Here is a 72,089-nt window from a genome sequence, read left to right as displayed (position 1 = left end):
AGTGCTGCTAATTAATTCTTTCTCCCGCTCAACAAAACACAGCTTTGTTCTCTTCACAGAGGGAGACGAGCAGCGATTCCGCAAACAGCACTGGAGGCTGATTGCCTCGGGTTTTATGGCCTACAACGTGCGCTCACCCTCATCAGCGTTCATCGTACTCCCACAGTGATCTCTCAGCCACCTACACAGACTCTTTAACATAGTAAACCAAAATCTAAGTATTTATTAATCATTATACAGGGCAATTCCAAAAGAATACCACAACTTTAGGAATTTAAAACTCTGCAACGACAAAAGGCAGAGCTAAGCACCATCTGTCGGCGAATTGAGGGAGCTATAAAGTTTCATTTACTTGTACATTTGTTCGCTTGAGGCGCTGTTGACTAGGCGTCAGCGTCAGTTGATGCTAAGATGGCGACCGCTCAACAGAAAGCTTTTTGTGTTATTGAGTACGGCAGAAGTGAATCGACGACAGTTGTTCAGCGTGCATTTCGAACGAAGTATGGTGTTAAACGTTGGTATAAACAGTTTACAGAGAATGGGTGTTTGTGCAAAGGGAAAAGTTCTGGACGGCCGAGAACGAGTGATGAAAATGTAGCACGCATCCAGCAAGCATTTGTTCGCAGCCCAGGAAAATCGACTCGCAGAGCTAGCAGAGAGATGCAAATTTCACAATCAACTGAATGGAGAGTCCTACGAAAAAGGTTAGTTATCAAACTACCTGAACGTCAACTACCCGAGGCGATGAATCGGCCGCCAGGCACCCCGTGACAGAGCACTTCATCACTGGCCTCCAAGAAGACCTGATCTTACCCCCAGCGATTTTTTCTTATGGGGGTATGTTAAGGATATGGTGTTTCGGCCACCTCTCCCAGCCACCACTGATGATTTGAAACGAGAAATAACAGCAGCTATCCAAACTGTTACGCCTGATATGCTACAGAGAGTGTGGAACGAGTTGGAGTATCGGGTTGATATTGCTCGAGTGTCTGGAGGGGGCCGTATTGAACATCTCTGAACTTGTTTTTGAGTGAAAAAAAACCTTTTTAAATACTCTTTGTAATGATGTATAACAGAGGGTTATATTCTGTTTCTTTCATTAAATACATATTTTTAAAGTTGTGGTATTCTTTTTGAATCACCCTGTATAGTGAGGATCTAATTATTCAAATTTATAGACCTGATAAAATTAAATTTTTCTTGAGAAATAATTGTCTCGTCTTTATCTACGGTATGGATAGAAGTTGAAGAAATGGATTAAAATTTGTGCCACGGCCGGGACTTGAACCCTGGTCTCTTGGCTTAATAGGCGGGAACGCTAACCATTACATAAGGGGTAAATGAGTTGAAAGATGTGAAGTCTGTATTAGCTAGGACACAGGACTGGGGTAGTCTGTGCAGGTTGTTAGCTATAATGCTATGATGGTGTACCGGCTAGCACAGATGTGTAGCAAGCAGCTGCAACGGTAGCTCAGCGTGTTCGGTGAGAGGGAAGCAGGCACGGTAGCTCAGCGTGTTCGGTCAGAGAGCTGGTTGACCTCTGTAATAAAAAACTGAGTGGACGTATCAACAAACGAACTTTAACGGATGTTTTGTGACATCTGCAACGACCAAACCCAACGATCAACAACAACAAAAAAAAAGAGGGTTAGTCGCTCTCTGTGACAAGAGGAACTGAGTAAATGGGTCAACAACGAACGTGAACGGATAACATGAGACGTCCGCCCCGAACGAATGTAACTAACAAAATTAGATTTTTTTTTTTTTTAAGTAAACGAGGGGACTTGGATTCAACACCCAGCCATTGCAGAACTTTTGCTCCGCATATCCCTGATAGTGAGAATAGCTATCAAAAATTTGCTCGGTAATTGTATTTCCTGTCACCTTTCTTATGTAGCGGATAGATTATGGCTTGTTTTCAGTCTTCCGATATTCTCGCATTCTCCCAGAAATCTTTAATAATCTGGTAAATGGTTTCAGCTGCCCACTTAGGTCCCAGTTTTCATATCAAAGCTAATATTCCATCTTCACCTGGCTCTCTTTAATTTTTCAGCTGGCCAATGTATTGTTCATGTATTGCCCGTTTGGTGCTGTGATGATGGTTCTGAGGGTAGGTTATCCTTTTGACACTGTCTGAAAATTAGTCATTGTGTTGGTTCCTCGCAGTACAGAAGATTTTTGAAGTATTTTGCTATTAACTCGCAGTTGTCTGTGTCACTGGTAATCAGTTTGCCTGTTGAATCATTGAAGTATAGCTTCATCGGCTTGTTTTCTTTGAAAACGTTCTACACGTTGTGTCTGAAATGTGTGTCTATTTCCTGTAATAATTTTTGTCATTTTTCCGTTTCTTTGTTCCAATAATTTTTGATGTCTGTTTTTTGATCTCAGTAAATGTGTTCAAGTTTCTTTCCTTTATGCAGGAGTTCCAAGTAGGTATGCTCTATCGCTTCGTCTCATATTTTATTCCACCATCTATGTTTCCTTCTTCATCGTGGTTCTTTCTAGTTCTTTCACCATTTCTATCACTGCTTCACTGGTTTCATCCCAATTTCTCATCTTCTTCGTTTAAAGCCTTTAAAGGAATTCGTCTCTGTTGTCTGACAGAAACTTTGTTTCAATTATATAGACTTTTTAATTATCGGGTTGGTCTTTTAGTTTGAAATTTGGCTTAGATTTCTGTTCAAAAGTGCTCCGAAACTATGCCTAGTCCTCTTCTGACCCGTACGTCCATGATTTCTCTCGGTTTTGTCTGGTTATTGCCATATGATCCAACTGATATGAGCCTAAATGTGTATTAGGAGAAGACCATGTCTTCTTTCTCCTAGGTAATTTCCTGAAAAAGGGTGACATCATTTTTAAGTCAAATTGTCTGCAGACGTTTATGAGCTTTTCTTCATTCTTGCTGAAGCGTTTGCGTGCAGGAAATTTTCCACAATTGCCTTGTATTCCTCTTCTCTGCTGATCTGTGCGTTGAAGTCTCCTACGAGTAGTTTTACATGGTGCTTTGGTATTTTTGATGTCTCATTTTCTAGTGTATCCCAGAAATGTTCGACTTTTTCTGGATTTTTTCGGTTGTCGTCGTTGCTAGGTGCATGTGCAGTTATTATGGTACAGCTCTTATTTGCTGATCGAAAAGAGAGAAGTGATATTCCCTCAGATGCGATGCGAACGGAAAATGCGTTTTGCATCCTGTTGGAATCTGTTTGACCATGAAAGCTGTTCAATGCATAGTGACTTTCTGTTTATTCTTTACGGGTGGTTTTTCTTTGCAGACCCTGTAGCCCTATGATTCATATGCGTTCTCATCATCGTACCTGGTTTCCTGGAGTGCTAGCGTGAGTTTGTTGCGTCTGTTTAACACATCCGTAAAATGTTTAAATTTCCCGATCTTCCAATGTGCCTAGCAGATGTTTCTTCTTACGCCGTATGCGAGAAGTTCTAGGGAACTCTGACTGTTCCCTTACATGAAGTTCTAGACTCTCCAGTACCCGACTGCCTAGTTTCGCCGGCCGCGGTGATCTAGCGGTTCTAGGCGCTCAGTCCGGAACCGTGCGACTGCTACGGTCGCAGGTTCGAATCCTGCCTTGGGCACGGATGTGTGTGATGTCCTTAGGTTAGTTTGGTTTAAGTAGTTCTAAGTTCTAGGGGACTGATGACCACAGATGTTAAGTCCCATAGTGCTCAGAGCCATTTGACCCATTTTTTTTTTTTTCCTGGTTGCATCACTGTTTCCAACGACGAAGGATAGTTTACCGCGTGGAGTACTTTTCTGTTCAGTGCTTACCATCATATCTTGGTTGAAAGTAAATTAGGAAGGGGTGTTAGCTCCTTCATGGGATGTTACGTCTCTGATCGAATCGCCAGATGGGTCTTAACAGTCTAACCAATGTGGGAACAGATGCCTTTTGTAGCCGACCACTTTGGTAACAGGCGCTACAGATTTTTGCAGCGGCCATCAACGTGTAAAGAGACGCTGATGAAACGTGGATTTTTATTTTGATTAGCGGATTGCCTCTTTCGCTAGGTCCTCTGTACTCGGGTCCATCCTTTCCGCTTTTACTACCGTTGAGGTATCACTATCGGGAGAAAATGACTCGTCCACCTTCTTTGCCGTCGGGGTTTATAACTTCATTTCGTCTCAGAAGCCGTTGATCTTCTTCATCTCAACTCCGACGTTGCTAATTGGCTTCGTCTCTCCTCCTACCAAGCGACCAGCTATCAGAAATAGACTGCCAAGCAAATTGTGGGAAGGTCTTATGGGACCAAACCGATGAAGTCATCGGTCCCTAAGCGTACACACTACTTAATGTAACTTTAACTAACTTACGCTAAAGACAACACACACTCACCTATGCCCGAGGGAGGACTCGAACCTCCGGCGGGGAGCTGCCCGGACCGTGACAAGACGCATGAGACCGCACGGCTACCCCGCGCGGCTCCACATCAAGGCTTAGTCCTCGGGGGCTTAGCTAATATTTGTTAATAACAATTACTTGATTCGCACCAGAATAGATGTTCTTTCCTTACGTATTTCTTTGATGACGATACGAACAATTTCTGCATCTGCACCTCATCCCACTGGTTCTGAAAGTGCCAGACGGCCAACCGCCTCTGCTAGCCATCGTGGCAACCTACCGCTCGGTCCTTAGTATGTACAGCAGCATTGACACACTCACTTCACGCAGGTGAAACAGCAAGGCATTAAAGTAAAATGAACTCTTATCTGCAAACAAGGGCTACCTTATATGGAGGAACTGAGCGAGATCAGTTTCGCAAGCTTTCCATGTTGATTTTTATAGAGTAGATTTTCATTCTCAGAAAACGTCATAAATCTGACAGCAGGCGTGTAGAGAATGTGAAATCACCATTACTAGTACTTAGCTCAACTGTTGTTTCTATCGAAAAAGTAATGGCTGTACAAACGGGTCTCTAAATCCAGACTGAGATTTTCACTCTGCAGCGGTGTGTGCGCTGATATGAAACTTCCTGGAATATTAAAACTGTTTGCCGGACCGAGACTCGAATTCGGGACCTCTGCCTTTCGCGGGCAAGTGCTCTACCAACTGAGCTACCCAAGCACGACTCATGCCCGGTCCTCACAGCTTTACTTATACCAGTACCTCGTCTCCTACCTTCCAAACTTTACAGAAGCTCTCCTGCGAACCTTGCAGAACTAGCACTCCTGAAAGAAAGTATATTGCGGAGACATGGCTTATCCACAGCCTAGGGGATGTTTCCCGAATGAGATTTTCACTCTGCAGCGGAGTGTGCGCTCATATGAAACTTCCTGGTAGATTAAAACTGTGTGCCGAACCGAGGCTCGAACTCGGGACCTCTGCCTTTCGCGGGCAGGTGCTCTACCAATTGAGCTACCCAAGCACCACTCACGCCCGTCCTCACAGCTTGTCTGTAAATATTGTTTTGTTGGTCTGTAAATATTGTTTTGTGAAGCAAAGATGAAGTCTTTGGTGGAATCACGTGACCCAGCTGTAGTTCTGAATGCTGCTGTATAGGAGCACTCCAGCGCCGTGGCTCTAGGTGGGAGACGGGCGCGGGTCCATCACCCCAGGAAAGATAAAGCCCCATATTAATTCGACAGCAGGCGGAGTGAACCTGAAGGCGTTCTGGAAAGACTAGAATGGCCAAAACTCCCCACCCCTACCCGAAACTGAAACTAGGACCTCCTGAGCTGCAGTCCAGTGCTCTACCCAATAGACCACTACAGTTCTGCTGTGTTGAACAAAAATTTAATTACTACTTTTGTGCCTACAAATTACAAAGCCTTTCTTTTTCTTCTTGCTGATAGTGAAGAAATGTTTATTTTCATTAAAGTAGTGTATTCATTTCTATGTAAAAAAGAATTGTTTTTTGGTTTCATTTGTGCAAAGTTTTTTTTTTTTTTTTTGTGTTTTTGTCGGAAGTGTACTGAAGCTGACGTCCAAATAAAAACGAGTAGAAATAAAAAATAAATCACGTAATTTAGGGAAAGAAACACTTTCTGCTGAGTATGAAGCACAGAGGGAGCTGTAGAGGGCAAAAACTGTGGAGGAAGATAGAGATTGGAATACGTCAAGCAAACAATTGAGGACGTAGGTTGCAAGTGCTACTCTGAGATGAAGAGGTTAGCACAGGAAAGGAATTCGTGGCGGGCCGCATCAAACCAGTCAGTAGACTGATGACAAAAAAAAAAAAAAATAAATAAATAAATAAATAAATAAATAAAAATAAAAAAAAATGAAGCACAGTTGAGGACGTACCAAGATTTTCAGGGGGAGTTACTTTCGTAGTCATGCGAGAGGTGAAGACTAAGCTCTCTGAAAGCTGTCTGTACTTCACGTGAATTCAGTGATGAGGAAATTACCTCTTAGAAGAGCAGTGCAAGGAGTGAAAAGTACAAATTTACACGATTCGTTTATGCATATTATATGCACACCGTTGGTTGTATCCGTTTAAATTTAACGATACACATCTAAATCTACATCTACCTCTACATAGATACCACGCGAGCCATGGTACGGCACTTAGCGTGGTGTACCCTGTACCAGTACTAGTGGTTTCCTTCCTAGTTCCCCTCGTAAATAGAGCGAGGGAAAACTACTGTGCACGTCTCTGTAAGAGCTCTACTTCCTCTTATCTTATCTTCGTGGTATTTATGCATCACGTATGTTAGCGATGGTAGAATCGTTCGGCAGTCAGCTTCAAATGCCGATTCTCTAAATTTTATCAATAGTGTTCTTCGGAAAGGACGTCGCCCGCATCTGTGTAATACTTACGTTTTGTTCTAACCTACCCGTAACAAATCTAGGAGTTCGTCTGTGAATTGCATCGATGTCTTCCTCCAATCCACTCAGATACTGATGCCAGACACTAGAGCAGTACTCGAGAGTAGGTCGAACCAGTGTCCTATATGTGGTCTTTCCTACCACAGTTCTCACATTCCCGTTCTATTTGAAGTCGCTTTGAAACGTTATGCCTCGATATTTAAGCCACTTGATGTTGTGTGGCAGGACTCCAGCAATACTGTACTCGATCATTACAGGTTTTTTTATCCTACTCATCTACATTAACTTACATTTTTCCACATTTAGTGCTAGCTGCCATTCATCACACCAAATATAATTTTTGTCAAAGTGGTCTTGTATCTTCCTAGAGTCACTCAACTTCGACACCTGACAATACACCACGGCAACGTCAGCAAACAACCACAGATTATTACCCACCCTGTGCACAAAGTCATTTATGTACGAGGGTAGTTCAATAAGTAATGCAACACTTTTTTTTCTCGGCCAATTTTGGTTGAAAAAACCGGAATTTTCTTGTGGAATATTTTCAAACATTCCCGCTTCGTCTCGTATAGTTTCATTGACTTCCGACAGGTGGCAGCGCTGTACGGAGCTGTTTAAAAGGCGTCTGTAACGGATGTGCGTTGCAAACAACGGGCAGTGATCGAGTTTCTTTTGGCGGAAAACCAGGGCATCTCAGATATTCATAGGCGCTTGCAGAATGTCTACGGTGATCTGGCAGTGGACAAAAGCGCGGTGAGTCGTTGGGCAAAGCGTGTGTCATCATCGCCGCAAGGTCAAGCAAGCCTGTCTGATCTCCCGCGTGCGGGCCGGCCGTGCACAGCTGTGACTCCTGCAATGGCGGAGCGTGCGAACACACTCGTTCGAGACGATCGACGGATCACCATCAAACAACTCAGTGCTCAACTTGACATCTCTGTCGGTAGTGCTGTCACAATTGTTCACCAGTTGGGATATTCAAAGGTTTGTTCCCGCTGGGTCCCTCGTTGTCTAACCGAACACCATAAAGAGCAAAGGAGAACCATCTGTGCGGAATTGCTTACTCGTCATGTGGCTGAGGGTGACAATTTCTTGTCAAAGATTGTTACGCGCGATGAAACATGGGTTCATCACTTCGAACCTGAATCAAAACGGCAATCAATGGAGTGGCACCGCACCCACTACCCCTACCAAGAAAAAGTTTAAAGCCATACCCTCAGCCGGTAAAGTCATGGTTACAGTCTTCTGGGACGCTGAAGGGGTTATTCTGTTCGATGACCTTTCCCATGGTCAAACGATCAACTCTGAAGTGTATTGTGCTACTCTTCAGAAATTGAAGAAACGACTTCAGCGTGTTCGTAGGCACAAAAATCTGAACAAACTTCTCCATCTTCATGACAACGCAAGACCTCACACAAGTCTTCGCACCCGAGAGGAGCTCACAAAGCTTCAGTGGACTGTTCTTCCTCATGCACCCTACAGCCCCGATCTCGCACCGTCGGATTTCCATATGTTTGGCCCAATGAAGGACGCAATCCGTGGGAGGCACTATGCGGATGATGAAGAAGTTATTGATGCAGTACGACGTTGGCTCCGACATCGACCGGTGGAATGGTACCGTGCAGGCATACAGGCCCTCATTTCAAGGTGGCGTAAGGCCGTAGCATTGAATGGAGATTACGTTGAAAAATAGTGTTGTTTAGCTAAAAGATTGGGGAATAACCTGGTGTATTTCAATGCTGAATAAAACAACCCCTGTGTCAGAAAAAAATGTGTTGCATTACTTATTGAACTGCCCTCGTATATACAGAACAACAGCGGCCCTATGAAATTTCCCTGGGGCACTTCCGACGTTACACTTGTCTCTCACGAATACTCGCCGTCGAGGACAACCTACTGAGTTCTATTACTTAAGAAGCCTTCGAGCCAATCACATATCTGTGAACTTATTCCTTATGCTCGTGCCTTCCTTAACAACGTGCGGTGGAGTGACGTGTCAAATGCTTTCCGGCAATCTAGAAATATGGAATCTGCCCGTTACCCGTCATGCACAGTTCGCCATGTATCGCGTGAGAAAAAGGCAATGAGTTTCACACGAGCGATGCTTTCTATAACCACGCTGATTCGTGGACATAGGCTTCTCAGTTTGAAGAAAGTTTGTTATATTCAGACTGACAGTATGTTTAAGGATTCTCGAACAAAGCATAGTTAGGCATATTGGTCCGTAATTTTGCGGGTGCGTTCTTTCACCCTTCTCCTCTACTGGAATCACCTGTCACTTGAAGTCAGTGCCACAATTACCTTAGACCAAGAAACAATATTTACAACACGCAGATAGTTACTGAATTCAACTCCTTCTTGAGGAATAATCAAATTGCGCCATAAAATCGTCTGTATGTACTTTTATGTGATTGCTCTCCAGTTTGCCTTTAAATGTTTGGTGACACTGGAGCAGGTAAAATGTGTTGCGACTGCGAAGATCCTTGACTATTTGGAATCCGTTAAAGTCCTTAACTCTCTGGAACACTTGTACCCAGCAGATAAAGTGGTCAAGAACATACAGAACACCCTTCTCCACCTACAGAGGTTTGGGTTTTTCTTTCTGCTAGTTATCAGCCGCGTGGATGTATAGGAAACTAAATGGCAGATATAGATGCTAAGACGTGTCGTCGTTATGGCGAGATAGTTCGGTGTGCCATCTTCTTACATACTATCGCTTCACTGTTGGGTTGGAGAGTCGTGTGTGATGGGAAGAAGAGTGGCTGAAAGTGACGGATATGAAGCTACGCCTAGCAAAGTCAACAGCTCGGCCATGGTGAGTTGAGATCTTTCTGAATCGTCTTCGCATAGGACACTGCTTTGCGATGCATGGCTTCTTGCCCCGGCGAAAGGACACTCCAGCGTCTTGTGGTTGTGGGCGAAGGGACCATAGTGGGCCAGAATTTAGTAGAAGGTGTTTTATATGCATACAAGAGATCACTAGCTAATTTACCGCCTTATTCGACCTCTGTTTCAACCGACATGGTACGAATGTGGCACGATTTTTAACTTTATGTGCTCTCAGGACTCATTCATGTTTCTTGTAAATGAGCAGTAATTATTTTATATATCCCCTTACATTACTGGTGTTTTAATTAACAATTTTAAAATATGAGACCGTATTCACGCTACCTTAAAGGTCGAGATAGGTGACCAATGAGCGCGTTTGGGACAGAGTGATCGTAATTACGTAAGACTTACTCTTCCTTTTTTTTTACATTTTAGACATTTTAACCACATCCGTTTTCTGAAGGATGCTGATAACTTTACTGTTGAGCACCCATAAACCACACATAAACACACACACACACACACACACACACACACACACACACGTCCGAGGGGGAGTGGTTCAAATTGTTCAAATGGCTCTAAGCACTATCGGACTCAACGTCTGAGGTCATCAGCCTCCTAGACTTAGAACTACTTACTACTTAAACCTAACTAACCTAATTGACGACATCACACACATTCATGCCCGAGGCAGGATTCTAACCTGCGACCGTAGCAGCAGCGCGGTTCCGGACTGAAGCGCCTAGAACCGCTCGGTCACAACGGCCCGCTGTAGGGGGATTCATATAGCTACCTTCAGATTATCTGTTGACAGTTCTACCCTCGAATAATACGTGACAAAAGATTTACGCCTAAACTATTTTGGTGCGAGCTCTCATTTCGCTTATTTTATTACGATGGTCATATCCCCCACGTAGGTGCGAGTCAACAAAGTATTTTGGAATTCCGAGGACAAAGTTAATAACTCAAAAGTGAGAAATGATCTATTCGAAAGGGAGAACATCATTGTTGTAACTATTACAAACCAAAATTGCTATCACATCCGTGACTGTCAGTTTCGCAATAACACAAAAGAGGACGCTCTTCTTTAAATTTTTTTCGATATTCTCGGTCCTTCATATTTGAATACAACACTCCAACAATCCCGAACAAAGCGAACAAGCGTAGCTTATGCATTCTCTTTAGTAAATTTGTTAATTCGCCAATAAATCGCAATATTTGGTTCGTCTTTCTCGCAACATCATATGTGTTGTCCATTGGAGTTCACTAGACAACATTTAAAGTTGTGTTGTTCATGGGGTAATTCAAATGTAAGAAACGTTTTTAGTTGTCATTAGACCGATGACCTCGCTGTTTGGTCTCTTCCCCCAAACAATCCCAATCCAATCCTAATCGTCATCTCACATTTTACTGTTTAGGGTCGGGCTGACTCTTTTCACACCGCGCAAATATCTTCCTTAAATTATTTTACAGTTCGCTTTGATCGTCTGATAACTTACAGGCGTTGTAAAAGTAGCTCGAATTGATTGCAAATCGTAGTTTGTAAAGGTCCATTTTGATCACAATTCACAATTAGCGGTTTGGGCCATTGCGATCTTCATGTCTGTTAAAAATAAACAAACAGTGGTGTGGCTACCTAAGTTCAGTTATCAGAAGTAATATCTGCAACAGGCGTAGTGATACGTAAGAGAAGTAAAAATAAAATATTAACGTGATTAAAAAGCATCCGACCAACACTAGAACGATAAAAATTTTGTAAAGCGTCAACGTCAGTATCTATATATCTATATACATAGAAAGTGCTGGTAATGGTCTGGGTGTGTCCTGTATTTATACAAATAACTGACTCCAGTAGAGGACATTAATGCTAGGGTACATGAGTATCCAAGTTTGTAAATTCAGTAGTTAAAAAGCAATATGCGTAATCATTTATGAAAATTATTTCATAAGGCAAAAGGTCAACAATAAACCGTAAACTGACAGACAGGAACTAATATCGTCTACACACATTAAAAAGAGCAGTGCACCTACAACACTTCCTTATGGAGCCACACATATCACTTCGGTTTCACTAGGTCACTTCACGCCTAAAACTGTGACATTTCTGAACGGAAATCACGATTCAAATCGCGCAACAGAGGCAATATTGCATAGCTATGCATTTTTATTGGCTTACCTTATGAAGAGCGGTGCCAGGACGTCGAGAAATCTGGAATCAAACTGAGACCCTCTACGGACGGCACTTCGCTTAAATAAAGAACCACTGCATTATATTCTCTGAGCCTGCATTCGAGTGATGTTACATTAAGCAGTTTGTACAGTTTAGCCGTGGTGTTCCATGCAACTGAGATTGCAAACATCTAAATGTATTCGTGGTCCACAGGGATCGGTACTGGGACCAAAATTAATTTTTAACTATCCTTTGTGAACACGTGCTGTATTAGTTTCAGTATCGATTTTTTCCAGGTATTTCATGCTAGTTTCTATGATAACAAGGCCGAGTTTCAGCATCTCGTACTTAGTTATCGACTCTGTTTAAATGAGCCACGCTTAGTAGCCGACACTCATGTTCTCTGTGGAAACCGTCACAGACAGAGCAACAAGAAGTCAGCAAGGAGCTCCTAGGAGAGCTCCAACTTAGCACTAGACGGAAGCTCATTCCAGACCTGCAGTCAGGTTTTCACGTATAAAGGAAAGCGAAGGAGACGCCCCAGTCGGCCTTTTACGACGGGCGCAGAGGGAAATCTGGGAGCACAAATTCCGAGCTCAAAGCACGCCCGGCAGAGAGGAGAGATGGGGTCCGCCATTGTGCCGGCGTGGCATTGTAAACGGATTTGGGCCGCATTAAAGGCAGAAGCGGAGCCAAGTTACAGCAACAAGGAGCGAGTCGGATCCCAGACCGTCACAGATTGCTTTCACAACAGCAGCCACTATACCCCCCACCCCCCACTCTATCTTTCCACCCCGCTACTACCCAAGTGTTCTTCCAAGCTGGTAGTCCGGCAACGAGAACATCTCGACATCTTGGAGGCCTACAGGGATCGACATCGTTACCAAAATTATTTTTCTGCTGTTCACTATATTCTCTTATTCCAGCAGTGAAGTGTTTTTGCCTTAATTGGTTTGTGCCATTTAGCTGTGGCCATTAAAGGAGTTAGTCGCCTGACAATACGAACACCTTAATATCAGTGTACCCCACAGGGATCGCTACTGGGACCAAAGTTACTTTCCAGCTATGTAATGTATTGCATTCTTAGTTTTTTGAAATTTAAGTGCTGCTATTTTAACTAGTGTCTTCTGTTTGGTTATGGTTATTAATGCAGCGGTTGTCTGGCATGGCGAGCATCTCAACGTATGGAAGGTCCACAGTTATCGGTACTGGAGCCAAATTTACTTCTTCAGTTATACAAGTTGTCATATTCTCTGATCCTCCTATTCAAGTATTCTTACGCTAGCGAGCTCTTCTGTTTGGGTATGGTTATTAAAGCAGCTCACTAACAGTACGAACATCTCAACATCAGTGTGGTTCTCAGGAGTCGATAGTAGAGCCCAAATTCTTGTGATCTCTGTTTCTGGCATTTAAATTTTATGCTGTTACATTAACACGTGTATATATTTTAGGTATCGTTACTAACCCATCAGATATTTCCCACGAATGACATCTTAGTTCCAGAACAACTGGCTAAACAAGTGTTTAGGATATCAGTCAAAATGTAAAACAGCAACAGAAAAAACGAAAGTTTAGGTTTATACGGCTGCATCCAGTTCTGTCGACGGTTTTGTAGAAATCCAAACATCTCTACTATTAATTTGTATTTTTGCACTAAGTTGATACTAGTCTGCATTACAATTCCATTCCGGACGTTTCGATACAAAATCTCAGCAGTAACATACAAGTATAAGGTAAAATAATATATATAACATTGTATTTACTGTTGTCCATACTTCTTTCTGTTTTATCTATTCCAAACTATTCCATGCACTATATATTCCATGTACAGTATGGTCTAGCCTGCGCGGAAAGTCATAATGTATACAAGCATTATCCTTGATACACTGCTATGCTTCAGTGCTGTTTCCATCATCTTCTGTGATAAAACTTCATCTTTGGCCATAATTAAACAGAGGACGTCATGATCCGACTGAGTTGCAGAGATATTTCAATATGTTCTAAGGCTAAAAGAACAGCTAAACATACTATTTCAATTTCATAAAATCCTTATGATTCATTCAACAGAAACAGCTTCACAAGCTGAGCAAGTCAATATTGCTGTGGTTCATCTCTGGTCCTTATGCAAGCAGTTATTCGGCTATCCATTGGTTGACAGATATGTTGGATGTTCTCCTGAGGCACATCGTGCCAGATTCTGTTCGGGGCGTTAGATCGTCAAACTGACTGGAAATATGTTGCCTGGTCGGACAAGTTTCGTTTCAAACCGTATAGAGCGAATGGACGTGTACGGGTATGGAGACAACCTCATGAATAGATGGACCCAGCTTGTCAGCAGGGGACTGTTCAAGCTGCTGGAGGGTATGTAATGGTGTGGGGAGTGTGGAGTTGGAGTGATATGGGAGCCCTGATACGTCTGGATACGACTCTGACAGGTTGCGCGTACGTAGGGTGTCGTGTCTGCTCAGGTGCATCCATTCATGTCCATTGTGCATTCCGACGGATTTGGGCAGTTCCAACAGGAAAATGTGACACCGCACACGTCGAAAATTGCTACAGAGTGGCTCCAGGAACACTCTTCTGAGTGTAAACGCTTACACTGTCCATCTAACTCTCCAGAAATGAACGTTATTGAGAATATCTGGGATGCCGAGCAGCGTGCTGTTCAGGAGAGATATCCACCCCCCCATACTCTTACGGATTTATGATTCATGGTGTCAGTTCCCTCCAGCACTACTTCACACTTTAGTCGACTCCGTGTCACGTTGTGTTGCGGCACTTCTGCGTTCTCGCAATGGCCTTACACGATATTACACAGGTGTACCAGTTTCTTTGGGTCTTTAGTTTGTACTGGAGGGTCCACTTCTCGTGACATTTAATGGCGAGTTGCGCATTACATAGGAGTGCCCGGATACTTTCATCAGATATTGTGCATAACTGAGTACCGCAAATTGTACAGTTTGTTAATTACTACATTTTTTGTTGCATAAAGGTTTACAGCTACGTCGTAGGAAATTACCGTTAGTAAGAATGTCTATAATGGAGAAGTTGTCAACACGTCCTGTAATGGCAATCAACAAGCGTTACTACACTGATAAGCCAAAACATTATGGTCCAAATGGCTCTGAGCACTATGGGACTCAACTGCTGAGGTCATTAGTCCCCTAGAACTTAGAACTAGTTAAACCTAACTAACCTAAGGACATCACAAACATCCATGCCCGAGGCAGGATTCGAACCTTCGACCGCAGCGGCCTTGCGGTTCCAGACTGCAGCGCCTTTAACCGCACGGCCGCTTCGGCCGGCCAAAACATTATGACTATCGGTCTAAGGCGCTGCAGTCATGAACTGTGCGGCTGGTCCCGGCGGAGGTTCGAGTCCTCCTTCGGGCATGGGTGTGTGTGTTTGTCCTTAGGATAATTTAGGTTAAGTAGTGTGTAAGCTTAGGGACTGATGATCTTAGCAGTTAATTCCCATGGGATTTCACACAAATTTGAACACCAGTGCCCACTGCGAAACTGGATGGCACCTGGTGGCACTGCAGGTAAATGACACGGGAAGGAAAGTACATAAGTGGACCAAAGATGGATGACACTGGCCACAAATGGAGAGATCTACTGAGAGAAGCGACTCTGACAGAGCTGATATTATTAGTACTCAGAGCCTATGAACGAGTATCTCTAAAACGGCGTAGCTGGTCGGATGTTCACGTCCTACCGTAGTGAACACCTGTGAAAAGTGGTAGAACGCTAGTGAAACTACCAAAGCTGGTGCACGCATAAGTGTTTGTGAGCACACCGTTCACTGTACATTGTTAAACGTGGGTCTCCACAGCAAACGACCCCTAAGTGTTCACGTGTTGGCCCAACGACATCGTCAGTTAAGATTTCAGTGGCCACGGGATCGTCTATTTGACAGTGGATCAATGGAAACGTGTTGTCTCGTCGGGTGAATCACGTTTTCACTACACAAGGTCGATGATCGTCTCCACAAACGTCATCCAAGCGAACGGCGTTTCGAAATGTCCACCGCGCCAAGGACGCATTATGGTGGAGCAGTATCATGTTATGGAAGACATTCTGCTGCACTCGCATGGAACCTGTGGTAGTAATCAAAGACAGCTGTGAACCACCTGCATCCCTTCATGCTTGATGTCTTCCCAGCCTGCGATGTCGTCTGCCAGCACAATAGTTGTCCGCGTTTCAAGACGAGAACCGTACTACAGTCATTTGAGGAGCATGACAGGGAACTCACGCTGATGTCTTGGACACGAAATTCGCCTGATGTGAATCCAGTGGTCTCCATTTCGGTCGCTATCACGCGCCATAAACGCAAACACATATCAGCGGCCAGCTTTTTAAGGAAGTTGTATGACTTCTGCGTGGACATATGGTGCGACGTTCAAATTGTTAAAATGGCTCTGAGCACTATAGGACTTAACATCTGAGGTCCTTAGTCCCATAGAACTTAGAACTACTTAAACCTAACTAACCTAAGGACATCACACACTTCCATACCCGAGGCAGGATTCGAACCTGTGACAGCATCGTCGTGCGACGTACGTCCACAAACACAAGAATGAACTGTCGAATGCATGACTTATTGTACTCCAGAGATGAACCAACAAGTTATTTAGAAAGTGGTCATTATGTTTTGGCTCGTCACATCAGTTTCTTTGTATTTAGAGGGTACTGCTGCTTCGCAACTGAGCTCTGAATTATTGAGCAGCCAGCAGTGTGCTACAGAATCGGTTCAGGCTTTTATACTAAAGCGTTCTTCTACATGCATCTTAGTCTGACATTGTAAGGGTAAAGAAATGTTGTAAGTTGTTGTTGTTGTTGTTGTTGTTGTTGTTGTGGTGTTCAGACCAGAGACTGGTTTGATGCAGCTCTCCATGCTCCTCTATCCTGGGCAAGCTTCTTCATCTCCCAGTACCTACTGCAGCCTACATCCTTCTGACTCTGCTTAGTGTATTCATCTCTTGGTCTCCCTCTGCGATTACCCTCCACGCTGCCCTCCAATACTAAATTTGTGATCCCTTGATGCCTCAGAATATGCCCTACCAACCGATCCCTTCTTCTAGTCAAGTTGAGCCACAAATTTCTCTTCTCACCAATTCTATTCAATACCTGCTCATTTGTTATGTTATCTACGCATCTAATATTCAGCATTCGTCTGTAGCACCACATTTCGAAGGCTTCTATTCTCTTTATGTCTCAACTATTTATCGTCCACGTTCCACTGCCATACAATGCTACACTCCATACAAATACTTTCAGAAACGACTTCCTGACACTTTAATCTATATTCAATGTTAACAAATTTCTCTTCTTGAGAAATGCTTTCCTTGCCATTGCCAGTCTACATTTTATATCCTCTCTACTTCGACCATCATCAGTTATTTTGCTCCCCAAATAGCAAAACTCCTTTACTACTTTGAGCGTCTCATTTCCTAATCTCACTCCCGCAGCACCACCCGATTTAATTCGACTACATTCCTTCATCCTCGTTGTCCTTTTCTTGATGTTCATCTTATATACTCCTTTCAAGACACTGTTCATTCCGTTCAGCTGCTCTTTCATGTCCTTTGCTGTCTCTGACAGAATTACAATGTCATCGGCGAACCTCAAAGTTTTTATTTCTTCTCCGTGGATTTTAATTCCTAGTCAGAATTTTTTTGTTTCCTTTAATGCTTGCTCAGTATACAGATTGAATAACATCGGGGATATGCTACAATCCTGTCTCACTCCCTTCCCAACCACTGCTTCCGTTTCATGCCCCTCGACTCTTATAACTGCCATCTGGTTTCTGTACAAATTGTAAATAGCCTTTTGCTCCCTGTATTTTAACCCTGCCACCTTCAGAATTTGAAAGAGAGCATTCGAGTCAACGTTGTCAAAAGCTTTCTCTAAGTCTACAAATGCAAGAAACGAAGGTTTGTCTTTCCTTAATCTATTTTCTAAGATAAGTCGTAGGGTCAGCATTGCCTCACGTGTTCCAACGTTTCTGCGGAATCCAAACTGATCTTTCCCGAAGACGACTTCTATCAGTTTTTCCATTCGTCTGTATAGAATTCGTGTTAGTATTTTGCAGCCGTGGCTTGTTCAAATGAAAGTTCGGTAATTTTCATATCTGCCAACACCTTCTTTCTTTGGGATTGGAATCATTATATTCTTCTTGAAGTCTGAGGGTATTTCGACTGTCTCATACATCTAGCTCGCTAGATGGTCGAGTTTTGTTAGGCCTGGCTCTCGCAAGGCTGTCAATAGTTCTAATGGAATGTTGTCTACTCCCGGCCCTTGTTTCGACGTAGGTAACGACATAATAATTTGCGTAACATGTCTTTCGTCACAATATAAGTTGCAGTTTTCACATCTGCAGCACAAGAACAGGAAAAATGTGAAAGACGAGTACAGCTTACATTGCGGTGTTGTGAAGCAAAGTCAACTGTCTGCGAACGTAGACGTCAGATACATGTACTTTACCTTCTTGTACTGGTATTGTGTAAAGAAAGTAATTGCCCGGATCTGTAAATATTGATACTTGTTTAAAATATGTTACCAACTGTTTTACTGCAATTTTACACTAAACAGCGCTAATTGCCTTTACAAACCGTAATAGGAATATTCATACTATTTCTAGCAAGAGTTACTAGTAAGATAAGATTTGAATTTCACTTTTAACTAGATGTGATATCCAGTTTTTTGCCTTTATGGTACATGGAAACTTGCTGAGCATCTGCGTACCAGAGTAAATGATTCCGTTTGAAACCCGGGTAAAGAGGAAAAGTCTACATAAAAATTAATTTTGTATCCATTATTACGAATATTTTTATTGTGACCCAATAAAAACTTTGGCAGTCAGTGTAAGCATTTCAAGACCTATATATGTTCTTATGCAAAGTGTACGGTTCTCTACTTTACACAATATACTCAATGTTCGTTTCTGCTGACAAAACACTTTATGTACTTTAGATGCTCTGCTGCGGAAGATATTTCCGGTGAACTAAAAGGACTATAATTATGCAAAATAAACCAACACACTGGTCCTTAGATCAACTCAAAATTAAATGCTTCCATGAGCAAAACGAATTGAACTGAATTTCTTGATTGGTCTATGAACCATTAACACTGTGGTGTATTATGGTTTGATTGCGTGTTGTAGAATTTCCGCAAGATTACTATAAAAGTAGTTACTTATTATCAATGTAACATGAGGTTTTATTTGAACACTGCTTTTCCCGTCTAATGATCGTTTTTTTGTTAAAGAAATCTCCACCTGGGAACGTGTAGCAACGTTGTCTGTCAAGCAGTGTAAATGGCACTAACTTGCAGACCGTTTATCGAATTTACCGCTACTGTTATTCGCGGTGGCGGCACTTTTCTTTAAGCAAAATTAACAATTTAGTCACATAATACTACACGCACACAACACTAATGTATTTCTCCTGTCAAAATATTTCATAAAAGTTGTTACGAAATAGCCAGGCTTCATACATCCGCAGATAGGAATTTATATCACGTAAGATGCTATTTGCACTATATTTAAAGATTATTCACAATCTAAGTCGAATTTGTTTCCTCAAAGTGGGTTCTGGGCTATTAATACACAATTATTTTCACAATTATGACCGACAACATTTATGTCCATATAGAAAATCAATTTAAAACTGCTGATTTAGTATTTCACTAACATAGCGGCTAACATAAGGCCATCACTTATCGATGCTGCTTCAGGCCCTGTTTTACTACTAACAAATAGCGCTAAGGGCTGCGCTCCTTTGCAGCTGAGCACAAAACTTAACATTTATATAGGACGAGAATTACAATGAAATAAAAGTTTAAACAAAGAAAACTCGTTTCAGTGAGACAGAAGCTCTCGCACTTTGCGACTTAGACCTGTTTGGCACAATGATGGATGCACTCCGCGGGAAGCAATATGAGGATAATAGGGGGGCTGTTGATGCACAAGACTTTGGCCAGAAGTATTGAAAAACAGAGTTTCTTAGCAAGTAGAGTGGGGAATAATATGGCGTACTGGAATGCTGAACAAGACCAACCTGCTTTCAGAAAAAAGGTACATTACTTGAACGTCCCTCGTAAGTAGGTACCGAGCGAGATAGCGCAGTGGCTAGCACACTGGTCTCGCATTCGGGAGGACGATGGTTCAATCCCGCGTCCGGCCATCCTGATTTAGGTTTTCCGTGATTTCCCTAAATCGCTCCAGGCAAATGCCGGGATGGTTCCCTTGAAAAGGCACGGCCGACTTCCTTTCCCGTCCTTCCCTAATCCGATGAGATCGATGACCTCGCTTTCTGGTCTCCGCCCCAAAAACCAACAACAAACCTCGTAAGTAGGTTAAGATCAAGAGTGACGCCATTACCGATCATTAAGAAACTCTGCGAGTCATGTTCCTTGCTTCTTAAATTATAACCCATATCTTTCCTCCCTTACAAACTCTTCCTTTTTTTCAACTAATACTTGTAGGAAGGCGATATTTTTAATTGGAATAGACTGCTCATGGGTTTAGTGTGCTGTCGCTTGCGAGGAAGAGTTCCGAGAGCACCTGCTATATATATCACCGGTCCGATCCCCCGGTGACGTGGCCTGCTTTTGATCCAACAGCCAGATAGGTGTGCCTACTGACCCCTCATACATCGTCGGGAGAGCCAAAGCCCTGTTAAGCGCCGTCTGTCATCGCCGTGCAGAATGGCCGGCGACGATTTGCGTCAGAAGCAGCTAAACAGAATTTATACGCGTCTGTTGCGCCATCTACACTGTGCGTGACACATCTGGCATCTATATCATCCCCGGGTTTTTTTGTTGTAACATTCTTCATTCATTGTGGTGGAACTATACGAGTGGAGTAATCGTTAAAATTTGAAACAAAATTCTAAAAGTAGACGATACGTTTTATATATATAACCGGCACTAAATCTATGAAATAATTTCTGCATAATTAGGCTTCGAACATGTATTCAGATCACCACGATATTTTTAATTATTTGAAATTTCGTGCTCAGTACTTCACCCAGTGCTTCAGCATCAATACACATGGCTGCCATAAATAGTTCATTCGTTTTCAGAGTTCTGTATTTTCCGAAGTACGGCGTGAATAGATATAACTGATGGATGAACAGGACCGTTCACTCACTAAGCTTGCTTTGTTCTCACGTGTTGGCGTGATGAGTGCAGTTCCATGACAAAATGGCGACCAGCGACAAAAGAGCTATTGTGTGTTGGAATATGCGAGACGTATATCTATTACAATAGTGCAGTGTGCATCCAGAAGGAATTACAGAAAAGAACTAGACACAGGTTGTCTCTATAAACAGAACAGTATCAACTGATCAAGTGTGTCTGATGCAACCGTGAAGAAGATGGCGAAGTTTCGTACGGAATCCAAGAAATCAACGGTTAGGGCAAGCCACGAACTTTGAACACCGCAGCAAGCTGTGTGGAAGACTTTTCGATGGTGATCGCATTAAAACAGTACCGTCTACAGCCCGTACTGCAATTTAAACCGGAAGATTATGATCGGCGCTTTCAATTTCACATCACAATGCAGCAAGCCAGTGAGACTCAACATTTCGCCTAGAAGTTCATATTCTTCAGCGATGCAACTGTCCTTTTGATTGGAAAGATTAATTACCAGGATGTGAGAGGTAGGGACGCTGAAAACTTTCATGAGATTGTGGACTATGAACGAGATTGACCGAATGTTAGTGTTTTCTACGTAGTGTTACCCCGAAGACAACGTATAGGATTCCGTATCCCAGTCGGTAAAACGTGAACCCAGAGAGATAAATTTGTTCTGTTTCTTATATGAGACTAAGAAGACCATAAAACGATAGGTTCTGTCATTACGTAAACCATCACCATTGTAGTTTGGCAGTCTGCTTGGACTGCTATTATATGAAAATATCGAACTGAAAATAAGGTACCTCCTCACTAATGCAGGAAGAGCTACATAAAACGACGTTAAAGGACAGTTGCAAGAATAGCTACGTAAAACAGTGTTAAAGAATATCCTATTTTTGTCATGTTTTCTGTGTTTTTAATCTAACAGAATTTTTGTGCTCCGCAGCAAAATCTGGGATACGTACCAGTACCGAAGAATCAGAATCCTATCCACATTACTTAAATTGGTCATGAACATTTGAATTTCTTTCCCTACGCCTGGTGAAACTGTAGTAGACACGAAATAATAATCTTCAATTGAAAAATATTAAATGCATAGTACACCATGCATTAGTCGTCACTGTCATCTTCAACGACGTACCTGAGCTTGTCGAAGGTCAGCACCTACATTTCTGAGCACATTTTTTCTCAAAACATTTCTTTTCGCTCTTCTCTTCAGCAGCGTTTCTGTTCCCATCCTTTAAGTGAATCAGAACGAGCATTTTTTTCTGTTAATTCTATTTGCGACCTGCACAAGAGCTTTCAGTGAAATTATAAACAATCCTCCAGACGTCTGTCATACGTACAGGAAAACCAAATTTTCAGCCTTTGTAGTGTTCCATACCTAAATCGGTAAATATGGAACTCTCATAGGACGGCTTTGTTGTATGTCTAATTACCTGTCTGTCCGACTACTAAAACCCTTTTTCTTAGTAAAGGGTAACGTATGGAGTGGAAACCTGTGTCACATACTGAAGACTGCAGTCCATTGGGAGTGTCAAAATTTGAAGTTTCTAAGTCAATGTAATAAAAATATAAGGCCACTTAAGTTACATATGGTGTATCAAAAGAATCATCCGATTAAAAAAATTCCGAACTATTATGTTATCGAGATGTCTGCTTGATCAAAGTACTGTTGGTTCAAATGGTTCAAGTGGTTCCAAGCACTGTGGGACTTAACATCTGAGGTCATCAGTCCCATATGATGGCTCTCGATCTTCCACCATAATCGAGTCCATCAACATGATGTGGAAAATATGAAGTAGCCAAGAAGGTGGAAAGTGGGTTCTACTATGCCAAGACTGCTTGGTAGCTACAACAGGAAAACACAATTAATTAGCAGGAGTACAAGAAAGTATTTATTACTGAAGTTTGCTGTAGTCCATGATCAGTTGGTTGACAATGATAGAAGACACCACTAGACTAAGCGTCTGTAGAATGACACAATTTACAAGTCACAAATCTTGCAGTGACGAGTTAGTCTCTCGTAATCTTGAATGTCGGATCTGGTGACTTTGAGGACTAACTTGGAACTTGGCTACAAAGACTTGATGGCAGCAATGATTGAGCTGCAGACGGTGACTAACATCGGCGCTGGGTGACCTCTGATCGCGGCCACGAACTGTAGATTGGCACAACTGCACTACTCTCGTGCTACACGTGAAGTGGCCTAGCGGCGCCTCGCGGCGAACATAAGAACTGCGACTGGCTGTGTACTCTTTGGCTAACACAGCCTTTCTTCTGTTCCTTTTATCGAGAGAATCGCATCCGGCGGCTCGATCTCTCAGGCGGCGGTGTGGTCGTCTTGACTGACGACATTACACCCTAGACTTAGAACTACTTAAACCTATCTAACCTAAGGACATCACACACATCCATGCCCGAGGCAGGATACGAACCTGCGACTGTAACAGCAGAGCGTTTCCGGACTGAAGCGCCTAGAACCTCTCGGCCACAGGTCCGGCTAGTACTGTTGGAAAGAGGAAACTCTCCAGTACATGGATCCCGCTAGGCAGCAGCAGTGTCCGCCGACTTCAATTTGAAAATGGTGTCGGGACAACAGAAAGCGTTTTGTGTTGTACGTTTTGCGCAGTGCGGGTAAGTAATAACAGTTCAGAGTGACTTTCGTACTAGGTGTGGTGTACATCCTCCTACGGCACAGAGCATTAGACGAAGGCATGAACAATTCCGAGAAACAGGTTCTTTGTATAAAGGAAAATCGCCGGTCTGTCCACGAGTGTCTGACAGACGTCGAACGCATCCGCCATATTTTCTAAAGGCGTTCGCAGAAGTCAGTTCGCCGTGCAGCTCGACAGCTCCCCAGTGTTGGTCTGGAGTGTGTAAAGTCGACGTTTACACATGAAACCATACGAAATTCAGCTACTGCAAGCTCTTCGTGAAGGTGACCGACAACAACGTATGGAGTTGTGTAATTTCGTTCTTGGCGAAATGGAGGATGATAGTTTTTTTTCCACGCTTTGTGTTTAGTGACGAGGCCACATTCCATTTACACGGAACGGTGAACCGTCTTAATGTGAGAATATGGGGTATGCAACAACTACATGAAGTTTTATAACACGAGAGGGACTCTCCAAAATTTAATGTGTTTTGTGCAGTGTGTGGTGCATTTTCTTTTTCTTTGGGGGCTTACAAAAGACTCTGTTAATGCGCCTCTGTTACCAACAACAATGAATGAACTGAGACAACACATAACAGCGGCTGTGGAAGCTGTAACTCAAGGCATGCTCTCTGCGTTGTGGGAACAATTTGAATACCGTGTTGACATACGCCTTGCATGTCAAGGGGGCATACTGAACATCTATGAAGAGGTATGAAATAAAAACTATTTCAGTTTCCCGTTCATCAAAAAACAAATTTTCATTGCACATGTTTATTAATTTCAAAAATACAGACGTTCGAAATCGGACGATTCTCTTTGAAACAGCCGGTACTTCGATTTCGCAAACGCGCACATCAAAACGTACAGCTCACTTCCCGTTGATCTAGAATCATGAAATGTGGCAAGCAACAAGCTTTTGCAGTACAAGTACAAGGAAAGCTCGGAAAGTGGAAATTTGTGGTAAGGTCTTATGGGACCAAACTGCTGACTGCATCGGTCCCTAAGCCTACACACTACCTAATCTGACTTAAACTAACCTACGGTATGGATAAAACAAACACCTATGTACGAGGTAGGACTAGAACCTCCGGGGTGTGGGGGTGGGGGAGGCGGGGGGGGGGGGGGGGGGGGAGCCGCACGGAGCGTGACAAAGCGCCGAGCCGCCTCATCAGACTACGTAGCTACAAAAATCAGAAATTATGAATTTGTACTTACGTGACACGAAAAAATATTTCTTTCTCATTTTTTATCCGACTTCAAACTTAAAATTCAGTTAGGTGACAAAATTTCAGCCCTCTACTGCTTCATATTATAGATGTGTTTAACTACAACCAACAATCTGGCTGCTGTCGTAATGTACGTTATTGAGTAGTTTGTTTGATGACTTGATATGAGCTTAGGCTCGAATCTAGTCATCAAATAATAAAGGAAATTAATATTGTTACTTTGACGATTTTCTAAAATTTATAACGTAGTTTAGTTAAAATTAAATCCTTCTCGAAAGTCTTGGAATTCCCGGCACCTGTCTACACTCTTCATTAAGTTTGTAGGGGACCCTCAGAGCGCTAGTCCTACTCAAACCTGGCCAGCTTTTCACCATCTTTGAGGAGATTGTGAAGGATGTCCCTTACCTTGACATGTTGCGGCTGTGGTTGTTGCCATAACAGCTGATAAGGCGAATTTCATCTTTCAACAAGACAGGTTACTCACTCACTGGACCAACGATGTTCGTCTCAATCTAAACGACGAACTTCTGCTTCTCTGGAATGGACGTAGTGATGAAGATGGTGTACTCTGTTCGTTTGGCCTCCCAGATCACCTGAATTTTTCTTTTCGGGTACATTAAGGGCTTTATTTACATACCCCCGCCAGACGGTTGGTTGGTTGATTTGAAAGAGCGGGCTAAACAGCTAGGTCATGGATTCTATTGGATTAGGAAATGATTGGATAGGAAGTCGGCAGTGCCCTTCCAAAAGAACCTTCCCGGCATTCGCCTGAAGCGATGTAGGGAAATCACGGAATACCGGAATGAGTATGGTCGTGTGGTGCCGATAGTTCCGATGGCACAACGTACGTTGGCTCTACGAGAGCGGAAGATCTTCCCCGACCACAGCACCCACTAGCCGACGCTGTGTAGCTCTGTGAGCATTGCTCGACTTTCGCCCAGTTCATGAAGAGCAGTCGGCCGAGAACCGTCGCTTTAGCTTAACTTGCTGTTGAGACTTTCTTATCTGGACTTTGACTTCGCACCTATATGCTCACCTGTACCAAGTTATGTATCAAAGTCTATAATTCGTGCCGGCCGGAGTGGCCGCGCGGTTCTAGGCGCTGCAGTCTAGAGCCGAGCGACCGCTCCGGTCGCAGGTTCGAATCCTGCCTCGGGCCCCATGTACTTAGGTTAGGTTTAATTAGTTCTCAGTTCCAAGCGACTGATGACCTTAGAAGTTAAGTTGCATAGTGCTCAGAGCCATTTTTTGTATAATTCGTGTTGGACTATAGTGAAAACACTTTTACTTTACTTGCAGTACCGATAGCTTTACCTCACCTGCTCCTACTCGCCTCCTACATTCGGCCTATGTTACAGCTTTCAGGAGCAGACCAACGTCCTGCCCTCCAGGCGGGATACAAAAGGTCGGTCGTGATTTTGAACCGTCGTCCTCCCGAATGCGAGTCAAGAGTGCTAACCACTGCGCCACCTCGCTCGGTGAATAGGTCAGGAAAAGGGTCAATGCTGTTAGATGACCACTGGTAGTTTGTTACTAGATTAGGTACGGAACGGACTACCGCTTGGACGTTTGTCATGTGAGCAGAAGGGCACCCACAGTGTGGTGCAAAAATTTAGTGATTTTTCGGTTCTGTTCATGAATCAATCATGGTTGGTTGGTTGGTTTGGGGGATGAAAGGGACCAGAGAATCAATCATGTTTTTTACATTTAATATCTAGGAAAATATGAGGTTCTCAAAACTAATGAATCGTTTATAGCAGCTCTGTACAAGGTAATGTGGAATCTATATAAACAGCTCCCTCTTCGGTGATGTTATGGACAGAAGAGAGAACACATTTATTGAAGTTTTTAAGTCCTCCCCCGTAGTAAGGTTGATTTTTAACCCAAGAAATGCTCATTAATGTTTTATGTATATGTTATTATAGTTTTGAATGTTTAATGTGCTAGCCGGTGTGAAGGTCACTCTTTAGCACTACAGGTGGTTTACACCATTTGTTCTTTTTCTTAAATTTTAATATAAAGCGACAAAGTGGAAGTACAATCATGGTATGTAACAGCGAAATTGATAGTTCTGTTAGGAGATGGTAATCACGTAACTACGAGGTATTGTATGTTACACAGCTTTTTGTTGTAATTAGATTAAATAGTTATTTAGCTTTGTATAAATCTGTGTCCTCGATAAGGTGATCAGACAGAGGCAACAAGGAATGAAAGGATTGGGTGAAATACGACTGGGGTCTAAGAATAAAAAAGTACTGGTAGATTGGCGGTTCAAATGGCTCTGAGCACTATGCGACTTAACTTCTGAGGTCATCAGTCACCTATAACTTAGAACTAATTAAACCTAACTAACCTAAGGAGATCACACACATCCATGGCCGAGGCAGGATTCGAACCCGCGACCGTAGCGGTCGCTCGGTTCCAGACTGTAGCGCATAGAACCGCATGGCCACTCCGGCCGTCACAGGTAGATTGTCTAGCACTCACAGATGACATTGTGATCTTGTCCGAATGACTAGAAGAGGCAGATAACCAAACTACAGAACTGCAGAGACAGTTCTGTGTATGGAGAAGACACAATATATAACAAACATCACGACATCTCCTTGATAGACGACAATAGAAGGAGGGAAAATTCAGAGGGTGGAGGGATACAAATACCTTGGAGAATGGATAGACATTGGACTGACCGAAAAATAACCAATGGGAGCACGAATAAACTAATTGAACTCAGCATATAAACTAACTATCAACACCTACAATGAGAATAATATTTCGATAAATTCAAAATTGAAACATAACCAAACATAAATCCGCCCTGAAGCTCTATATGCAGCAGAACTCTCAACTTAGCACGAAGCGGAGTGGTCAAGGGGCTAGAACTGATGAAACGAAAGATTCTCAGGAGAACATTAGGACCTCGAAGAACAGAAGACGGTAAATTTAGAAACCGAGATAACCAGGAACTGTATACCAAGATAGAAAGAATATCTGGTTTCATCAAGAGAAATAGGAGCATGTACTTCAGACACATCCTTAGAACGAACCTGGGGAGGTTAACACAGCGAATCACGCAATTTCTGATGAGCACGAAAACCAAAGTACGGTGGATCAAAGCGATACAAAGAGATATGGAAGAAATGAGAATAGAGAAAGCAGAGATAGGCAACACTGTGATTTTTAAATAAAAAATCTAGGCCTTCAAAGCTTTCCAGGACGTAATGAGACTCAGAACAAAATCATGACAGAAGAGCGAAGAGGGTTGCAAAGTACAAGAATGACAGAATATTGGGAAGCTGAAGGCTGTGAATTCAACTAAATACTTAGGGATTACAAATAACCTAAATTGAAACGATCACATAGATAATATTGTGAGTAGAGGAAACCAAAGTGTGCGATTCATTGGCAGAACACTTAGAAGGTGCAACAGGTCTACTAAAGAGACTGCTTCCACCACGCTTGTCCGCCCTACTCTGGAGTATTGCTGTGCGGTGTGGGATCCGCATCAGGTGAGACTGACGGATGACATCGGACATCGAAAAAGTACAAAAAAGGGCAGCTCGTTTCGTATTATCGCGAAATAGGGGAGATACTGTTACAGATATGATACGTGAACTGCAGTGGCAATCATTAAAACAAAGGCGTTTTTCGTTGCGACGGAATCTTCTCAGCAAATTTCAATCACCAGATTTCTCCTTCGATTTCGAAAACATTCTATTGGCGCCCACCTACATAGGAAGAAATGATCATCACGATAAAATAAAAGAAATCAGGGTTCTCGCAGAAAAAATTAAGCGCTCGTTTTTCTCGCGTGCCGTTCGAGGGTGGAACGGTAGAGAGAGACAGCTTGAAGGTGGTTCATTGTACCCTCTGCCAGGCACTTTATTGTGAATAGTAGAGTAATCACGTAGATGTAGATGTAGAAGAAGAAAGACCAGAAGAAACGAAGCTGCAACGAATTAACACGGTACTAAGACGGCGAAAACGAAAGAAGAAGAAGAAACCAGTGATAATTGAATATCGTTGTTTAATGGTTCTGAAGAAACGGGTCGTTGTAAAATAAAAAATTCAGTGATCAGACAGAAAAATAAAGCCGTTCTGTAAAATTTTGGTTGTTGTCCGGAGATATTTTCTGAGTATTTTGGTATAGGGGATGTGTGGTCACTGGTCACTCGTAACAGAATAAAAATTTAATTAAGATTTATTCGGTTTGTTATCCAGTTACTTTTGTTTCTATGAAAATACCTTAATAGGACTGAAAAAGCCTGTGATTCGCTGTACGCAATCATACTAGTGCACAAGTTTTCGGTTTCCCGTAGTTGTCTACATATACATACAATAGTAATTAGCTCGGCATAGAGTCGTCGCGCCGCTTTTGCACTACGTTTAGTGAATCCACACATGAGGTGCACGTTGGCGAACTCTTCATCAGGAAACCTATCCGCAGTACTACTGTGAATCACTGTTAGTACAACTAATACGAGAGAGAACCGAGCAATACTCAATGCAAGCTGGAACGCGAACAGTAAAGTGGGCGCTAGTGTTTTGTAAACAGCAAGGACGGAGAGCAAACGGGACGAGTTTGCTTGTAGACATGACAAACAGCGCACAGCGCCGACATTTGCATTGTTGTCCAGATAATGTCAGTGAAGTACAGAAGGAAAGATAAATGAAGGTAAGAGGTCAAACTAAATGCAAAAACACTGTAACTAACAGCCAAGTCCAAGGATCGCCGGAATCAAATTACTCCAATGTCCATGAACACCATCTGAAATATTCATTGCAACTTCTAAACTTTTCTGTTGGCCCGTTTCTGCGTAAAGCAATATTCACTATCACATGCATCACACACAGAGACATAAGTAAGGAATAGAAGCCGTCAGAACTCCCGCTACAGCTTTTACAACTTTCTCGCGACACAAGTGGGGAGGGGGATGTCGTGAACTACGGCTATGACGATGTTACGTTTTGCTGCGTTCTTAGAGCAGCTACAAGCCGAACAACCCACGTACGTGAGAGATTACATTACAGCCTAGTGCCTACCAAAATTGTATCCACAACACTACTATATTGCCCAATAGCATAACACTGACGTATACGGGGTGTATCCGTAAGAACGTGCAAAAATTTAACAGGACATAGAGAATGCTGCACTGAATAAATCGATGTGGGGACCGTGGGGTCACCGAGCGGGGTAGCCGCATGGTCTCAGGCGCCGTGCCACGGTCCGCGCGGGTCACCCCGTCGGTGGTCTATGCCGAGTCAGCCCTCGGGCACTGGTGTGTGTGTCGTCCTTAGCATAAGATAGTTTAAGTTTCATTAAGTAGTGTGTAGGCTTAGGGACCGATGACCTACGCAGTTTGGTCCCGTAAGATCTTAACACAAATTCACAAAACTTACCTGGGGTCGGAGAAGCTAGCTTAAGAAGATGTGGAAGTAAACTTGTCTACCGCTTTGTCTAGCATTACTGTTTTACAGCTTATTTATAACATCCGTATAAGTTTACACGCACTGTGCTGTTTGTTTACATCTACATTCTTTAGTTCGTGCGAGGGAACGAGAATGGCGAGCCTGATTGCCAAGAAGTTACGATACAGGTTTTGTTTACGTTATTTGACCATGAGGTGGCTCTGTCGTATCGTATTTACATTGTCCCATGACAGAACGTGCTATGGATCAACGACAGACCCTCTCATTGCTGAATGCTATTCAGAGAGGTACAGTGCAGCAGTACCGGTACAGTATTTCCTGGTCACTGGATTGTAAGGGGAAGTCCTATTCCATGCCCTGCGAGATCATGTGGCCAGAATCCCCTATAGGGATATCTTAAGTCCACTGCGTATGGCTGGCCGCTGTGGCCGAGTGGTTCTGGGAGCTTCAGTCCGGAACCTCGCTGCTGCTATGGTCGCAGGTTCGAACCCTGCCTCGGGAATGGATGTGTGTGACGGATTTAGGTTAGTTAGGTTTAATTAGTTCTAAGTCTAGGGGACTGATGACCTCAGAAGTTAAGTCCCATAGTGCTTAGAGCCACTTTAACCTTGCGTATGAGAGCCCAGTGGATACGGAGACGGAATCAGAATTTTAGCTGCCTCTGATGTGAATCGAAATACACCACGGATATTGTCAGGGCGATTCAGAATTTTTTTCGCCGAAGTCATGCTTCCATTGAGGTTAATGGCAGTCAGTTCAGTACATTTTTTAAGGTAGAGTACATGTGGCACGTTCATTGTGCCAGTAATGGTATTTGCAGTTAACTGTAGCTAATGTAAATAAGAAAGCACACAGTAGTGTGACTTTGTCCCTATTACATCCTTGAGCTGGCTTTACCGACTCCAGGTTCCCTACTTCAAATTATTCAATGGAGTATCCTTTATGTTCGGTTAAATTTTTGCACGCCCTTACAGAAGCACCCTGTGTATGTTCAGATTTTCTTGTTTGTTAACAGCAGCCACGAATACCGTTGCTGATGACGTGCCGTATGCCGAGAAAACGGCAACAAAACACAGAAATCATGCAATGACAAAAAAAGGCAAACGGTGTTATAAAACTATTCCCACAGTGCAGTACCTGGAACCAAACAGTATGCATGTAATAACTTGTATACTAATATTTCCTAACTATGCTAATTTTGCATGTTAGTAATGAAACCAATTGATGATTGCGATATTGGGGAATAAACCGAAGTGTTTTGTATCAAGTCGACCCACAATTCCTTGTTACCCCGCAAAATTGTCGGTTACATTGAGGCTCACGTAGATACAAAATACGTGGGAATATATGCGACTTCTCTACCCTGTTTCTCCGTAGATCAATGTTATGTGGACACGTGTGCACCAAAACTGAGTATCGTGGTTATGTACAAAATCAAACTCAGATATAGGCGTACAAAGTTACCGAATAGCAAGCAAGTCGTACCACAAGGAAATTGGACTCATTCTTCAGTGGACGGACTTGTTTCCTTCTACACATTTACTGTTTAGAGCATGTGAAGAATATGTTCAGTTTCTTTTGACTCAGCAGTCTTGTGAATGGTGTTATGTGGCCCGTCACGAATTCCCCTCCCGCCACAACCTCTTCACCTCAGAGGAGTACTTGCAACCTACGTCATCATTTTTTTGTTGGATATATCCCAGATCTGTCTTCCGGCACAGTTTTTACTGCCTGCATTCTCTCTTAGTATCAATGCGTTTATTTGTTGATGCCTTGAAACATGGCCTGTCCCGTCTTTTTGTCAGTGTTTTCTATATGCTGCTTCCTTCCTCGATTCTGTGGAGAATCTCCTCAGTTCTTACTTTGTTAGTCCTCCCGATTTCAGTATTCTTCTGTAGCTTCACATCTAAAACGCTTCAATTTTTTCAGCTTCGTTTTTCCAACTGTCCATGTTTCACCACCGTACAGCACTGTCTTCCAAACGCACATTCTTAGTGTTTCCTTCCTCACATGAAGTCCTACTTTTGAAACCAGTAGCCTTCTCTTGGCCAGGAATGCTCTCTTTGCCTGTCCTAGACGGTTTTCCTCTTTCTACTTGCTTCATCCGCCATGGTTAGTTTGCTCCAAGGAAACGAAATTCACTAGCTTCGTGACCACCAATTTTATGTTAAATTTCTCGCTGTTCTTGTTTCTGATACCTCTCGTAACTTTCGTCTTGCTCGTGTATGGTTTACGTCTGCAACAGGTTTATGGTTGGTTCCATATTGGGGGTTTTTCAAAACACCTCTTCTGAAGAGATGAGACGGAAAACTGTGTGTTTGTATTTAATTCTTGTTATATTTATGACGAGAAATCTGCTGAAATTTTGGTAAGTGAAACGAAGTTTTTCATTAATTTGCGGCTGAATAGTGGCATATGAATTGCTTTTTATGACACTATCGTCATTAAGGTTTTCTCTTCATCCATGGTACTGTGGCGAAACATGCACTGTACCATTTGCGAGATGCAGAGGCGACCGAGTGTGCCGGGACTTATCCAGTTGCTTCTAGCGCCATGTCACCATAACGCGTCCATGCGTCTATGCGTAGCATACAAGTATTGCACCGTAATGTAAGGATGAAATTAAAAATTAAAGTAGCTTCATCTAATTGTTTCAACATATTCTTCAGTATATTAAAGTTCAAATTGTTAAATCTCAGAGTGATCAGATGAATATGTTTCCCCTAAATATATGGTTCTAAATAAAAGACAAGTGGCGATAAACAATAAAGCTATAAAGCCAAAAATCGGTCAGAATGTACAATTGTATGTCAAAATTACCTAAAACAAGTCTCAACTTGATCGGTGCATTATTTTATTAAAAATCGGCTTTTCTTTGCTAAAAACGAAGACGCTAAATAATAGACTTAGAAAGATCAGTTTGATATGAAAACCTTAACTATGTGACGCCACTGAGCTTCCTCTAATAATTTTCGAGTAATTTACTGAAAACTAAATTTGGAACAAAAACGTCCTTATTTATAGTAGATTAAGTACCAGTTGTATCAATGCTAGAAAGTTCTGATTGCAGCACGTTATTAACCCATTAGAAAATGAAGATATACCGAGTTTGAAGACTTTGATGTAAATAACAATCAATTCAAGATTTCTTAAAGATGTAGTTCAGAGGTCATGTTCTACTGTCGGTTCCGTTCTAAAAATTCTAGCCAGCACGATTTAAATGCAGTCAAGCATAAAATTTTTATGTAATTGAAGCCAACTTTATTCCATTCATACTAAAATTACGAAAACTGTAAACTGATAGACAACAGTATTCTAAAATGGTATGTGTCCGGGAGAGCGGCCATTTAGATGCTGCTAGTTGGGGATAGAGGGGATGACGGCAGGTGTTCCCTTTGACCGTCCGCTGCTCCCATATATGAATACGGCCCGAAAGGCAGTGACGGGACTTCACTTCGCACCCAGCTATCAATCGGTCCGCGTCAATCAAACGCCGGCTTAGGCGCTGCCTCGGATGACGTCAGAGCTATGTTGATGCCAAACGCATGTTTCTGGCACAAATAAAAAGTGAACTCGCGAGGACTGTACACCGTCCTGGATTCCTTAGATTTCGGGGAAGCTACTGTTTGTGTGCAGCCCGTAGTGTTAACAAAATCGCGTGGCAAGTGGTGATATTATTTTCCACTTTATGGCGAGCAATTAACTTTGATTATTAAAAGTCACGGCGAAAGACCATTTAATGGGAAGAGTCACCTCTGAACTACTCGTAGTCCTGTTCATGGTAGAGAACATTATTATTAGTATTATCAAGAATTTTACAATGCATTGCGTTGAACTTTTCATAGATATAATTGAATCAGTTAGAACTAAAAATTGTATTTATAATTTTAGTGCCCGATCCCGCTGAGTAAACGGAGAGTAGAAACATTTCTTTCAGTGTGCAAGACAAGAATGTGAACTTGCAAGCTGGAACCTATGGTCAGTATATTCTCCATCGCTTTCTGGCTGACCACAAGAATAGTTTTCAGGCTCTCGAAAAAGACGGCGCTGCAGCCCCGCAGTACATAGTCTGACTGCGGATTGATAATGCCTTTATGAAGAAAAATAACTGATTAATCTTTTGCCAAATTGTCTACAAGTTCCATAAAAGCCATTCCTGTGTGAACTGTTAGTCGCAGAATTGACTTGCATTTCTCTATAATCATTTGCCACTGCGCTATTCTAGGTATCACGCAACTGCAGTTTTCAGTCCGGATTTTCTATTCATTGCTACACCCTCTAATGTGTCACCAATCCGTTCGTCGAAAATTCACTCGTTAAAGAGCCTCCCCCCCCCCCCCCCCCCTCAAAGCTGTTCTATACATTTCCGCATTGTCATCAAAAAGGGTCTCTCTCCTAACAGTCGTCAGGTACATTTTCTCTACTGTTTTGATGGATATTTACAATTTTCTTTTCTTTCTTTTCAGTGTGTAGTTGCAGTCAGCTCGTTCTGAAACTGTTTAGTGTATTCGTCTCTTGGTCTCTCTCTACGATTTTTACCCTCCGCGCTGCCCTCCAGTACTAAAATGGTGATCCCTTGATATCCTACCAAGCGATCCCGTCTTCTAGTCAAGTTGTGCCACAAATTTCTCTTCTCCCCAATTCTATTCAATACCTTCTCATTAGTTATGTGATCTACCCATCTAACCTTCTGCATTCTTCTGTAGCACCACATATCGAACGCATCTATTCTCTTCTTGTCTTAACTATTTATCGCACATGTTTCACTTCCACAAATGGCTACACTCCATACAAATACTTTCAGAAACGACTTCCTGACACTTAAACCTATACTCGATGTTAACAAATTTCTCTTCTTCAGAAACGCTTTGCTTGCCATTGCCAGTCTACATTTTATATCTTCTCTACTTCGACCACCATAAGCTACTTTTCTTCCCAAATAACAAAACTCCTTTACTACTTCAAATGTCTCATTTCCCAATCTAATTCCCTCAGCATCACCAGACTGAATTCGACTACGTTCCATTATCCTCGTTTTCCTTTTGTTGATGTTCATCTTATATCCTCCTTTCAAGACACCGTCCATTCCGTTCAGCTGCTCTTCCAGATCCTTTGATGTCTCTGACACAATTACATGTCATCGGCGAACCTCAAAGTTTTAATTTCTTCTCCATAGATTTTAATTCCTACTCCTAATTTTTCTTTTGTTTCCTTTACTGCTTGCTCAATATACATATTGAATACCATCGGGGAGAGGCTACAACCCAGTGTCACTCCCTTCCCAACCACTGCTTCCCTTTCATGCCCCTCGACTCTTATAACTGCCTATCTGATTCCTGTACAAATTGTAAATAGCCTTTCGCTCCCTGTATTTTACCCCTGCCCCCTTCAGAATTTGAAACAGAGTATTCCAGTCAACATTGTCAAAAGTTTTCTCTAAGTCTACAAATGCTAGAAACGTAGGTTTGCCTTTCCTTAATCTATTTTCTAAGATAAGTCGTAGGGTCAGTATTGCCTCTAGTGTTCCAACATTTCTATGGAATCCTAACTGATCTTCCCAGAGGTCAGCTTCTACGTCTTTCCATTCGTCTGTAAAGAATTCGTATTAGTATTTTGCAACCGTGGCTTATTAAACTGATAGTTCGGTAGTTTTCACATCTGTCAACCCCCGCTTTCCTTGGGATTGGAATTATTATATTCTTTTGAAGCCTGAGGGCATTTCGCCTGTCTTATACATCTTGCTCACCAGATGGCAGAATTTTGTCAGGACTAGCTCTCCCAAGGCTATCAGTAGTTCTAATGGAATGCTGTCTACTCCCGGGGCCTTGTTTCGACTTATATATACAGGGTGTTACAAAAAGGTACGGCCAAACTTTCAGGAAACATTCCTCACACACAAATAAAGAAAAGATGTTATGTGGAGATGTGTTCGGAAACGCTTAATTTCCATGTTAGAGCTCATTTTAGTTTCGCCAGTATGTACTGTACTTCCTCGATTCACCGGCGGTGGGCCCAATTGAAGGAAGGTGATGTTGACTTCGGTGCTTGTGTTGACATGCGACTCATTGCTCTACAGTACTAGCATCAAGCTCATCAGTACGTAACATCAACAGGTTAGTGTTGATCACGAACGTGGTTTTGCAGTCAGTGCAATGTTTACAAATGCGGAGTTGACAGATGCCCATTTGATGTATGGATTAGCACGGGTCAATAGCCGTGGCGCGGTACGTTTGTATCGAGACAGATTTCCACAACGAAGGTGTCCCGACAGGAAGACGTTCGGTACAATTGATCGGCGTCTTAGGGAACACGGAACATTCCAGCCTATGACTCGCGACTGGGGAAGACCTAGAACGACGAGGTCACCTGCAATGGACGAGGCAATTCTTCGTGCAGTTGACGATAACCTTAATGTCAGCGTCAGAGAAGTTGCTGCTGTTGACCACGTCACTGTATGGCGAGTGCTACGGGAGAACCAGTTGTTTCCGTACCATGTACAGCGTGTGTAGACACTATCAGCAGCTGATTGGCCTCCACGAGTACACTTCTGCGAATGGTTCATCCAACAATGTGTCAATCCTCATTTCGGTGCAAATGTTCTCTTTACGGATGAGGCTTCATTCCAACGTGATCAAATTGTAAATTTTCACAATCAACATGTGTGGGCTGACGAGAATACGCACGCAATTGTGCAGTCACGTCATCAACACAGATTTTCTGTTAACATTTGGGCAGGCATTGTTGGTGATGTGTTGATTGGGCCTCCACGCTCTCCTGACCTCAACCCTCTTGACTTTCATTTATGGGGGCATTTGAAAGCTCTTGTCTACGCAACCCCGGTACCAAATGTAGAGACTCTTCGTGCACGTATTGTGGACGGCTGTGATACAATACGCCATTCTCCAGGGCTGCATCAGCGCATCAGGGATTCCATGCGACGGGGGGAGGATGCATGTATACTCGCTAACGGAGGACATTTTGAACATTTCCTGTAACAAAGTGTTTGAAGTCACGCTGGTATGTTCTGTTGCTGTGTGTTTAAATTCCATGATTAATGTGATTTGAAGAGAAGTAATAAAATGAGCTCTAACATGAAAAGTAAGCGTTTCCGGACACATGCTCACATGACATATTTTCTTTCTTTGTGTGAAAGGAATGTTTCCTGAAAGTTTGGCCGTACCTTTTTGTAACACCCTGTATATATACAGGGTGACTCACAAATGAGGAGAAATATGTCGCGCAAATTGTCACACACTGACCTACAAACATAAATTCGTCTTCCGCATTTGGCTATGTCAATAAATGACAATGCAATTGAATGGTAAAAATCTAGAAATATTAAGTGGACTTTTTGAGTGTTACTGTGCGCCGACATTGGCAAAGGGGACAGCTCGGCAACAGGGCACGACATGCGAGTGTTGCAGGTAGTCTATCCGCTCACGAGTAGGCGAGGCATGCGGCGTCAAGCGATGGTTTGCGTGACACTGCGAGCAACGACAGCGCCCACATCTGTCTCGTACCGGTTACGCTGGTCGGTATTATGTATCGAGGCTAGTTGGCGTAGGGAAAGGAAGGGGGCTGCACTACTGTACATGCATGTTTTATAACTTGGTTTTTGTGTCCCAGTATTAGGCAACGGCCTTGTCGCAGTGGATACACCGGTTCCCGAGAGATCACCGAAGTTAAACGCTGTCGCGCGTGGTCGGCACTTGGATGGGTGACCATCCAAGTCTCCATGCGTTGTTGCCATTTTTCGGGGTGCATCAGCCTCGTGATGCCAATTAAGCAGCTACTCGACCGAATAGTAGCGGCTTCGATCAAGCATACCATCATAACGACCGGGAGAGCGGTGTGCTGACCCCACGCGTCTACTATCCGCATCCTCCTCTGAGGATGACACGCTGGTCGGATGGTTTCGATGGGCCACTTGTGACCTGTAAACGGTGTGGTGGTCCCAGACTTAGTTTTAAGAAACGAGTACATAGATGCAAAATACAAAATACAACTACACAGGTATGTGGCAGTTAATACAAACGAATACAATTCAGCTGTACAAATCGAAACTAACATAGAAACACATGACCAGAAGCTCCAATGGCTGTTTATAAGCACTATTCGAAATGACAGCCACGATGTGTGAGGCAAAGTTGAACTCTTCGCAGGAAGGATTGCTGAACACGATCCTACATGTTGAAACGTCCCCTTTTTAAAAATTATACATGACTGTGTTTAAACTGACACACAATATTTTTAGCGCAACGCAATCTGACTTTCAAAAATACAAAAGAATGGCCCTGACTAACATTAAACTATACCTTTCAGAAATCACATACCTCACAAAAATCTTCATTACTCGAACTACTGCAATACAGCGAGCGCCACTACTGCCAGCTAAATAAAAGATTCAAACTACGGAAGGCACTAACTACTGATAGGGATAGTTAGCAAATGAAAGATATTAATAGAGAACAAACAATGTATTTACCTTAATAATCATAATATATATAGCAGTTCATGACAAATTACAAAACTCCGCCATTTCTCTCCCCACATCCACCACTGCTGGCGGCTCACCTCCAACTGTGCAACGCTACGCGCTGTTCACATCCAGCTGCCGCTGTCCAACACGACAATGGCAGACAACAATGCAAACTAAACACAAACTGCACACAGCACAGCCAGTGATTTTCACACAGAGCGCTACGTGGCGTTACCAATAAGAAAACCTAAACAGCCTACTTACAATGTCTGTATCTCTTTGCTTAATGTCACAGGCATGTTGTATTCTGCGTTGAAGGGTGTTGATATCAGCATCCTCTCCTTCATAAATCACAGATTTCAGATGACCCGACAAAAATGAATCCAGTGGATTCAGGTCTGGCGATCTTGCTGGCCATGCTACAGCGCCTCCACGACCGATCCATTTCGAAGGGAAGGCATTCTCCAGGTGGCGTCGTACTGTGCCACTGAAGTGAGCGGGGGCACCATCATGCATGTACCACAGGTTCATACGAGAGACCATACTAACGTCTTCCAACAATTCCGGTAATGTAGCATCCAGGAAACGCAGATACCGTTCTCCTGTAAGCCTCTGTGGTAGCACATGTGGCCCTATGAGATGGTGATCAATAATACCACATCAGATATTGACACCACATCGTTGTTGGTACTCTTGTGTCACTGTGCCGTGGGGGTTTTCTTCCGCCCACTCGTGCCAATTATTCGAATTCACTATACCCTTCTTCGTGCAATATTCTTCGTCGGTGAACAGTATTGTTCGTGAAAAATGCTGGTCGTCGGTCTGACGCCGTAAGATTAAGTTGCAGAAGTCCAGTCTCCTCTGGTAGTCTTCTGGCAATAATGCCTGTACCTTCTGCATGCGAAATGGTTGGTTGGTTGGTTGTTTTGGGGAAGGAGACCAGACAGCGTGGTCATCGGTCTCATCGGATTAGGGAAGGATGGGGAAGGAAGTCGGCCGTGCCCTTTCAGAGGAACCATCCCGGCATTTGCCTGGAGTGATTTAGGGAAATCACGGAAAACCTAAATCAGGATGGCCCGACGCGGGATTGAACCGTCGTCCTCCCGAATGCGAGTCCAGTGTATGCGAAATGGTTCAAATGGCTCTGAGCACTATGGGACTTAACATCTATGGTCATCAGTCTCCTAGAACTTAGAACTACTTAAACCTAACTAACCTAAGGACATCACACACATCCATGCCCGAGGCAGGATTCGAACCTGCGACCGTAGCAGTCGCGCGGCTCCGGACTGAGCGCCTAGAACCGCTAGACCACCGCGGCCAGCTCTGCATGCGAAAGAGATGGTAATGGTTTCTATGGGGTAATCACTCGCGTAACAGTAGATTGTGACATTCCGACCGCAGTGGCGAGAGACCTGGTGCCTATTGTTCGGTCCTCCGCAACATTTTTCGTAATACTTTTCGTTCGCCACCCGCACTGTACGTGGACGGTCGGCCACAACCACTAAATCCTGGAGGTGCTACATATGCACAGTACTCCTTCAAGCGCCTGTCCACAGAGTAAAACGTTTTTGCAGGGATCGAATGAACAGTAGAGCCACAGGTCTTAACACATCTGAAATGTAACGTCCACTGTTCAAAGTGGCGTCAATGCGGTGACCGAGACGTGTAACCAATGGCACCCCATACCATCACGCCGGGTGATACGCCAGTATGGCGATGACGAATACATGCTTCCAATGTGCGTTCACCGCGATGTCGCCAAACACGGATGCGACCATCATGATGCTGTGAACAGAACCTGGATTCATCCGAAAAAAAATGACGTTTTGCCATTGGTGCACCCAGGTTCGTCGTTGAGTACACCATCGCAGGCACTCCTGTCTGTGATGCAGCGTCAAGGGTAACCACAGCGATGGTCTCCGAGCTGATACACCATGCTGCTGCAAACGACGCCGACATGTTCGTGCAGATGGTTGTTGTCTTGCAAACGTCCTCATCTGATGATTCAGCGATCGAGACGTTGCTGCACGATCCGATACAGCCATGCGGATGCCTGTCATCCCGACTGCTAGTGATACGAGACCGTTGGGATCCAGAACGGCGTTCCGTACTACCCTCCTGAACCCACCGATTCCATATTCTGCTAACAATCATTGGTTCTCGACCAACGTGAGCAGCAATGTCGCGATGAGATAAACCGAAATCGCGATAGGCTACAATCCGACCTTTATGTCGGAAACGTGATGGAGCGCATTTCTCCTCCTGCCGGCCGTAGTGGCCGAGCGGTTCTAGGCGCCTCAGTCCGGAACCGCGCGACTGCTACGGTCGCAGGTTCGAATCCTGCTTCGGACATGGATGTCTGTGATGATATTAGGTTAGTTAGATTTAAGTAGTTCTAAGTTCTAGGGGACTGATGACCGCAGATGTTAAGTCCCATAGTGCTCAGAGCCATTTCTCCTCCTTACACGAGGCATCACAGCAACGTTTCACCAGGCAACGGCGGTCAACTGCTGTTTGTGTATGAGAAATGAGTTGGAAAAATTCCTCATGTCAGCGCGTTGTAGGTGTTGCCACCGGTGCCAACCTTGTGTGATTGCTCTGAAAAGCTGTGTGATTGCTAATCATTTGCATATCACAGCATCCTCTTCCTTTCGGTTAAATATCGCGTCCGTAGCATGTCATCTTCGTGGTGCACCAATTTTAATGGCCAGTAATATATATGCGGCCCCAAATTAGTCTAGTGCGGTGTTTAATTTACGGTTATTTACTAACGGTGACAGTACAACGTCAAGATTAAAATGTACTCCAGCAGCCAATGAACAGCGCGTTGCTGCATGGCTGTGACACTCAGAACGGGAGAGGGTGATGCTGTTACTGCTTGAGTATGGGTTATTCTTCGTGTTTTACTGTCCCTGTTAATTCATATCCACAAAACAAATACCGCACTAGACTAATCTCGAACCGTACTATCGAAGGGGCATGTAAAATTCCGCTGTAAAGACCATTTTACTGATAACGGGGAACAAACCGACGCTGGGGTGTCGCTTGAAAGACATGCTGGACAGTAGTTGTTAGTGACGGCAGCTACACACTGCTAAAAGAAATTACAAATATCTGCCGAAACTGCGGAGAAAATGCGCCTGACGACTGTGTGTAAATGATGGCCAAATGCACCACAGAGAAGAACTACAGTGTCATAATAACGTTGACCGCTCGGAGTACTGTGTTCGCAGATTTGGAGGTCAGTACACTCTTCCAACATTACGGCCCCGCACATCATACCACCTGGCCCCCCAAAGCGATCGTGTTCGTCAACGTTCCTGGGTACATTACGTGTTCGCTCCTCTCGACTCTTGATGATACGTTAAGCACATTGGAACATTGCCGAACATGATCTTTCTAGTGGCCCAGGCAGTTTGGTTTGGGGAGGCACAATATTGTATGGGCTTACTGATCTCCAAATTTTTTAACACTGTACACCCAACGTGGCAACGTAAATGTCACGCTGTGTTCCTTCCTCATGTGCACCTTTTCAGGGCTGTGTTTTCAATTTTTAATTTTACGGGTGACGATGCGCTACCGCAACGTACGGCGCAGGTGGAGGGGCTGTAGGAACCAACGGACTGAAGTATCAAAGGAAAAATTGTTCTAAAATAATTATTCAACAAACCTGCATCTAACAGTGTCTGCTAACTTCTTTCGTGTACTCCTCCATTCTGCCAGTAATGAAACGTGTATTTGACTCAGCAATCAAGTTTAAGAGAATAATGCCATTTGTGCAATGGCGTTAAGCTGCTACTGAAAAATTTAACTTTTGGCCCTGATATTTACTTAATGAAATTATGTCTTGACTTGAATAATGCCAGTTGTGCAATGGCATAATATTAGTTATTTGAAATAACTTTGCTCTGATAACTTCAGTTATACCAAAATCGATTTCAGACCATGAAATACACATATTTATTGTGTAGAGGCCTCATTTTTTTTACGTTCTTTCATTTGGTGGGTAACTTTACTTTACTACTAATTTTCATATTCAATACAAGCAAAGGATGTGGATTATGTTTCAGGCTGTTATATTTAAACACAATGTTGATCTCATTATACTATATATATTGTTAAAAATTGAATTCATATACAAAAACTGCCATTTCCAGCATTTTTTGTAGCACAAATCACTGTCACAAAATTATTCAAAAGGCTTAATTCATCAAACTTGGACATATAAATCCTAACTCTGTACATTATCTAACAAAAACCATTTTGAAATCATTTTGTAGCTTCTCCCATTAACGTCTACAGTTTGCTCAGTGTACAACCTGAAAAATGCGTACCGCGAATCCTACCTTAAAGCTGTCACCACACGTTTGCTTCCTCCGGGCACCTAGCTGCGACTACCGAGCATTTTACTGCGCGCGCTCGGCTCTCTTAACCATCAAAGACCCTCCTACGTAAAGATATTATTCTCATTCCACTTTGTGGTTGGCAACTATCGACTTTATTTTCTAGATCCACCCTGATCAGACCGTAGCACATACCCCTCAGGACGTTCGGGAAATGGACTTGCCTGCCCATTCCCCAGACGCAATTCCCATCGCGCACTTATGGGATGCGTTGGAAGACGTTTGCATCACGTCCATATGCACTACCAACTATTGAACCACTTTCAACCTTCATGGTGAAGGAGTGGAAAGACCCACCGTAAGAACACTTTACCAATCTTGTGGCTAACGCGGGAGCGCATACATTGCTATCCATGGTATTCACACGTTGTATTAATATCCATGCATCGCCTTCTGTATTGTCCCCGCTACAATCATAAATCACGGTGAACACACTGTAATTATTATCTTTAAATAAAAATGTCGTTTCTGTTCGCCTCATGGCTTACTCTCTAACTGACCTTCTGTATTGTAGCATACTATAGCACTTTATTCGTTGCCCAAGTTTCGACAAGCTATATTACTTCGCAGTAACACATCATGCTAAAGTTTCTCTCCTCCTCACGGTTTGGACATGTGGTAGTAATGTTTTGTTTGCCTATCACAGTCGGCACTAAGTTACATCTCCATTAAAATCCCTGACACTCTGTAAATGCTCAGACTAGGGGAGGACCCAGTTGCTATTGCATGAGAACCAGCCGGCCGCGGTTTTAGGCGCTTCAGTCCGGAACTGCGCTGCTGCTACGGTCGCAGGTTCGAATCCTGCCTCCGGCATGGATGTGTGTGGTGTCCTTAGGTGAGTTAGATTTAAGAATTTCTAAGTCTAGGAGACTGATGACCTCAGATGTTAAGCCCCATAATGCTTAGCGCCATTTGAACCATTTGCATGACAGCCCTGTGACTAGCTGTTTACGGCTGGCCAGCCAGCGCTCAAGGACTCAGGGACTACGTGGATGGAGGCGGCAGATTTCACTTACGAGGACGTGCTAAAAAGTAATGCATCCGAATTTTTACGTGAAAACTGTTAAGCAGTTCAAGTACAAGAAATATCATTAACATTCTAAATCATAGTTCTTCACATCTACAAATTTATTTTTCAACATAGTCATCCTGGTTACGAACACATTTCTCCCAACGAGACACCAGTTTGCTGGTAGCGTCGCTGTAGAATGTTGGACTTCGTTGCTGGAGAAACATCACCACCTCTGCTTGCACTACTTCATCGCTATCGCAGAAGGTCAGTTAGAGAGTAAGCCATGAGGCGAACAGAAACGCTATCGAAGGTGTTCTTTTAAGTTTTGGAAACAGATAAAATCAGATGTGGCCAAGTAGGACTCTACAGAGTATGATGAATGAGAGTGACTGTTGCAGAACTCGTAGCGCTCATTTGTTGCCTGGCATTGCCGTGCTGAAGAAGTGGGTGTTCCAAGTGTGGACGAAGTGTTCGAATTCGGAACTCTATTACTGAGTACTGTTTCTCAGGCATCGCTATAGTTATATTACACACCGCCTGTTACATGCTACAAGTCGGAGCCACCTAGCGGCTAAAAAGATTTGAGTTTTCATGTAAAAAATTCTGATGCCTCACTTTTCCACACCGTTTCGTAAGTTTCAGTTATGACTGGCAGATTCATATAATTCGCGTGCAGCCGAATCCTCAGCTCTTCTTCTATACTGATAAACTTTGCTATATATTTAGTGGTGTTATTTGGAAGTAAAAATTGGCGACTCTGAATTTCTTTCGAACAAGAAATTGTGATGCAAGTAACATATTAGGACGTGCCTTCAGATCTGTAATTTAGAGCTATATGATTCAACACCTACCCTGATCATTACAAACCGGAATATCTTCCAGGTTTTAACTGATATGAAGTAAGGAATAGAATTACAGGGTCGCCTGTTTTAGTTTTTTTTTCTTTTTTCCTCTTCTTTCCCTACAAATCCACGGTTTGCCTGTTCCGACTTCGCAGTTTTAAAACCGTACATGTCTCCTTTAATCGATGTATCTTTTTCGTGAGTCTATAAAAACTGGAACTATATCTTCATCTATATATTGAAGATTTTGCTACCGTTTCACCCATTATTCTTCCAATTTCTCGAAGTTAAATGTTTCTTATTCTTCTTGTATATTCTCGTTTGTTATGAATTCCCTCTGTGAAGAGCCTCTGTCACATCTCAAAAATATAGTTTCATTAGGCTGTATGACTTTAAAAAAAAAAAAAAAAAAAAAAAAAAAAAAAAAAAAAAAAAAAAAAAAAAAAGACGCTCTAGTGGCCATAGAGCAACACAGGCACAACCAATGTTTTGCAATATTTTAATTTCGTTACATCATTACCTATATTTTTATTTATAGTTCGATGTACACGTAGAAATTTATCGGCTCTATTCTGTACATCATTCTCGTTGTTGGAATTGATGTCACATCTTAAATATCTAAAAATGGAGATGTAATACAGTGTGTTGTCTTCAGTAATAGTTTTTTATTTAACAAGGTCTTTTCCACAGTCAGTGACGGATGTTTTTACATTGTAGCATTATCTTCATAGTTGACATAATCTATACATTGTATGTTCCAAGTCTGATTCGTTATTTCTGTGTTAAGACTTAATTATTTGAATATAGCAGATGATAGACATGATAGTTTCTTTTAAGTTGTTTACCTCCAAATATATTTCCAGTATTAACGGTGGAGAAAAATTCTTCACACCAAAGTTATTGGTGTCAGCTATACACTCCCGTATTCTCCTGAGAAAAGTTACTATAACTTCTTCGTCTTTCCTCAGAAATCAGTGCATCGCCGGAATTTCTTGAATGACAATAAGGTGATATTAAGAGGTGGAACAGACAAAAGACACACTTCAGTCATGACTGAGAAAAGTGTATCACAATGGATGGTGAATATGCACACCATCTGCAAGTCTCACTGTCCAAGCTAGATTTTTTAATGTACTGATTAAAACTTCGTAACATCTACTCTCACATCACACTCCACAGGCGAAGGTGCCGATAACTGATGCGCCCTGTTCCTATCACCAATGGCGCGTCGGAAGAATGACTGTCGGTAGGACTCTTTTTTTTTTTTGTCATCAGTCTTCTGTTTCCATGAGGCCCGCCCTGGATTCCTCTCCTGTGACAGCTTCCTCATCCCCGAGGAACACTTGCAACCTACGTCCTCAATTATTTACCGGATGTATTCCAAACACTGTCTTTGTCTACAGATTTTGCCTTCTACAGCTCCCTCTAGTACCAGACGTCCTATCTTCCTGTCCCTTATATTGGTCAGTGTTTTCCACATATTCCTTTTCTCTCCGACTCTGCACAGAATCTCCTCATTCATTCTCTATCTTTCCACCTAGTTTTCAGGATTTGTCTGTAGCACCACATCTGAAATTCTTCGATTCTCTTGTGTACCGGTTTCTCCACGGTGCATGTTTCACTGACATACGATGTTGTGCTCCAAACGTACATATTCGGAAATTACTTCCTCAAATTGATGTCTATGAGACTAGTAGACTTCTCTTGGCCATGAATGCCCTTTTTGCCAGTGCTAGTACGCTTTTGATCTCCGCCTCGCTCCGTTCGACATTGCTTATTTTGCTGCCTAGGTAGCAGAATTTCATAACTTCATGACCATCAATCCTGATGTTAAGTTTCTCGCTGTTCTCATTTGTGCTACTTCTCATTACTTTCATCTTGCTTCGATTTGTTCTCATTCCATATTCTGTACTCATTAAATTGCCCATTCCATTCAGCAGAGTGAGTAATTCCTCTTCACTTTCACTCAGGCGAGCAGTGTCATCAGCTGATGAACCTTCCTTTTATTTCCATTATCGCTTCTTCGATGACTGATTGTACAGAAGGGGCGAAAGACTACATCCCTGTCTTACGCCCTTTTTAATACGAGCGCTTCATTCTTCGTCGTCCCTCTTCGTTCTTGTACTGATTGTGTATTACCTGTCTCTCACTGTAACTACAACCTATATTTCTCAGAATTTCGAACATTTTACACTGAGGAATACTTTTTCCTGGTCGACAAATCCGACGAACGTGTCTTGATTTTTCCTTAGTCTTGCTTCCATTATCAACCGCAACTTCAGAATTACCTCTCTGGTACCTTTACCTTCTCTGTGAGGGCCCTTTTTAGAGATGTTCATTCCTCTTCAGCTATACTGCTTACTGAGCTATTCCTTATTGCTGTATCTGTAGCCTTAGAGAGCTTCAAAGCATATCATGTCATTCCTTACTACTTCTGTATCCCACTTCTTTGCGTATTGATTCTTCCTGGCTAAGCTCTTAAATATAAACGTAGGCTTCCGCAGCCATTGTCACATTCAATAAACTTTTTCTGGGTTTGTACAGCATTATCAATATACATTAAACTACCGTCGTTTCGGGCCCTGTTGTAAACAAAAACACCTTGAAGAAAGTCGCTTGGAAGATGACCGAGACCTCGATAGTTTTATACACATATTGACAATGCGGGGAGAGCCCTAGAAAAATTTTATTGAATAATCTCCTAAACTTTAGCCTACTCTTCATCACTATTACATACTTATCTGAGACTATATCTGTTCCTGGGCACGCCTTGCAATCCAGTATCTGATTTCGGAGCCTCTGTCTGACCGCGATGTAATATAACTGAAATCTTCCCGTATCACCCAGACTTTTCCAAATATACGTTCTCCTCTTGTCACTCTTTAACAGATTAGTCGCTATAATTTCTCGAATTTTCTCGCCGTTTCCACTTCGCGAGATGTATGTGAGAGAAAGCAATACGTTGTCCGGCTCTTCCCGGAAAGTGGTCAACCGAGATTTCAATATTAAACCTATTCATGATCCCCAACACGTCTCTTGTAACATCTGCGATTGAAGTTTGTCAAGCATTTCCGTAACGCTCTAGCGACGTCTAACCATCCCGTGACGATATGTGCCGCTCTTTGTTGAATCTTCTCTAGCTCTCTTATCAGTCTTACCTTGAAAGGATCCCAGATTGGTGAACAATTCGCAATAATCTCGCGATCAAGCGCCTTTTAAGCCCCTTTTTCATTTCGTTAAGATTCTTCCTATGAATCTTAGTCTGGCATCTGGTTTTGCTGCTATGTGCTTTGTGAGGTCTTTCACTTAAGATCGCTCTCGATAGTTACTCTTAGATCTTTTACGGTAGGTACTGTTTCCAGCATTTGTCATGAATAGTGTAGTGGTATAGCAGTGTTCTTTTCGTATATAAGCGGAAAAGGTTACATTTATTCATATTCAGGGTCAGCTGCCACAGCCTGCACCATTCATCAAACCTCTACGGTTCAATCTGCAAATGGGTACTGCCTTCTGGAGTTGCTACTTTCTTATAGAGAACCGCATCATCTGCTAACAGTTTTAAAGAGATTCTGACGCTTTCTACTAGATCATATATACAAACTGAAAACCGTCCTATCACACTTCTTTTAGGTACTCCAGAAATTACCTCTACATCTGTCGATTTTATTCCATTGAAAGAGACGTCTTCAATTCTACCTGCAGGTAAGTCTTGAGTCCAGTACCAAACACGGTAGGTACCTGAGCGCCATTATGTACGGATATCATGCAGGAACATGTGACTAGTCCTTATGCTTAAATAAAAATGTAGAAAAAATTGTAAGTAATATGTCCTTAACAAAGGAAGCCAATACCTGTAGTCCTTCCCCACACCACAATTGTGCTATTACTGTAGAAAGGAACATCAGCACCCTCTCTGCCCAACAGTAAATTTACGCCATACAAGCTGTACAGATGTGGCTGTAGATATTTGGTGTAAATTGGAGGTGGAGGTGAAAGAAAGGAATGAAAAGGGAAAGGATTACTGATGTAAGCTTCGTCGGGACAATACACAGAATCAGCGGCGACGAGTGAAAATGTCTGCTGGACCGAGATTTGGGCTCGGGATCTCCTGATTATCACGCATTTGTGTTAACCACTGTGCGACCCAGACACAATGCTTATCGGAACTACACGGACTATCTCAGCATGCCTCTTGGGCGACCCACACTCCCACCGAAACAACAGACACCATGTATTTACGTAAATACGAGGGCAGTTCAATAAGTAATGCAACACATTTTTTTTTTCTCGGCCAATTTTGGTTGATAAAACCGGAAATTTCTTGTGGAATATTTTCAAACATTCCCGCTTCGTCTCGTATAGTTTCATTGACTTCCGACAGGTGGGAGCGCTGTACAGAGCTGTTAAAATGGCGTCTTAACGGATGTGCGTTGCAAACAACGGGCAGTGATCGAGTTTCTTTTGGCGGAAAACCAGGGCATCTCAGATATTCATAGGCGCTTTCAGAATGTCTACGGTGATCTGGCAGTGGACAAAAGCACGGTGAGTCGTTGGGCAAAGCGTGTGTCATCATCACCGCAAGGTCAAGCAAGACTGTCTGATCTCCCGCGTGCGGGCCGGCCGTGCACAGCTGTGGCTCCTGCAATGGCGGAGCGTGCGAACACACTCGTTCGAGATGATCGACGGATCACCATCAAACAACTCAGTGCTCAACTTGACATCTCTGTTGGTAGTGCTGTCACAATTGTTCACCAGTTGGGATATTCAAAGGTTTGTTCCCGCTGGGTCCCTCGTTGTCTAACTGAACACCATAAAGAGCAAAGGAGAATCATCTGTGCGGAATTGCTTGCTCGTCATGTGGCTGAGGGTGACAATTTCTTGTCAAAGAGTGTTACAGGCGATGAAACATGGGTTCATCACTTCGAACCTGAAACAAAACGGCAATCAATGGAGTGGCGCCACACCCACTCCCCTACCAAGAAAAAGTTTAAAGCCATACCCTCAGCTGGTAAAGTCATGGTTACAGTCTTCTGGGACGCCGAAGGGGTTATTCTGTTCGATGTCCTTCCCCATGGTCAAACGATCAACTCTGAAGTGTATTGTGCTACTCTTCAGAAATTGAAGAAACGACTTCAGCGTGTTCGTAGGCACAAAAATCTGAACGAACTTCTCCTTCTTCATGACAACGCAAGACCTCACACAAGTCTTCGCACCCGAGAGGAGCTCACAAAACTTCAGTGGACTGTTCTTCCTCATGCACCCTACAGCCCCGATCTCGCACCGTCGGATTTCCATATGTTTGGCCCAATGAAGGACGCAATCCGTGGGAGGCACTACGCGGATGATGAAGAAGTTACTGGTGCAGTACGACGTTGGCTCCGACATCGACCAGTGGAATGGTACCGTGCAGGCATACAGGCCCTCATTTCAAGGTTGCGTAAGGCCGTAGCATTGAATGGAGATTACGTTGAAAAATAGTGTTGTGTAGCTAAAAGATTGGGGAATAACCTGGTGTATTTCAATGCTGAATAAAACAACCTCTGTTTCAGAAAAAAAATGTGTTGCATTACTTGTTGAACTGCCCTCGTATTAGGACTGGCAACCAACAGGTTGCGAGTCAGAGCAGTGGTCTCGGCAGCTGAGATGGAGGCGATAAGGTCGCTTCTCGCAGCAAACTGCAGCGACCGTCCGGGCACCGTGTGACGTCACACGAGCCGTCCGGGCCAGACGATCAGCTGTAGAGAGTGCAGGGAGGGGACGCGTGCCGCGGGATAATCGCCCCAGACGGCTCATGTATTATTCAGGGCGCACCGATACTGTGTCACGGCGGCGCGCTAACACGCCCTGCCGCCTGGCAGAAGGTGGAGACAGGAGGCAGGGGCAGGTAGCGGAGGAGGTTTGGGACGGCTGCTGCAATATTCATCGGCTCTCCCTACACCCTACATGGCGCCGCACCTAAAATTGGATGTCACACGCCGCGCACACAGCTTTTTCGTTTTAGCGACTCCCACCACTGTCTCTGGAACCTGTAAGGCTGCCTATGACAGGGTAGGTGACCCTTAGGGCCGTCTTGCAGAACTCCAAGCTAGCGAGGTATATATAAAGCCCTTCAAAGTCAGTACCGCCATCAGACTGTTGTTTATTTACAGTGTTACATTTACACAATCATGATTTCGTCTTCAAAGTGCCATTATTAAGTCTTTTCTGAAAGCAGATTAGACAATAACAGTGAAATACATAAGAAGTAATATAACCGTATAAGAATCCATATTTATAATGCTTACTTACAAGTGTTATATGTTGCCAAAGATGGTATACTGTCGTATTAAAACACACTACTTAACATATTGTCTAAGAGTCGATATTTCTGGCAGAGCCTACTGCTTTGTTTCATCACTATCTTGACTGAATGGCAGTTGGCTCAAATGGTTCAAATGGCTCTGAGCACTATGCGACTTAACTTCTGAGGTCATCAGTCGCCTAGAACTTAGAACTAATTAAACCTAACTAACCTAAGGACATCACACACATCCATGCCCGAGGCGGGATTCGAACCGGCGACCGTAGCGGTCGCTCGGTTCCAGACTGCAGCGCCTAGAACCGCACGGCCACTCCGGCTGGCAATGACAGTTGGCTAAGTGTCAAATTGTCTTGGTCACAGAAATTCCTGTTACAAGCAGGTGACGTTTCCTTTTAACCTTTGAACTCAGTGTCAGGTAGGATAGGAAAGGTTAGGAGCAATTTATTTTCTTTGGTAGTTGTTGCATCTTTGCAGTACCTGTTTATCTTAGTATACAATGAAGTTGCCTGCTCACAAACATAAACAGAACTACTTTAATTGCCGAATACAGTCAAGTTATTCGTAAAGATCTGTACATCCGTCTTCTGGGAGATATTAGATCAGCAGCTGTTATTTTAAGTTATAAATAGTTGGTATAACATCATCCGTTATATTTACTGGCTTTGATTTTTCATGATCTGTTCCGATTTTAAAGCCATTGCAGACAGTGTATGTATTAATGAGCCAAAACGTTATGAGCTTGTTTGTCCGTCTTTGGAACGAAATAAGTCACTGATTCTGCGTATCGCGGATCGGACAGTCTGTTGGTAGGTTTGTGGAGCTATGAGGTATCAGATGCCTACGCACAGGTAATGTAATTCACGTAAATAATGGGCTGATGATTTTCGTTTGCGATAATGACGTCCAGTAGCGACCCAGGTGGGTTCCATAGGATTTACATCAGGCGAATTTGTTCACACATCAAAGGGAGTTTACTATAACGCTCCTCAAACAACTATAGCACGGCTCTGGCTGCGAGACACAGGTAATTGTACTGCTGAAAGATGACATCGGTGTCCGGACAGGCATCGAGTATGAAGGGATGCAGGTGGTTCGGAGCTGTCAGTGAGTGTTTAATTACTAGCACAGGTCGCATGCAAGCGAAGGAGAATGTCTCTCATAGCATAATACCGCTCAAATCGGCGTGCATACGTGGTGCGCTGCACGTTTCGATGACGGCGTTTGTGGAGACATAGTGTAACAAAAAAAATGGTTCAAATAGCTCTGAGCACTATGGGACTCAGCATCTGTGGTCATAAGTCCCCTAGAACTTAGAACTACTTAAACCTAACTAATCTAAGGACAACACACACATCCATGCCCGAGGCAGGATTCGAACCGTAGCAGTTCCGCGGTTCCTGACTGAGCGCCTAGAACCGCTAGACCACCGCGGCCGGCATAGTGTAACAAAAATGTGATTCATCCGAACAGCCGATACGTTTCTATTGATCGATGATCGAGTTCGGTGGTCACAGAAATCATAATTGACGCGGTCGTTGGGTCCACATGTGAACACGTAGGGGTGGTCTGCTGTGGAGCTCCATGTTAAAAAATGAACGATGAACTGTGTGCTCCAACACTGTGCTTTTTCGGCAATAGATCAGCATCTATCCTCCTCGAAAGAACAGACAAGCATCTGAACCCCATCTTCTGTGAGGGCTCGTGAACGTGCCTTGACTTGACATATCGTCAACCTTGTCCTACTGCAAATACCACTTATGCTGATGACCTCCAGTAGTATCTAAATGCAAAACCTATAACCCGAAAGACAGCTATCTAGAATCTCAATTCCGACCAATGTGCGCTAAGAACATGGGCGCAGGATACAACCCATCAAAACCCCAACGGTACTGCTTGGCCATTCCATGCTAATTACCCCGAAATATCAGGAATCCCTATCATCTTTATCCTAAATGGGACAAAAATCAACTTCATTACTTCAGCAAACAGTCTAGGAGTAATAAAAGATCAAAATCTACATTGGAAGGAACACACAACTGCAATGTGCAAGAAGGCATCAGCATCTCTCCATGCTCTACAGAAACATAAAAAGGTCTTCCCCCTTGACCTGAAAAAGGAACCTGTGTAGATACTTACATTTTCAGTTATTGATTACAGCGATGTTATCCTGCAAGGCCTTTCTTAGGTCACAGCGACTGGAACTAGTTACGAATGCCTGTGTTCCTTACATCAGTAATGTTCAACTGACTGATCACATTTCACCATCGTTTGCACAGCTATCGTGGGTGTTTGCGGAAAAGCGCACACATTTCCACACCCACTGTCTTCTATACTGTCTTATCACGAACACTGTCTCTCATATCAGTCCTCGACATTACCGCTCTTGTCTGAACAACACGACAGAAAAACACATTTCCAACACAGCAAAATCCTTTCTGTCATACGCCATCATCGAGCCGCCTCACAAGCGGGAACCCATCTCTGGAACAACCTCCAGCGTCATATTGAAGTACGAAATACGATCTCCAGTGGCCACACCAAATTTCGGGCGAACTGCCGGATACCTGCAAGTTACTGCCACGATATTTCGGCGCAGAGTCTTCCGACCATCTTAAGCTGAATACTCAGCATTCACCTGAAGATGGCCAGAAGACTCTGCGCCGAAATGTCGTTGCAGCAACTTGCATATATCTGGTTGCTCTCCCGAAATTTTATGGAGCAGTCTGTACGCCGGGAAAGTTTAAAATCTCACTGCGTCTCTAGTTTCAGAAGATAGGTAATGACATACCTACGAAATGAACAATAGGTTTACCATTCTTCTTGTACGCAGTCGTTACCCTCGTACATCCCTGTTTTCCACCAAATCTTCCTCATTTCCCAGGATTATTAGTCGATGCACTCTCCTTAAATTTTCTTTTGCCAGAACTCGTTATACCTTTTCTGCAGACCTATAAACTATCCTTTTGTCCCCCACTATCATTACTCATATTACTGTCACAGTTAGTGTCATTATTATTGTTATTATTACTGATATTATCACCATTTGTGGCTACAGCAGCAGCAGTAGAAGTAACGCCAGTCTTCACTTTGTTACTTCACGTTAGTGCAATTTACTCACATTGCCACTTCAGACACTCAAATCATTTTAATAACAGTTCTATTAAAACTATAATTTTCCTTAGATAACTACGATGTAATAGACACTGTATGTGTAAAACCCCGGTCCATTTAAGAGAGGCCCTCAAGACGCTTATCAGATCAGGTTAAATAAGCAAACACATAAATTAACGAAAATAAATCTTCAGCATAAAACATGACGTTTCAGTTTGTAACTTCTTGGCTAGTAACTGTATTAATGATCCACTTTGCGGAGTGTATTAACATAATCCAGTAAATGTACCTGCAAAATCGGTCGGTGCGTGACAGTGAATGGTACCAATATGTTCAAAAATCGGGCAGTCATATCTCGGGCTCTGTTCATCTCAGAGGTAAGGGGTTAAGTGGTTTGGATAGCGCTTGGAGTAATAATCGTTTCTTTACCTGTGGGGATATCGTGAATAGCCTACACAGCACGGCCAAAATTTAGACAATACAGACTTCCTCCAGCCCAGACAAACTGAGAAATTCGGTTGCTTCTTTTGCGTTGGATGTGGTCTAGGGTGAACCTTATACGGCTTATAAAAGTAGGACATGTTCTTTGGAGGTTCCTGTCGATACGCAAAAAGCCATGATTTGTACGAAAAATACCAATTCTGGGGCGGATAACTTCTATAATTTATGTTGTTGTTGTTGTCTTCAGTCCTGATGCAGCTCTCCATGCTACTCTATCCCAGTACTTACTGCAACCTACATCCTTCTGAATCTGCTTAGTGTATTCATCTCTTGGTCTCCCTCTACGATTTTTACCCTCCACGCTGCCCTTCAATGCTAAATTTGTGATCCCTTGATGCCTCAGAACATGTCCTACCAACCGGTCCCTTCTTCTTGTCAAGTTGTGCCACATTCTCCTCTTCTCCCCAATTCTATTCAATACCTGCTCATTAGTTATGTGATGTACCCATCTAATCTTCAGCATTCTTCTGTAGCACCACACTTCGAAAGCTTCTATTCTCCTCTTGTCCAAACTATTTATCGTCCATGTTTCACATCCATACATGGCTACACTCCATACAATTACTTTCAGAAAGGACTTCCTGACACTTAAATCAATACTCGATGTTAACAAATTTCTCTTCTTCAGAAACGCTTTCCTTGCCATTGTCAGTCTACATTTTACATCCTCTCTACTTCGACCATCATCAGTTATTTTGCTCCCCAAATAGCAAAACTCCTTTACTACTTTAAGTGTTTCATTTCCTAATCTAATTCCCTCAGCATCACCCGACTTAATCCGTTCAACTGCTCTTCCAAGTCCTTTGCTGTCTCTGACAGAATTACAATGTCATCGGCGAACCTCCACGTTTTTATTTCTTCTCCGTGTACTTTAATACCTACTCCAAATTTTTCTTTTGTTAACTTTACTGCTTGCTCAATATACAGATTGAATAACATCGGGGACAGGCTACAACCCTGCCTCACTCCCTTCCCAACCGCTGCTTCCCTTTCATGCTCCTCGACTCTTATAACTGTACAAACTGTAAATGACCTTTCGCTCCCTGTATTTTACCCCTGCCATCTTTAGAATTTCAAAGAGAGTATTCCAGTCAACATTGTCAAAAGCTTTCTCTAAGTCTACAAATGCTAGAAATGTAGGTTTGCCTTTCCTTAATCTATAATATAATATATCTATAATATAATAATTTATATTCGTGACATATTATCGTAGTTTTTACCCTTTGTTCTTAAGGTTATACTGTCGCGGTATTTCGAAAACTTTTTCGATGTCGTTATCTGTTACTCAGTTTCCGATGCTGAAACTTACGGTAGTAATACAGAAAAATTTTTTTGCACCGTGGGTAGCGATTTTCTACCTAAGCAGCCGTAGCCGATGGCTCAAATTTTAACTGTACGTTATTTAGACATTCATCCAGAAATGTCATTATGTCAAATAAAAAACCGTTCAGCAGTTTAAATTTCCAGATTGTTATTTTATTGGGCTATCAATTTCGCCGATACATTACGCTATCTTCATGCCCTTTCACCGACATGTAGCAGGATCCCCAACTCTGGTCCTGTCAAAGTAGGGACCACCATTGAGTTACTGGTATTTGTAGATTTTTGAGACACGACCACCTGCCGTTCTTCGTACACGTCGGTCCGGGGGGCTGTAGATGGCGTAATAGGTCACCGAAACTGGCGGCCCAATAAAATAAGAATATGGAAATTTAGAGGGTTGAAAGATGTTTGATTTGCCTTTCAGTGCTGAACAGCTGATGTCCCGCAGCCATATGTGAAAAGTTGGACCCACAGAGAAACTTCATTGTCCCCTTTTTTTAAAAAAAATTATGTCCCTTATCAAGATACGCAGGAAAATCTGTAGAGTCTCGTACCAAGGGTGCAAGGGAATGGATGTTGTTGTAGGTGGTCAGTATCCTCTTTCTACAACATAAATGCACATGTGGACTAACAGGGTTCTATATTTACAAAAACTGGAAACTACTTATCTTCAATAGTATCGATGTGTTGTGTTACAAGATCTTCTGTAACAGCCCATTTGCTGCCAGTATCGGTCTCTTGCTAAACAAGTAATCCGGTCCCGCTACGTACTGTCATAGCCTAAACTCGCTCTGCAAGTGAATGACAGACGTCGAACTAGAATGTGAGTCAGTGCCTGAGTCAGTGAGCCAGTGACAGAGCAAGTGACTGACGCACTCCGGTCAGTGGCGGGTGTCTAAATACTTGCTGTCGAGAGGGCGTTGGCGGCTTGTAGCTTGCGAGTATGTCTCTGGCCTCTCTCGTGATATATGAGGATGGGATCTGTTCTTTCGGACACGTCCAAAAGAACAGATACCATCTTCATATACGAGGGTGAGTCAAATGAAAACATTAAATATTTTTTTAAATATTATTTATTGTGCAGAAGTGGTACAAAGCTGTATCAATTTTCAACGTAATCTCCCCTACGCTCAATGCGAGTCCTCCAGCGCTTACAAAGTGCATACCTTCCTTTAGGAAAAAAATTCTTTTGGTAGTCCACGCAACCACTCATGCACCGTGTGGCGTACCTCTCCATCAGAACGGAACTTCTTTCCTCCCAACGCGTCTTTGAGTGGTGCAAACATATGGAAATCACTTGGGGCAAGGAGTATGGTGGATGAGGAAGACAGTCAAAATGCAGGTCTGTGATTGATGCAACTGTTGTACGGGCAGTGTGGGACCTTGCATTGTCATGTTGCAAAAGGGCACCTGCTGACAAAAATCCACGTCACTTTGATTTGATTTCCGGACGCAGATGTTTTGTTAGGAGATCTGTGTATGATGCACTGCTGACAGTGGTCCCTCTAGGCATGTAAAGCTCCAAAATGACGCCTTTTTCGCCCCAAAAGAGTCAGCATAACCTTCCCTGCTGACGGTTCTGTTAGAAACTTCTTTGGTTTTGGTGATGACGAATGGCACCATTCCTTGCTCGCTCTCTTCGTTTCCGGTTGGTGGAAGTGAACCCAGGTTTCGTCTCCAGTAACGATTCTTGCAAGGAAGCCATCACCTTGTTCTGTGGAGTTACAACTCGTTGTGCCTGACCTGGACGAGGAGCATCTTCCACTGAAGTCACACCATTTGCTAACTTCGTACTCCATTCGTAGACATGCTGCTGTGACAAACATGCATCACCGTACTGAACCTTCATTCGTCGATGAATTTCAATAGGTTTCACACATTCACTACGCAAAAACCGAATAACAGAACGCTGTTCTTCCCTGGTGCAAGTCGCAAGTAGGGAGGCCATCTTTATACTGATACTGCGACGCTATGTGTGCATCTGCACTATGCTGCCACCTACAGGCCATTATGAACTCTATTTGTAGCACGCTTACCAACTTACAGGTTAACGGCGCGAAATTTCGATTTGTTATTACATTCAAGGTTTTCATTTGACTCACCCTCGTAGTTAAAGCTAACTGGCCATTGACCTTCTTGCTTTGTGCCGATGCACACAAGTTGCCAGAACTCTTACGGGACTCGGTATGATTGTCTGCCGCGAGTAATGAGTGTAATGGGCAGGGCCACTACGAACGTAGTGTGTTGACATTAAGTTCCGAATGTGGGTCTCACGGGGAGTGTGCAATCCTATCCTCTGTGCCCTCGGATACTCTATCCAGAGCATCTGCCTTGTAAGGTTCGGAAACCAGTCGGGGCACGCATTTTCAACTGTCCCCGATGATGTATATTAATGCCTGTCGATAGCGTAGCGTCTTGATTTCATTCTCATTTCTGTCATGATAGCCGCGCCAGATCCAGCGCCTACTATTGATCTCTGCGCTACATCTTTGCCGATTGGTTGGGGTTGGGTTGTTTTGGGGGGAGGAGACCAGACAGCGAGGTCCTCGGTCTCATCGGATTAGGGAAGGCTGGGGAAGGAATTCGGCCGTGCCGTTTCCGAGGAACCATCCCACCATTTGCCTGGAGTTATTTAGGGAAATCACGGAAAACCTAAATCAGGATGGCCGGACGCGGGATTGAACCGTCGTCCTCCCGAATCTGCCGATTGGTGTGCTGATGACAACTCCATTATGTTTTTGGTACTAAAAGTACCAGTTGTCGGGATGTTCATTTCTGTAAGTCCTGTTTCATGACAAATCGTCGAAATTATTACCATATCTTCTTAAGATGATGTTCTAGATGAACGTTGTTATTTCTTTCGATTTCATGATCCGTTACCGAGATCCTGCTGTTCATATTTACCGCACCTGTGTACGCAATAACTGGTCGAGGCATAAATGTCATTTTAAAGGATAAAGTGAAGACATTGAAAGGATTCAGGTGTCATCCTAAGGGTTCTACGGTTAGCGAACTACGCTTTTACTCAGCATTTTTTCACCAAGTTTATGACGTTCTGGTTCTGTATAAAGTGCACTTCGTGCATATACAAATATAAACCAAGTGTTCCTGCAGTGTCATTAATCCGCTAAAACGGTCGTAACATGTCCGCATGCAAAACGTTTTGGTGAGCAAGGCGGAATGAATACAGAGACAGCTGGTACTCCACTTTTGTTTCAGTCTTTTAAAGAGGAACGCATTCACCTTTTTTGTGCTCCGACAGGAACATTAATCCGCTCGTTATATTATTGTACGACAACTAGTTCCGGGGAATTTGATTAAAATGCATAAAAAACTCGGTTATACTGAAACGGAATGCAAGTTACCTGGACTACATTTACCCACGAGAGTATCTTCAAAGAAACTGGGACGGATCACTAACTGTTATGAAATGCTTTCATATGCAGGTACCTGTGCGATAGTGTTGGGCCTTGCTGAAAAATTAAATTTTCGTCGTGTTCTCGTTATTGTTGCAATACGTCAGCTCTGCAAAACTTCTAGGTACGGAATTCACCTGACATATCCGTATTTCCCCCCCAATGAATCATGGACCTTGCCGTTGGTGGGGAGGCTTGCGTGCCTCAGCGATACAGATGGCCGTACCGTAGGTGCAACCACAACGGAGGGGTATCTGTTGAGAGGCCAGACAAACATGTGGTTCCTGAAGAGGGGCAGCAGCCTATTCAGTAGTTGCAGGGGCAACAGTCTGGATGATTGACTGATCTGGCCATGGAGAAGAAATAAAAACTTGGACGTTCGCCAATGACGTAATTCTGTCAGACACAGCAAAGGACTTGGAAGAGCAGTTGAACGGAATGGACAGTGTCTTGAAAGGAGGATATAAGATGAACATCAACAAAAGCAAAACGAGGATAATGGAATGTAGTCAAATTAAATCGGGTGATGCTGAGGGAATTAGATTAGGAAATGAGACACTTAAAGTAGTAAAGGAGTTTTGCTATTTAGGGAGTAAAATAACTGATGATGGTCGAAGTAGAGAGGATATGAAATGTAGACTGGCAATGGCAAGGAAATCGTTTCTGAAGAAGAGAAATTAACATCGAGTATAGATTTAAGTGTCAGGAAGTCGTTTCTGAAAGTATTTGTATGAAGTGTAGCCATGTATGGAAGTGAAACATGGACGATAACTAGTGTGGACAAGAAGAGAATAGAAGCTTTCGAAATGTGGTGCTACAGAAGAATGCTGAAGATAAGGTGGGTAGATCACGTAACTAATGAGGAGGTACTGAATAGGATTGGGGAGAAGAGAAGTTTGTGGCACAACTTGACTAGAAGAAGGGATCGGTTGGTAGGACATGTTTTGAGGCATCAAGGGATCACAAATTTAGCATTGGAGGGCAGCGTGGAAGGTAAAAATCGTAGAGGGAGACCAAGAGATGAAAGCGGTTTGCCCAACACGCTGCGGGTTTCTTTAAACTTGGTGATTAATTTCCCGACGGCTCAGATGGTAGAGCACATGCCCGCGGAAGGCAAAGGTCCCAAGTTCGAGTCTCGGTCTGGCACACAGTTTTAATCCGTCAGGAAGTTTCATATAAGCGCACATTTCACTGCAGAGCGAAAATCTCATTTAGAAAACAAATAGGTTGATGATGAGAGTGGTGAAGGTTAAATTCTTCTGCAATTTTGCGATACGACCATCTTTCTCTTCGGCTTAAGAGTACCAATTCCATTCGTTCTTCTTTAGACACAGTCATCATTCAATCTGAAAAAAGGAAACTTATTATAATTTATTTCATTATTATTTATTTATAAATATTCATAGAATATAGAATATCTATTAGAATTTAATAAAATTCCCTATGTATCCTGAGTTTGTGGACCCTGTACACACGAAAGAAAATGTTTTCGTTCGCCTCCAAAAAAATGGTTCAAATGGCTCTGAGCACTATGCGACACAACTTCTGAGGTCATTAGTCCCCTAGAACTTAGAACTAGGTAAACCCAACTAACCTAACTAACCTAAGGACATCACACACATCCATGCCCGAGGCAGGATTCGAACCTGCGACAGTAGTGGTCTTGCGGTTCCAGACTGCAGCGCCTGAAACCGCATTGCCACAGCGGCCGGCTCGTTCGCCTCCAGCCCTACAATTAATTTACTAAACTCTGCACGTATTTTATACATATAATCAAGGGCATAATGTAAGTAGACAGAAACGCAGGCGACTCCTGTATGTAGTAAGGACAAAAGAACGGACCCACAAAATTACAGACCAATATACTTACAGTCGATATACTGCAGAATTTTTGAACATATTCTAAGTTCAAACATAATTACTTTCCTTGTCACAGAAAAGCTTCTGGCCACAGATTATCACGAAAATCAGAATGCATTATCGTGTGCAACTCATATTGTCCTTTTCACACATGAACTTGTGTGAACCATGGATGGAGGGCAATGCTTCACTGCAGACTGTTACCCAAGTTAAAAGCACATCTAATAGGCTCCCAGATATATGATTGCCTCGAAGATTTCTGAAGTAAAATAACACAGTACGTTGTCCTGGAGGGCGAGTGGTCATCAGAGATAAGGGTCTTGTCAGTAGTGCTCCAGGGAAGTGTGACAGGACCACTGTTCTTCTCTACGTACATAAACCATCTGACGGACAATGTGTGCAATTTGCTGATAACGATGCAGTATACGTGTTCACTGAATATGGAGCAAATAGGGTGACGGACAGTTTTCTGTTTGGTGTGACGAATGACAGGTTGCTCTACGTAGATAAAGATCGAAGTTAACCCAGATGAGTAGGACGAACATGAATATGGTATTAGGCATGTATTGATTGGCACTATCACACCGATTAAATACCTAGATATAACGCTGCAGACCGATATGAAATGGAACGTAATAGGGAAGGTGCTTGGCTTCAGTTCATTTGAGATTCCTAGAAAAGTGTAGCTCATATTGAAAGGAGACCACTTATAGGTCACTAGTGGGATCTATGCTTGAGTACTGCTCAAGTCTTTTTCATCCCTATAAGTTAGAATTAAAGGAAGTCCGAGCAATTCAGAGGCGAGCTGCTAAATGTGTTATCGGTAGATTCGGTCGAGCAACAGTACATAAAATCTAGGAAACATTCATTTGCTGCTTACCGCAGAACTATTTTACTACCGCCAGCGTACTTTTCGGCTGGGTGCCACGAAGGTAAGACAAATTTCGGCTCGTTTCTTCCTCTCTCAATTTGCGAGTGGAACAGTTAAGGTAAGGCACGGTACTTGCCACCATACACCGCATGTTCAGCTCATTTTGCGATACCTTTGGCTCTTATCTGCCTTTGCTACCTTCAAAACTGTGTGGATAATATTTATTGCGCGAGTGTCATGATACGACGCCAGTATCGTACATTCTACACACGAGCTTAGATTGTCCTTTCGTTGCCATTTCTCCCATCGTTTTCAAAGACGAATGTAGACAGTCGTTTCCTCCTCGCTCCACTTTTGAGTGTAATTGGAATGACTAGTGATGGTACAAGGTAAGCTTATGTCCCAGACTACACTACTGGTCATTAAAATTGCTACACCAAGTAGAAATGCAAATGATAAACGGGTATTCATTGGACAAATATATTATATTAGAACTGACATGTGGTTACATTTTCACGCAATTTGGGAATATAGATCCTGAGAGATCATACCCAGAACAACCACCTCTGGCCGTAATAACGGCCTTGATACGCCTGGGCATTTAGTCAAACACAGCTTGGATGGCGTATACAGGTAAAACTGCCCATGGAGCTTCAACACGATACCACAGTTCATCAAGAGTAGTGAATGGCGTATTGTGACGAGCCAGTGGCTCGGCCACCATTGACCAGACGTTTCCAATTGGTGAGAGATCTGGAGAATGTGCTGGTCAGGGCAGCAGTGGAACATTTCCTGTATCCAGAAAGGGCCGTACAAGTCCTGCAACATGCGGTCGTGCATTATCCTCCTCAATTGTAGGGTTTCGCAGGGATCGAATGAAGGGTAGAGCCACGGGTCGTAACACATCTGAAATGTAACGTCCACTGTTCAACGTGCCGTCAATGCGAACAAGAGGTGAGCGAAACGTGTAACCAATGGCACCCCATATAATCACGCCGGGTGATACGCCAGTATGGCGATGACGAATACGCGCTTCCAATGTGCGTTCACTGCGATGTCGCCAAACACGGATGCGACCATCATGATGCTGTAAAGAGAACCTGGATTCATCCGAAAAAATGACGTTCTGCCATTCGTGCACCCATGTTCGTCGTCGAGTACACCATCGCAGCTGCTCCAGTCTGTGTTGCAGCGTCAAGTGAAACCGCAGCCACGGTCTCCGAGCTGATAGCCCGTGCTGCTGCAAACGTCGTCGAACTGTTCGTGCAGATGGTTGTCGTCTTGAAAACATTACCATCTGTTGACTCGGGGATCGAGACCTGCCTTCACCATCCGTTACAGCCATGCGGATAAGATGGCTGTCATGTCGACCGCTAGTGATACGAGGCCGTTGGGATCCAGCACGGCGTTCCGTATTACCCTCCTGAGCCCACCGATTCCATATTCTGCGAACAGTCATTGGATCTCGACCAACGCGAGCAGCAATGTCGCGATACGATAAACCGCAATCGCGATAGGCCACAATCCGACCTTTATCAAAGTCGGAAACGTGATGGTACGCATTTCTCCTCCTTACACGAGGCATCACAACAACGTTTCACCAGGCAACGCCAGTCAACTGTTAGTGTATGACAAATCGGTCGGAAACTTTCCTCATGTCAGCACGTAGCAGGTGTCGCCACTGGCGCCAACCTTGTATGAATGCTCTGAAAAGCTAATCATTTGCATATGACAGCATCTTCTTCCTGTCGGTTAAATTTCGCGTCTGTAGCACGTCATCTTCGTGGTGTTGCAGTTTTAATGGCCAGTAGTGTATGTCTGGGCTTGCGGAGTGTCGAGATGTGGAATTATTCTAAGCTTCTATTTGGCAGCCACTAGGGTTAATTTCCCCCCTGTCGTTTTGTGTTTAAGTACGAACGGTATTGCACGAGCGTGATCACCGCAAAGACTCCCCGATTTGGATGTGCAAGTTTCACCGGGGAGGTGCCAAAAGGGGAGGTGATCCGTGCGACGAACGTGCAACCCTATCCGCCCTGAAAGCAACCCCCCCCCCCCCCCCCCCCCATGCACCGCCGGCAGGCAATTTCGGCGGCGCATTAACAGTGCATCAGGCGCGCCGCGGATGTGATGAACGCCACCGGGCAGGCGACGCTGGACGACGCCCGGGACTGCAATAGCCGACCGGGGCCTAACGAGCTGCCGGCCTCATAGCCGACCAATCAGCGCCTCCGGAGCGGCCCCTGAAGCCAATCGCGCACGCCCGCCCCATCCGGCAGGCTTCGCTGGCGCGGTTTTTTTCTGTGCTTGGCTACTGGGCCCACAAATGACACTAATCGGGTGCAGTTCTCCACAAGCACTGGTCTCCACCAGCACTGGTAGGAATTATAAGGAGATCTGGGCTAATTTCTAAAGTGCTACTGTGAACATTGCTATAGTCGCGCTTCGCTTGCCACAGTACGGTAATCCTTGTTAGAATTAGAATCGCCAAAACAAGTCGGATGGCAGCAGATAATTCAGAGGGCGTGGAGTTAAATGGAAATAGGAAGATATTAGGGTATGCCGATGATCTAAACATCATTAGCGATAGGAGAGAATCTGTAACAGCAAATGCGAATGCGTTAATCAAGGCTAGTGAAGATGTAGGTCTGAGATTAAGTGAAGACAAAACTAAATACCTGGTTAATTTCGCTAAACATTTTTGGAATACAGTGATCAATAGATTATTATATTTTAACTAAAGTTCAGTCTTGATCACAACACTTATGTCTCAATAACATAGGTGACCGGTTTCGGTTATTTTTACATAACCATCTTCAGACCCATGGCTTCCTTGGAGGATGGTAGGCGGAGCTCTCCTCAGCTGCTACAAAGTCAACTGATCGACTATCTACTCACAGCCTTCTTGAGGAGGTGCGGTGGTAGGATATCTGACTGTAAACTCGTGCCTATCTCCTTGGAGTTTGTTGATTGTATGGAACAGGATTTCAGTATATTGCCTAAATTTGTATTTACAGTTAACAGGCAAAGTCATTGATTTCCGACGACCGACTGCCGATTGTTTTGCTTCAGTTTTCTGGATAACTTGACAGTTGTTTCTTCCAGTTTGAGATTATTCCTAGTTCGGAATGAAGATGGTTCAGTTTGAAGGTAATAGAAATCAAAACTTACGTTTGGCATCTTTCGGTGTACAACATCCACATACGCAGTCCGCACTTCCAACATTTCTCAGACGTACTGACAATTCGTATACAGCAAAATCATTTTGGGATCTATGATTAAACACTCCAAGGATTTGAATAAATTTATTTTGAAATAAAATGAAAGTAGCTGTTTATAAAGGGATAAAAAGTATCATGATGCTCGGTTTAGGCACTTGAAAGCGGCCAGACACTTCTGCATCAACTTATCAGTGCAGGATGCCTGGTCTATGGGTTTCTTGTATGTCTATGGATTTATTGTCTACAATGACGTCTTGATACACTTAGTTTTCTATTAATATGTGCTTCAAAACTTTCAACACAACGAAACAGTTCAATTTACAGCAACATTACAATAGACTCCATGTAAAAGATTACGAACACTTGGAAGGCAAACATCAAGAAGCCGATGTTAACAGAGAAGAAAAAAGAAAACACGGTTTTGAGTGACATGTCTGAAGAAAGTATTCATCTTATGGGAGCAGAGAAATAAACTTATCAATAATTTTCACTATGAAAATACATTTTTGCTTTGAGAAGTAACACTCAACGGATGAATCTGTAGTTATATCAAGTTTCATACTATTTTTCGCCTTGTACGGGGTTGCACATTTTCAGTGATTTTCGTGTTATGCTGACAGTGTGGAAACTCAGCTACAGATATTATCTTTACACACACAAAGTGTTACGTCTGCGTGATCAATTTCATAGCAAAATTCGTCTCGTAGACTTCTATTTCTTCAGTGTAAATGGTCACGACATTTACAAGTTCGTAGCTACGATTACGTCAATGTTTAGACTTACATTTACATGCTGGGTTTTTAAGAAAATAAGAGAACGAAGACCACCCGCAGAAGCTCAGTGACAGACTTAAACTTACGAGCTTGTCTTCGAATCAGCTTTACTCGAAAAGTGGTATCAAACATTGATTCTTTAGTGACAATCAAAATAAGTAATAGTCATCGACACTCAGGTTTTTTGTGTTTAACTTTTAAATAAAACGTAAATTTTGAAATTTAAAATTCATCCTAAAACGGCATTCACCATAAGGTTGCAACAGTCGTAAGAGATACCTTCTTTCTCACCTATCTAGATCCTGTTCTTTGCATCGTCACAATACTGAAAGAGATTTTGAATTTCATTGTCAGTTCTCATTATACTGGATTTCGTTGCCAGTTCTCGTTAATGCAACAGTCTTGTAACCTCCCCCTCACTTATCGACCTTAATGACAGTAAAAAATTAAAACCGCGTGTACCTAATGGAAATTTGGGAAAACCAATCGTCACCGAATTCAATTTGTCGGTAAAGAGGGAGGAAAGGGTTACATCTAAATGAAAGGAGAAATGCAAATGAAACTGGTGGAAATTAATTTTGAAAAGGGGTAAAGTTAATAAAGAAAGTAAATGTGCGGCCGTTACGTTAACAATTAACTAGCGGTAATTAGATATTTGAGATTTGCGGGAAATTCCGGTCGCCAGTCCTAAGGACAATTACTATAGTAACTGAAAAAAGAAAGGTTATTACACATATAAGTAGCACTAGAAGCGTGGCAACTGAAGGTTGACACGTGTAGTGTGAAAACTGATAGTTTGTCAGAAGTAATAAATTTCGCTACACTCTGACTTAATTTAGCAAAAGAATTAATAAAACCGGAAAATCGAAAGTTAATTTAGTGACTGAAGTTAATAGTGAGCTTTCTTTCTGAAGCACATCGAAATTCAGTAAAATACGGTTAGTCTTGGGCTACCTCAACAATCATTTCAAAAGCTACTTGAATCTACGCAATTTAGAAATAAGAGATTTAACTTTTAACTTGAATTAAATGATTCTGAACAATTAACAACAGTAAAATTTAGTACGTACGAAGCTGAGCTGCAGTCACAGGTAACTAAAATACGGTAATAAAACTCGCACTCTTAATTTGTGCTTGTGCAAGCTATATATTGTAGCCAGCTATGAATACCTTAACTGAACTTTGAAATTAAAGCAGTGAAATCGAATGATGCTGGCGTGTGAATTTCAACGACACTCGGGCTCATTTCGGAAAAGGAAGGGCCCTGCTTGGCAATGCAATTGGGACAATGAGGAACAAAGGTTCATGCTAAGTTGCTGTAATTTTGTGATGCAACAATTTTAAAAGCTGAGGTCTGCCATACAGTTCTAAAACTTTACGTGCTTCGAGTCTTCCTTGTTGGCTGATTGAAGGTTTGAAGCCGTCGATCGAGGAGGTGGCGACAGTCACTCATTGTCGGCCGTCGCTGTTGCAGAAGCTGGATGTTGGCGCGCCTTCTTCTCGACACGGTCACCAGACGAAACTGGCTCTTGATGTGCGCCAGCTAATGCTTCCCGTCCGCGACACCATTTCAGAAACTATCATCGCAAGTTGAGCGCAATTACATGCTGCCAAACCCCGAAAGCGCGGCAACTCGCGGGAGCTTCACACAACACACCTGCTCCACTGCAGCCAGACTTTCCCTCTGCCCGCGCTCTACGCGACAGAGTTAACACTACCAAAGATCCTAAACACTTTGGTTCTCCACACGACATATCGATGTATTCGTTCGATAGCATAGTTTTCCCTAGGCCAGACCCAGCGTATAAATACAAATAATATTCACAAAACAAACCAACATAAATGCATATATATATATATATATATATATATATATATATAAAACGGTAAAACAATTACAATATATAAAGACACAGAAGTGTCATATCTTCAGGTAAGAAAATAAGGAAAAAAATTTGCAGTGCGATAGATGGAAATAGGAGGATATGCATTTCCGGCGTTAGTCTTAAAAATAAATTGGTCGCACACTGCTGTGGTGTTAGCATGGGGCAGCTAGCACGAGCATCTATGCTGAACTTTGAAAAGCCGGTTAGCCTAGCAACAGCCCCAGGATCAGTGCAAGTGTCGCTCCGTGAAAATGGCACTCCGCGCAAGGGTTCCAACCTTCGAGTGGATCCCCCCCCTCACCCCCCCCCCCCCCCCCCCCATGCGTCACATTAAAGAAAGACATCGAAGCAGTTCAGAGGCAGGCTGCTAGATTTAATTTATTACAGGTAGGTTCGATGAAAACAGTGGGTATTACGGAGGGCCACCTGAAAACAAGGGAAGTCACTTGAGAGATATCAACGTTGTTTTCATGACACGCTATTCACAAAATTAGATGATGATGATGATGTTTGGATTGCGGGGCGCTCAACTGTGCGGTTATCAGTGCCTGCACAAATTCCCAGCCTTTACTCAGTCCCAACTCGCCACATTCATGAATGATGACGAAATGGTGAAGATGTTGTGGGTTGGCAGGAGAGCCAACACCGGGTACTAGAGGAAGCCAAAAGGCACGCGTTTTAGCTCACGCAGGCTGGCGTGAGCTCTGGAATAGGACAAGGAAATTAGACTTTAGAAAAACGGACGTAGCTGGTGGAATACTTAACTTTAATCCATTTATGATGAACGTCGCTCTTGACGGTACATGATTACAGTATCAATAGTAACTGGTACTGGCGCCTTGCTAGGTCGTAGCAAATGATGTAGCTGAAGGCTATGCTATCGTCTCGGCAAATGAGAGCGTATTTTGTCAGTGAACCATCGCTAGCAAAGTCGGTTGTAAAACTGGGGCGAGTGCTAGGAAGTCTCTCTAGACCTGCCGTGTGGCGGCGCTCGGTCTGCAATCACTGATAGTGGCGACACGCGGGTCCGACGTATACTAACGGACCGCGGCCGATTTAAAGGCTACCACCTAGCAAGTGTGGTGTCTGGCGGTGACACCCCAGAAGACAACACAAACACCCAGTCATTTTGAGGCAGGTGAAAATCCCTAACCCGGCTGGGAATCGAACCCGAGACTCCGTGCTCGGGAAGCGAGAAAGCGACCGCGAGACCACGAGCTATGGACGAAAAAATTTGCGAATCGCCATTAGCTACTACCTTCAGAATGACTCTACTGCTGCCAACGAGCATAAGATAAGAGAAATTAGATCTTATTCGTAGGCTCCTTTTGCGAGTAGAACAGGAATCGGAATGACTAGTAGTGGTCAAAGGTACCCTCCGCCTTAAACCATTTGGTAGCTCACAGTGTCTGTATGGATATGCAGACGATGAAAAAAAGTAAGCAAAGCATGCGACTTTCCTTTGTAAGCTTTGAGAGGTCCAATATCACTTCCTACCTTATTTCATTGCTCCCTTCCTCGCTGCAGAACGATACTGTTTTGGTTTGGGCCCCCTCGCCATTTATATTCGACACACATTTGCAGGGAATTATAAAACAAAGAGTTATCGGTAATGTTTAATCTCGTTCCTGAGTTGTTCCAGCTTCCCACTGTGTACATTATAGAGCTCTCTACTGATACAAAAGTCAATAGAATGGAGAGCGCTCTTCTGTACTTTTTTTGCCTGCAAAACTGCATATCAAACGGACCATAAAAGCACTGTAAACGTTGGATGTGAGTGGCGACCGTGCCAAGAGAGTCGAATTTCAGCAACACGCGGGCGACGAAGTGCCGGGGGGCGGGAGGAGGGGCGGTTACCTTTTGTATATCTTCAGGCTTTTACGGCCCAACGATACAACTGCCGATCGGGCTGCCTGCGGCTAGACAGGCGCCGCAAAGTCCCCCCATAAAAAGTGGCCGCATCGCGGGGCGCGTAAAACTCCAGTAACGGCCCCGATATCAGAGGACGACACGTTGGTTGTGGAACATACACTCGTCGCCGCTTCAAGGCATCTTCAGAAAGCGGCGGACACCAGCAACTGTCGTGGTTGGACTCCTGCTATACAAAAATTCTGGTTTTATTGGCTGGAAAGCCCTTAACTATGGACTTACAGCGGTCTCATCGCTTTCAGACATGCAGCATCATCACGTTCAGAATCTAATACTCTGATCTCCAGAAAATAATCAATGTAGAGCAACGAAACTTCGAGAATACATTTGTCTGGTTAACATTTTTAAGTGACTAACATTGCAAGATCACAGGTTAATACAAAAGCGGGGTAGGTCATTGCAAAAGTGAAAAGCTGGTATATTGAAAAGCGGTGTAATTGCCAGTACGGTGAACGTAAGTATGCACACGTCCATGCGTTGTGTCATACAGGAGACGGATGCCACTTTCTGGGGTGGATTCCATGCCTGCGGCACTTCGTTGGTTGACACACGGACGGATAATGATGGTTGTGGATGAGGCTGTAGTTGGGGTCCAATGATGTATCGTATATGCTCGACTGGAGACGGATATGGTCACCTAGTAGACATAGGAAACATGTTGACCATCTGTAGAGCATGTTACGTTACAACATCGGTATATGAGCGTGGGTTATTCTACTGGAAAACGGCCCCCTGGACTGCTGATCATGAATGGCAGCACAACGGGTAGAATCACCAGACTACAGTTTTCAGTCAGGGTGTGTGGGATAATCATGAGAGTATTTCGGCTGTCATACGAAGTCGCACCTCAGACCATAATTCCAAGTGTAGGTCCAGGGTGTCTAGCATGCAGGCAGGTTGATTGCAGGACCTTAACTGCCTCCTCCTAGCCACCACACAGCCATCACCTGCATCGATGAGGAACGGCTTTCATCAGACAACACAATAGCCCTCTATGCTCCTCTCCTATGACCTTTCGCTTGACACGACGGCGGCGGTTAGGGGTCAGTGGAATGCACCTCCAGGGCGTCTGGCTCGGAGCTGACCTTGAAATAACTGATTTGTAGCAGTTCTTTGTCACTGTGGTGCCAAATTCTGCTCAGATTTCTCCTGCAGCTGTAGGAGCTTGCGCCAGAGAAATACGCCGGTCACTAATGGGCTTCTCTCTCGGTAGTGCCACGTGGCCTTGCAGACTCCGGGCTTCTAACGCGGTAAATTCTCGTGACCACCGCTGCCAGCAATCATGTACAGAAATTCCTACCAAGTCTTTCTGTAATATCGCAGAAGCAACGTCCAGTTTCTTGCAGCTCTTTTACACGATCTCCTTCACACTCGGTGGGCAACGGCCTTGCCGCAGTGGATCCACTGGTTCCCATGAGATCACCGAAGTTAACAGCTGTTGGGCGTGGCCGGCACTTGGATGGGTGAACATCCAGCTGCCATGCGCTGTTGCCATTTTTCGGGGTGCACGCAGCCTCGTGATGCCAATTGAGGAATTTTTTTTTTTTTTTGGTCATCAGTCTACTGACTGGTTTGATGCGGCCTGCCACGAATTCCTTTCCTGTGCTAACCTCTTCATCTCAGAGTAGCACTTGCAACCTACATCCTCAATTATTTGCTTGACGTATTTCAATCTCTGTCTTCCTCTACTGTTTTTCCCCTCTACAGCTCCCTCTAGAACCATGGAAGTCATTCCCTCATGTCTTAGCAGATGTCCTATCATCCTGTCCCTTCTCCTTATCAGTGTTTTCCAAATATACCTTTCCTCTCCGATTCTGCATAGAAACTCCACATTCCTTATCTTATCAGTCCGCCTAGTTCTCATTACCTTCGTCTTTCTCCGATTTACTCTCAAACCATACTGTGTACTCATTAGACTGTTC

The sequence above is a fragment of the Schistocerca americana genome, chromosome 9, assembly GCF_021461395.2.
Source record: "Schistocerca americana isolate TAMUIC-IGC-003095 chromosome 9, iqSchAmer2.1, whole genome shotgun sequence".
NCBI classification, from domain to species: domain Eukaryota; kingdom Metazoa; phylum Arthropoda; class Insecta; order Orthoptera; family Acrididae; genus Schistocerca; species Schistocerca americana.
Note: the sequence above shows the minus strand (reverse complement) of the source record.